The following is a 52,000-nucleotide window of genomic DNA, read 5'->3' as shown; positions in this document are numbered from 1 at the left end:
TCCAAGCACAGTACTCCAAGTGGGGTCTAACCAGGGTCTTATATAGCAGTAACATTACCTCTTGGCACTTGAACTGAATCACAAGGTTGATGAAGGCCAATACACCGTATGCCTTCTGAACCACACAGTCAGTCTGCGCAAATGAAATCAGACCCCAAGATTCCTCTGATCCTCCACACTGCCAAGAGTCTTACAATTCATACTATATTCTGCCATCGTATTTACCTTCTAAAGTGAACCACCTCACACTTGTCTGGGTCAGACTCCATCTTCCACTTCTCAGCCCAGTTTCGCTTCCAATCGGGGTCCTGCTATAACCTCGACAGCCCTCCACACTATCCACAATACCTCTGACCTTTGGGTCATCAGTAAATGTACTGACCTATCCCTCCACTTCCTCATCCAGGTCTTTTATAAAACTGACGAAGAAAAGTGGTGCCAGAACAGATCCCTGAGGAACAGCACTAGTCAGCGACGTCCAGGCAGAATATGACCCATCTACAAACAATTTTGCGTTCTGTGGGCAAAGCCGTTTCTGAATCCACAAAGCAAAGTCCGCTTGGATCCCATGCCTCTTTACTTTCTTAATAAGCCTTGCATGGGGTACCTTATCAAGTGCCTTGCTGAAATCCATATTCACGACATCAACTGCTCTACCTCCATATATGTGTTTAGTCACATCCTCAGAAAATTCAATCAGGCCGGTAAGGCACGAGCTGCCCTTGACAAAGCCAAGCTGACTATTCCTGATCATGTTATGCCTCTCCAAATGTTCATAAATTCATGAAACAGGGCATGTGAAGTTGAATTCCTTACTTCCTATTTTCAGTTAGCTCTGCTGAGCCCGTTCCTCCATCACCTCCAAAAGCCCAGCAGAGCTCCAGAGTGTTGAACATATTTATCGCTCTCTGGTCACCGCCCCTCAGTGACCTCAGGAGCCGGTGTGGGTGCCCGGATGCCTTGAGCATTCACTGTATGGAATATATAACGTTTCTATCGCAGTAAAGAGATAACTAATGAATGTAGGGATTGCATCCATGCAAATCAGTTTAGGAAGTCACAAACAGGGTTCAACAGGGATCACTCTCTCCACAATTCCCTTGTTCATTCATCCCTCCTCACTAATCTTCTTCCAGATACTTATCCCTGCATAAGCCTAAGTGCTACACCTGCCGTACCCCTCCTCCCTCACCTCCATTCAGAGACACAAAGCAGTCCTTCCGGATGAGGCAACGCTTCATCTGCGAATCTATTGCTGGGGTCATCTATTGTGTCCCGTGCTCTCGATGCGGCCTCCTTCACACTGGTGAGACCCGCCATAAACTGGGAGACCGTTATTTTTTTACAATCTCTGTATCATCTGCCACAAGGGGGACTTTGCAGTGGCCAAACGTTTTAATTCTGATTCCCAATCCGACGTTTCGATCAGACCGCCCTCAGGGTGGAGGAGCAACACCTTAGTGATCGTTTTCACAAAAAAAAAGGCCGGCAGGTGTGTGGAGACGGAAGGGATGGAGGAAATATGGATCGGACAGAAACATGTGGCTGAGATGGGAGAGCAGCCGCCATCTTGTTGATGGTTAGAGGGGCTGAATGGCCTCCTCCTGCAGTTTTTCACTTGATGTTTCAGTGTTCCTGTCCAGTGAGGCTCCGGAGGAATGTGAATAGAAAAAAAAACTGTTTATAAACATAGAAGTGATTTCAATGAAACCTGCACAATTCCTTTCCGGGTGGGAATTGTATGTCGTACCGGGATGGGAATCGAACCCTTAACTCTGAGAACCGGAAGATGGTGCCATGGGGACGGGAAAGATCCAGAGGAAAACACTAAAAACGTAGCTGGTGTAAATATGGAATAATGTGGGGAATGCGGCAGGTAGGTCGGACAGTGTGTGAGGGGCGAGGAGCAGAGTCACCGGTTTCTCGCTCCCATTTCAAACGCAGATCTGCAGCATCTCAGGTTTTCGCTTCCGAGGCCCCGCCCCCGCTCTCACAGTCTCCGGATGGGCGGGGTTTTCTTTCCGTTCTCTGTTGAAGCTGATCGTCTGTCGGGAGCCGGTGGACGGATCTCGCTGCTCTCCGGACAAATTGATGAAGTTCTCATCGGTCAGTTTTGAGGCCGGTCACTGGGGTTGAACGCAACCGACAATTTCCCATCGGTGAGTACTGAAGTCGATCCCGGGGGCGGGGAACCTCATGTTGGGCAGAGAGTCCCGTTAACTTCCTCGAACTGGCGGCCTCGTCCCGCTTCCTGGATACAACCTGTCGTTGTCGGTCCGGGTTATGGGACCTTCACACCGAACCGCCTGAGATGAGCCGCCGCTCAGCCCCTGGTGTTCTGGTCCCAGGTCCGGGATGAGGTGGTGATGCCGAGACTGAACCCATCCATTAAGATGTACCTGGTGAACTTTACCTCCATCACCCGGCCCGCTATCGGATCCAAACTCCACCTGGATCGACGCTTGGAGACGATAATTGTTTTACATATTTCCAGCACACTGGAAGCGGCCGTTCGACCCGGTGTGTTCTTGCAGACAGAGGGTTAAATTAAGCCATCGCACCCTTGGGACACTGCTCCACGTGTATGAGAAGTTTCATCTTTCCCCGTTCAGACAGGACAGTAAGATCCAGATATATATCAACCTTCTTGTTCAACCTATGTCCAGCCTGTATCCCACTACCTCAATGATATATATCAACCGTCTTGTTCAACCTCTGTCCAGCCTGTATCCCACGACCTCAATGATATATATCAACCATCTTATTCAACCTCTGTCCAGTCTGTATGCCACCAGCACAATGATATATATCAACCTACTTGTTCAACCTCTATCTAGCATGTATCCCTCCACCTCAATAATATATATCAACCATCTTGTTCAACCTCTGTCCAGTCTGTATCCCACTACCTCAATGATATATATCAACCATCTTGTTCAACCTCTGTCCAGCCTGTATCACACCACCACAATGATATATATCAAGCATCTTGTTCAACCTCTGTCCAGTCTGTATCCCACCACCTCAATGATATATATCAACATATTGTTCAATCTCTGTCCAGCCTGTATCCCACCACCTCAATAATATATATCAACCATCTTGTTCAACGTCTGTCCAGCCTGTATCCCACTACCTCAATATGTATCAACCATCTTGTTCAACCTCTGTCCAGCCTGTATCCCACTACCTCAATGATATATATCAACCATTTTGTTCAACCTCTGTCCAGTCTGTATCCCACTACCTCAATGATATATATCAACCGCCTTCCTCAATGTTTGTCCAGCCTGTATGCCACCAGCTCAATGATATATATCAACCATCTTGTTCCACCTCTGTCCAGTCTGTATCCCACCAGCACAATGATATATATCAACCTTCTAGTTCAATCTCTGTCCTGCCTGTATGCCACCAGCTCAATGATATATATCAACCTACTTGTTCAACCTCTGTCTAGCATGTATCCCACCACCTCAATAATATATATCAACCTTCTAGTTCAATCTGTCCTGCCTGTATGCCACCAGCTCAATGATATATATATCAACCTGCTTGCTCAATGTTTGTCCAGCCTGTATCCCAATGCTGCAATGTTATATTTCAGCAATCTCTCTTCTAATCTTTGTCTTCATTGTGAAGTTTAGTATTGCCCCTTTCTAATTATTTAGTTATTTATTTGTGTGCCTGCCTGTTTGTTTGTTTGTTTATTTATTTATTTAGTTAGTTATTGTTCGCTCGGAATACCAGAGGTTTAGTTGGACACAACACGTGGCAGGGTAAAAGCAACCATTTCAATTTTAGATTCACCTTTACAAAATGGCTGCAGTGTTAATCTTTGTCATAATGGAACTCATAGCATCTGATGTTGAGTTTGTTATTTCCTTTTTCGGTTATTTTAGTTGAGCCACTTCCTCTGTTTCCAGGGTAACGACCCGTCAGAGCTGCAGCAAGTGTTGCACTTTTTATCGCTCTGTGGTCACCGCCTCTCAGCGTAGAGACAGTGGCCTCGGGAGCAAATGTAACAGAGTGATAGTGGGAGGAAAGGATGCTGTGAGCATTGACTGTGTGGGATGTGTTACACCAGCGTCAGAATGAACTCAGAACTAACAAATTGTTTGGGGTGGGGTGGCATTTACAGTTCAGGGTGGCAATCAGTTACTATCTGTGCATTAAAATGAAGAGGGAGAAAATACTACAGTTGCAGGAAATTTAAAGTAAGGAAGGGAAAATACTGGAGACGCTCAGCAGATCGGCAGCATCTTGGACAGTCTCAGTTCTGGAACTGGGTCTTCCACCATTTGTCCTTTCAGAGACGTAGTCTGATGTACTGAGCTCCCAGCATTTTCTACTTAATAATTTTACATTTTTTTCCTGCTACACTGCAGGAAACATGGCAGCCCGCTCTCCTGGGCAAGATCCCACGCAGCGATGACATAGAGATCAAATGTGCTCTGCTTAGCTGCTGGGGTCAGGCTGAAGTGTATCCGCGTCCTCTATACAGACCGGGGAACCAGCCTGAGCACCGGACCCGGCAGAGGGTCATTAGGTTCCAATTCCACCTTAGTTTGTGAATCGGAAATGGCAGGAACTCCACGGCAAATTGCCGGCACCAAGGCGTCTTTGTATGGGTGATAATATTGGGCTGATGAATCTGATGATATGAAATTGCCAGAAAACGGGCTACAGTCCAGGCTGGTAATTCTGCAGCTGGGATCGGAATTTTCTCAGTCTGCAGTGAAGCTGAAATCCCGGGCGGTTGGGCATTGGTTATGGGGAAATCACCGTCAACACTGTCCAATAGGATATCATATCTGTCAAGTATTTTGGAGATTATTTAAAAATGAACTAGGGCGTTAGGTGAAGTTGGGCAGTGATGTTGTTCATCTGAACTTTGGTAAAGTCTGTAACAAGATCCTGCATGGCAGCTGATCGGGGAGGTTCGGTCACGTGGGATTCACAGGGGGCTGGCGAGGAGGATTCACACCGGGCAAGAGAACAAGAAGGAGAGGGGGATGAATGTAGATGGTTCTAACGAATGGAGGTCTGTGACGAGTGGGATGGAAGTGTCAGTGCTGAGATCTCTGTAATTTACTATTCATGCCATTGATTTGTATATGAATGTACATGGCTACACAGAGTATTATGTACCGTTGTGTTCACCCTACTGTAGTAAATATATTATCAAGCTGGAGAGGGTGCACAAGAGATTGCTGAAGATGTTGCCTGGACTACAGGGCCGAGTCATAGGAAGCATTTGGCTGAGCTGGATCTTTAGTTCAGATGAGAATGAGGGTGACATTGTAGGAGTTCATGAAATCAAGATGGAATATAAATAATGAGGTTGGTCGTAGCATTTTCCCCAGGATTCAAGATTCAAAAATGATTGATGTCATTCTAGTAATGAAGGGTAAAAGAGAACAAAATAATTCATACACTGGATCCAAAGCAAGACAGAAAATAAATAATTATAGAGACCACAATAATAAACTAAACACAATACATAAAGTATGATAGTTTAAAACGATTGATTGTCTGTCCATAAAGTGACGTTAATCACAGGAGTGTCTGGACATATGAGGCTGACATTGATACTTCTTCTGCATGTGCCTTGCGCGTTACACGCTTGGGCGATCATGGGTCTCCACATCTAATGACTCCTCACAGCGTCAATGATATCTCGCACACTTAGATCTGTTAGTTCTTTCACAGTGTCCATATATTTTCTTCTTTGTCTTCCTCTTCCGCGATTCCCAGGCATAGGGCCTTGCAATGTAAAGCATTCTATTTCGCCCTTTCTGATGACATGGTCCAGGAATTTCAGTCTCCTCTCATTTAATGTTCTCATTAAAGATCTTTTTGCATGTGCACGTTGGAGTACCGCCTCATTAGTTACCCTATCTCTGTATGATATTTTCAGCATTCTTCTAAATAAAAACACATTTCTGTTGCTTCTAAGTTTTTTTGGAGTTCAGGTGTTACAGTCCATGTTTCGGAAACATACAGAAAGATTGACCAGATGTAACACTTTAGTAGCTTAAGCCTTGTTTTCATAGAAATGTGTCTGTTGGTAAAAATGGGTTTCATTTTTTTGGAAACTCGAGTGAATCTGCAGATGCTGGAAGTAAATAAAAACACAAAATGCTGGCAGAACTCAGCAGACCAGACAGCATCTATGGGAGGAGGTAGAAGGATGAAGGGTTTCGGCCCGAAACGTCATCACTACCACCACCCATAGATGCTGTCTGGCCTGCTGAGTTCTGCCAGCATTTTGTGTTTTTATTCATTTTTGGACGTTGGTTTTGGCAATGGCAATTCTTCTTTTTATTTCTACTTTACTTCTAGCATCTTGTGATATAAAGCTACCAAGGTAATTAAAGCCGATCTTTTGTTCAATCGCTTGGTTACCGATGGACAATTGGCAGTTGGGAGTATCCTGCCCTTTTTATATTTCCATATATGTGTTTTATTTTACCGTTGATGGTTAGACCAAAATCTGCACTTGTTTGTACTAATTTGTCTGGGAGGATTTGTAAGTCTTCTGCTGCACTTGCAATTAGGGGGATATCGTCTGCATATCTTATATTGTTGATGCAAACACCTCCAATTTTTATCCCATCTAGGTCTTCTATTTCTCTGAGAATCTTTTCAGTATAAATATTAAGTAATTCCGGTGAGGCAACGCATCTCTAACTCCCCTTTGAATTTTAGTCTAACTGCTTATATTATCATCAATTTTTACAGCCACTGTTTGATTCCAATATAAATTTTGAATAAGTTACTGGTCCCTTCCGTCAATGTTTAGTTAAATGAGAATTTGAAAAAGTTTTTCATGTTACACTTTGTCGAATCCTTTAGTGAAATCAATAAAAAAATGAAAAGACATCAATTTGACACTCAATTGCCCTTTCTGAAAGCATTCGTAGTATGAAAATTGCGTTCCTTGTTCCTCTATCCTCCATCAGCCCATATTGCAGTTCAGTAGTTTCTGGCCTTAACTTGTTTTTAATTCGACTCAGAACAATTATCAACAAAATCTTTATTATGTGACTCATCAGACTGATTGTTCTATAATTTTCGCAGTCAATAGTTCCAGGAATTTTAGGCAGAGTTATAAATACTGATTTCAAGAGATCGTCGGGCAATACACCAGACTCATATATGCCATTAAACTCTTCAAAATGAATATCCATGCCCAGATCTTCCGGGGCTTGTATCACTTCCACTGAAATTTCATCAGGTCCAGAGACATGGTCAACCTTTGCCCCTTTTCCACTGAACTCTCACATGGTTAGCTTGCTCACCAGTGTGGAATAGGCCTTCACATACTCCTTTCATAGGATTTATCTTATCACCAATGTTTTCCAAACTTAGCCCATTCTCTGAACTTCCACACACTTCTTTATTTCTGAGCAAGTCATTAATTCTATCTTCAGGACCTTCATTCTATTAGTTTTCATTTTAACATCTGCAAGTGACCCCCCTTTGTCCAACCAACACTTTTGGTTCAGTCTCTCCAAATCACCTCCTTGAATAACCTTCAAATTCCAAAACAAACTGTAATAGATTCACAGGCACCTTGTTAACAAGCGATTTTTCCTTCAGCCTGGTTACTGCTTCTCAAACCAATCCAGACATTAAATTTTCTTTATTCAATTTAGGAACAACACCTTTCCCTTCTCCTTCAATAATATTCACATCACCAGCTTTCATCTCCTCACTAACTTTTAACACATCTTCTAATACAAACAACAGGGAATTCTCACTTTCCACTGGTACCAAGTTTAACCCTTTCTTCACTAAACCTAGTCCATCTGACCCAAAAGGACTGCATTCCTTTTCAACTGAATCAGATACCTCAGACTTTTTCTGAGCTTCAACACTAGGTTCAGTATCCTGTGACTCCACAGGTACTTCAACAACCTGAACACAAGCAAACGGGACATCTGCCTCTTCTAGGCTTCCAATACCAGTCCCCTTTTCAAATTCTAAGCTCCCCTCATCCTCCCAGTTACTTTCTGGGCAATTCCTATCCGGAGTAAACTCAACCCTGCGGGTTAAAACAACTCCATCTGCTAACCCAGCAGACTCCTTCAAGGTAATGGCATCCTTTTCATCTAGGACTGCCCTTATATCATTATCGGGAACACATTTAAATTTTTCAACTTCTTCAAACAGTTCTGCCAAGCCAGACAGATCATCGGTGTCCAACCCTGGACCTTCTAACTGCCTCATCTGTTTCTCATCCTTACTCTGTGCCTCTATAAATTCCCTCTTGGCAAAGGTTAAATCTACCTCCTCTGCTTTACCTTCTTTCACCTCCCTATTCTCCGCTTTACCATCCCCTAACCCCTCTAGATACAGGGTCGGTAAAAACGTCTCAGCCAAATCAACAGTGGACTCATTTAAACTGTCTTCTTTCTCAGCCGCCTTTCTCGACATGCTGCGAGTGATTGCGCATGCGGGATAGATCTTAGAATCTAGGGCCGGGTCCTCAGCACTCACAGGCTTGCTTGTCAGCTTCACTGCTGAACACACGTCACCACCTGTTAAATCATTACAAGAAGGACGTCCACGCCGTCTCTCGGTAATTCTCAACGCACCCCGACTTCGACTGGTCCAGATACCAGGTCACATTGTAAAATGATCCTGTGCAAAGGTACAGCTTCTGTCCCTTTTCCTATGCCTCTTAATACCACCTCTCCAGTTTCTGGACCGAAATCCAGCACCTTACTTAGGATCAATGACTGGTCAGCCCCAGTATCCCTCCAGATTCTCACTGGAACTGGGGTTTCTTCTTCTTTCACAGACACCGTCCCTTCCGAAATAAATTTCTGACGGCCCTCTCGTACTCTATCTACATTTGCCTTCCCCGTCGACTTGCTAACCGACTCAATGCATCCTGTAGGGATGGCCGTTTACCCTTTTCCCATCTCCTTCTTCGGAGCAAAGCATTTAGATGCAATATGACCAAGCTTTCCACAATTATAACAGGTCAAGCCAGGAACCTTCCTGCCAGCTTGCTTGCCCTCCTCCTTACCTTTACCACTAGCTCCCTGCTTATTCTCTACCTTAGCCGGTGGACTTTCTCTACCGTCTCTACTGCCTTTCTGGTAACTCTTATCTGGGGGAAACTTTGTCTTGTGGGTTAGGGCATATTCATCTGCTAACCTGGCAAATTCCGTTATAGACTTATTCGACTTCTCGTTCAGATACGTCCGGATATTATCCGAAACACAACCTTTAAATTCTTCAATCAGAATTAACTCTCTTAAACGATAGAAATCCTCCTCCACCCTTTCTGCAGCGCACCAACGATCCAAGAGCACACCCTTCTCATAGGCAAACTCTGTATACGTCTGATTCCACAGTATCGTTAAATCTCTGAACTTTTGTCTATACGCTTCAGCTACCAACTCATAGGCCCGAAGGATAGACTGTTTTACTTCCTCATAATCCTCAGACTCTTCCATGGACAATGCCACATATGCCTGTTGAGTCTTTCCTTTTAATACACTTTGTAACAACGCCACCCACTGATCTCTGGGCCACTTCTGATTCACGGCCACCTTTTCAAAATGCAAGAAGTAACTATCAACGTCCGTCTCTCGAACGGAGGTACTAAACTAAACTCCCTACTTACATTAAACTTCTCCGCTCGATCTGCCCCGCTACCCATATGTTGCCATCTCTCCCTCTCGAACTGCCGTTGTTTCTCTTCCTCCTCCATCCTCCTTTCAGATTCCTCTTTCCTCCTTCCAGCTGCCTCATCTGAAGTTCATTCTGCCTCTGCTTCTCCTTCTCAACCAACTCAGCTCTTCCTTTCTCCCATTTCGCCTCCAACTCCTTTAGCAGGATCTCATACTCCATTTTCCTCTTCTCCATCTCCAACCTTATTTTTGCTATCTCTAACTGAGCCGCCCGATCGACTGGTTTCTTCTCAGGAAACAGGTTCAATGTATCAAGCGCGAACACAGCCTTGGATATATTATGCTAGGCTATGGCTCTCTGTATCTCCCACTTTCTCATCGACGATTTCACCGCCGAGAGATATAATCGTCTCGCAACACTCACCAATTCCACCTTCCTGGTATTCTCCAATGCCCCCAAAGTCGGGTTCTTTATAAATTTGTCTATTCCCATCACTGCTGGTTCCCGTCTGGTTACCCACGCAAACAGATCAGATAACGGACTTATAGCCGATTTCTCTGGCCCCCCAATTTGGGAATCAAATCCCGGACGAGCCCCCAATTTGGTTATGTACCCCGTAACTGGGTGTCTAACCAGCAGAGAAAGAAGTATCCGTTGGAGTCTGGTGGTACTATTTTCAAACAGTGTTTATTAGTAAAATACACAAATCAATATCAATAATGCAAATATATATATAATACACGTTAGCAATACTAAACCGAAAAGTGTGTGAATAATAATACGCAATAATAAACAAGCTCTATCAATGTCTAGTGGATAATGAATTGTCATATGTGAATATAACGTACAGTTCAGTTCACACTTGCTGAGGTAGATGTTGGTCGTTGTGTTGTAATTGTGAGAGAGAGAGAGAGAGGAGAGAGAGAAAGAAGAGAGAGAGAGAGAGATGTAACAGCTACAGGCAGGCAAACCTTCCTTTACGTTCTTGATCCGTCGATGTGTTGTGGCCATTCAGGTACGACCCCTCTGTCCTTCTGTGGTGGACTCGTCACTCTGGCATGAGTGGGCACACAGAGAAGCCCCCACCGGCCCTGCTATAACACTGTGAGTTAAACTGACCGATCCTTTGTTCGGTCTCCGGTGCCCCACACCTTCACGTGGGTTCCAACACTCAAGCAGTGCTCAATAGTGTGTCCTGGTGTGTCTGAAGGGAGTCTCCGTAGACCTCACTTTTATCCCTTCTCACGGGGTTTCAGTTGTACATCAATTTTGAATGGCTGTGTCCATCAAACCAGCCCACTCCGGCTGTCCACTGAGGAATTTTAATGAACAGAATGGTACAAGGTGAACAACCCTCTCAGAAGCCATAAGTCTTTCAGAAGTCAGAATATGGTGGATCAACAAGTCTCACTCCCCTGCTTTATCTCTCTCTCTTATCTGTAGCAGATGTTCCAATTCCAGCATGTTTTCTCTTACATTCTCTCTCTCATTAGCAGCATAGCAACAGTAACGGTTTGTGATTCTCCAAAAGGCGGGGGGGGGGGGAGATGGGCAACTCTGCACCCTTCTGCCCATCAGAGCTGTTCATCCTTCGTAACACTGGCAAGTCCACATCTGACATGTGGAGGGTGTTTAAAGTCCATCTGCACGGAGTATAGGGTATTTTGAAGTACGGGAGGAGACAGTGTTGGGTCTCTATGTTCGGTGCTCAGTGACGCTCTCTTGCCCTCCGCTGTTGGAGTGCGTGGTTATTTGAGTTCTTGCCGCTTTCCTGTCGGATTCAATCAGTCTGCCCAATCTCACTGAGCTCTCTCATTAACGGGGCCTTTAGAACCGCTGTTCACTGGATTTTCCTTTGGTTTGATTCCGGACCATTCTCAGTAAACTGAGAGATTTACACTTGAGAATCCAAGCTGCTGATCAGTTTCCGTAACACTCAGACCACCCGGTCTGGCACCAGCGATCATTCCCCGGTCAACGTCACTTACATCACATTTATTTCCTCTTCAGATGTTTGGCCTGAATAACAACTGAACCCGTTGACCATATCTGCATGTGTTTGTGCTTTGAGTTGCAAGCAGATGATTAACAGATTCGTATTAATGAGTTGGTATAGAGTTGTACCTAACAAAGAGGCCATTTAATACATTTCCCATTTAGACAAACCCTCACCCATCTCGAATATGAACACGGATGAGATCTGAGCCTGATTGTTGATGATCTGCATGTTTGTAACAACAGGTTGTCGCTGGCAAGGCAGTGGACAAAACACTGTTATAAGGTGAGGAATATCTGGAGAGAGAGACCCGTCACTGTTCCCTCTAAACTGCTCGTCTGCGTAACCACAATGCTCCCACGAACGGAGCCTTTGTTGCAGCGCAGATGGAATTAAACACTGTCGTATAAACGTTTATGAAACCTGAAAGTTTTTCTTTGTTGTACTGCATTTTTATCCTATCCTTTAATTAGTAATTAAAATCAATAGCATGTTTTTTTTCTCTTGTCTGTCTTAATCCTAAAATATTCATGGATGCATTTTACAAAAGAGGACGCATCTATGGTGTTGTGCTTTTCTCAGTCCGTGTGAAAAGTTCCGTCTCAGAGCAATGGCTGATCCACGCAGCTGCAAAAATAGTCATTAGATGGAACATTGGAGACCGACCCACATTACATTCTATGCATATTAATCACGATTGAATATGGTACATTATCGTGCTTCCTGTTATAGAGGAGATGTTAAAAGTCAATAGAGTGGACAAAACAGTTTCACCGGGAGCCTCTCTGGTATCCAGGAAATAGTAATGAATAACGCAAGAAAAATTAATAATCATTTCGCCTTGTCCGTAGGAGCCTACTTTAAGGCAGTGATGCTCAGGTGCTTAACAATATAGAACTAATACTGAACAGCGAATAACTAGACGGTCCATTTGCTATAAATTCAAGAGCTTTTCGTTTTCGTTTCTCTAAAGATCACTATTAATGCCCCGATAATCACTTTTACTATTTTTTCAGAACACTGTGTGTTGTACCTCCCCCATTATAGGTATGAGCAAGGATGCGATCTGGGCCAAATTGCGCAATTAAGCGTTCAGCATATCACGCATCATCCTGGATAATCCCAGTTCTGATACTTGGTCTTCCACAGTGTCTTGTTCCACAGATGCAATCTGCTGCACCGAGTTTCCAGCACTATAAGGGGACGCAGGAATATGGCATTGGGGCAAAAAAAATCAACCATGTTTGAATGATGGAGGAGACTCGATGGAATGAATCACTTCATTCTGCTCGGATATCTCATCATGACTGAATGATGAGTCCTTCGTATCCCGTATCCGGATTTGTGACGTGTGAGGGAAAATTAATGATTTGTTCCATGAGATCCTTTTATTTGTCTTCAGCGTTTAAATTTCAGTGAGATTCGCTTTTGAAAAAATTGAGCAGAAATATTTTTTCTCCTTTGTATTGTTAATGAGCTTCATTATCTCTCTGGTTAAAGTTAGACCTGCGGTGAGAGATTTATTGGAAGAAAAGCCGACAGCTGGAAAGCCACGAATGAGAACGAGTGAACAGCGACCAGTGAACCAGCCCGAGGACTGAGAGTACCAACTGAAGAGAACCCTCTGACTCAGAGTTTCCATTGATTTAGTCAGGAGAAAGTTTGGTGAGTCTCATTCACTCGAACACTGGTCCTGTAAACATTACAGACCTTTACAAAGGAAGGTACGAAATAGGTGGAATGCCTCGGTCAGACCAAGTTGCAATCACTCCAGGTCTGGTAATGTGCTTTCAGAAGCCCAGCTCTTTACAGTCACTCACATTCTCTGAGTGTTTGCTCATTTGAAGGTGCTGCATCTTCTGAAGAAGCTTTTGGTTAGTTCTGATGTTTCCTTGTTACGTTATAATCATCTTAAAATGCGTTGACAATTTCCTCCCTTTATAAGAAGCCCCAAGTGTGTCGTGTTGCAGTGATTGTAGAAATGTGGAATTACCATGAACTGCAGCAACATGCCCTTGATCCCATTGGCTATTGCAATCTGCAGTGATATACTTACCCTCGAATATATCGTCGTGTAGGCTTCTGCAGAGAACAGACCATTTATAAAGGAAAATATCCCAACACTGCATTTTATTCAGTCCAAACTAGCACATGGCAACCCAAAATTTAGCTTGACAGACCTTGGCCTCATCAAGTACTTTTCTGCTAATTACATTGTCAAAACCTGTGAAGGTGACATTAAGCAGAGGTGGAAATTCAAAGTTATGCTCCCATGGATGTTGTGCAAGGGCCTTCAGCAAAGCATTTGACAAGGTGTCACATGGCAGCTTGGTCTCGATGATCAGGTTCCACGCTGTCCGGAGAGAGCAAATTGGATGTATTCAAAATTAGCTTCAAGGTAGCAAGCAAAGAGTGGTGGTTGAAGATTTCTCCTCGCAATGGAGGCGTGTAATTAGCAGTATTTTATAGCAATGATTTGGATGCGGTTGCACAAGGATTACTTGACTGGTAAGTTCGCAGAATGCACAACCTTAGTATTTGTTGTTCACAGAGAAGATTATCGTAGCATCTAGGGGATCTAAATGGACAGGGTCTGGTAAAGAGATTGCAAACCCAATCTGATCAGCAGCGGATTCATGCAGATGTTGGGGATCATGTGGACGAAACAGCCAGAGGAAGTGGATGAGGCAGGTGCAGTTCCATAAATCAAAAAGCAGTTGGGGTGTGTAGATGGAGTGAAGAGGCCAGAAGGGAGATGGCCCTATCACAGGAAATCCTGACCATCTCAGAGGGCACTGTGGTTGGCATTGTGTCGTTGGGCTGAACGCTCTGAATTTGCATTTTCTTGCTCTGTGACTCTGTCAGTAGATGCGCCAGGTACCAGTGGACAGATATGGTGTGGAAGTGGTTACTAACAGGGAATGTTTGGTCCCCATGCCAAATGCTACAAGGGATGGAAATACTGTCATATTTGCAAAGCAGTCGTACTCTCCGACTCACTGTCTGCTTGTTGTGAAATTTAGAGCCTCACCAGCAGGTGGAGCCGTCCTGCAGAGCGACCAAAGTGTAAACAAGACGACGACAATCAACAATCGTCAGTCAGAATCAGAATGGACAAAGGTATGATCACAGGGGTCTTTGAATTAAACTTTTGTCGCGTTTGTACACAATAGTTCAGATGAAAAAAAAACTGACAGAGATGTTAACAGTGCATAGAAAAGTTTCATCAAGCCGTGTCATTTATCCCACTGGTAAAGCGGCCTTGAGTAATTGATCAACCCAACAGTTCCAGCGCAGGGACCTGACACCAGTAATGGTCGAATCACTCCGCTCACCACACAAACCTTCAGCTGAGTGAAGGGAGCAGGGACTCCTGAATCAGGTGGTCGTGAGTGAAACACAGACAGGAATGTGACAGCGATCTTGTGGTTTATGTGAATGTTCAGGGTCAGTGTCCATTTCACCTCCAGACAAGCCCCGATATGTAAGACATCTTCAACTTTCACTGATAAAATTCAGAACCAGATGATAGGAGCATTTCCGGTATTTCAGAGATTCTATGATAACACAGCATTTCAGGTTTTGGAAGGAAAGCTACCAACTCCCCCCTGGTTTTTCTTGCCTGCTACGCAAAGGAGGAGGGGTGTCACCGAAATCTGTTTTCTGTAGCGGAGCGGAGATCATTGCCGGTGCTGGGAATGGCTGAGGATCAGGAGGCAGCTCATTGTAGATACATTTGTGATCTGCTTCGGAGTTTTAACACCCCAGTGAATGTCTGGGCTGTGGAGAAATGGTGAACCTGAGTTTCTAAATATTTCCCTCTTGATATAATCTTCTACCTGAATTTAAATTCCCAGGATCTTGGCTGGGAAACCCGGCATACCCAATGACCAAATATCTCTGTCACCTGTAGACATTGTGATTGTGCTCAAATCTGAGATTCCAGGTGGAATAGAAACGATGCTCCAGCCTGGAAACGGGTCCTTCGGCCCAGACAATTCAAGCTGATCTAAATGTCCCATTTTCCTGCAGTTTTCCCAAATTTTCCTAGTATCTCCCATTTTTCCTGCCTACATGCTCTCAATTTTGTAATTTTATTTGTGTTTGCGGCCTCTTCCGGATGCATGTACTTTATACCCATCAGTCACCACGTGAAAAAATGCCCCTTTGGTCCCTTTTAAATCTCTGCCCTCGAGTCTCAGACTCCCCTACCCAGGGAAAAAGACTGTGACCATCTATCCTATCTGCACACCTAATTACTGTGTGTGTGTCTGTATGTGTGTGTGTGTGTGTGTGTGTGTGTGTGTGTGTGTGTGTGTGTGTGTGTGTGCATGTGTGCGTGTGTGTGTCTGTATATGTGTGTGTGTGTGTGTGTGTGTGCGTGTGTGTGTGCGTGCGTGTGTCTGTATGTGTGTGTGTGTGCGTGTGCGCGTGTGTATGTCTGTATGTGTGTGTGTGTGTGTGTGTGTGTGTAAGATCACCCTTCAAGCTCCTGAGCTCCAGGGCAAGCTGTCCCAGCCCAACCATATAACACAAAAAACAGCACCCTAGCCCAGTACCGTAGTGTTCATTCTTCACTTCACACTTTCCAGCTTCATCACCTCCATCCTATAGATTAGCAACTGCAACTACACACAAAGCTCTAGAACCAAGACTTTGCCAATGACATGCATAGTTGTTACATGATGATCAGCAGGTGGGGGAGAAGATGGCACCCAGCGGAGAGGACAGCATAGATCGCAAGGGAATGGTCAGCCTGCGACCCAGCGGACCGGAGGACGTGCGTCTCAAGGGAATGGTCAGTCGGTGACCAAGGGGACTGGAGAAAGCAACTCCAGTTCCCTTGTCCAGTCTCCAGCCCCTCGTGTGACAAAGCAAGTGGAGAATGTGTGATCCAGCAGACTGGACCATGTGTAATCCCGTTGCTGGTCTTTGTGTGACACAGACTACTGGACAGTTAGTGACCGAGGGAGATTTTAGCTTGTGGAAGATAATCACAGTGATATTTCCCAGTATCACCGGACACCGGTGCATTATGATCCCGTGGTCATCCGTGCGTTCAGCTGCTGTGATTGGTATTACTCTGCCTATCCTGCTATTTTACTGGGAGTAAATGTGTCCAGTCACCGGCTTATCGGGATGGGCACCTGACAGGATATACGAGTCACATTAACCAGCTCAGTTCCACTCCCAATCTGGTCAGCCAGAGTCTCTGCTCCATTGCAGTCTGAATCAGTTTTGCTCAGATCTAAATCACACTTGTATAACCTGAAATTCATCACTTATTTCATGTGGAAAATTGAAACTAGTTTGGAACGTATGGAAGAGGATGTTACCAGGCGGATCATCGAGGGAAGATGATCGGGACAAGGGAAGCAAGGTACCAGCGCAGGGTCAGATTGAGAGCGGTGTCCCAATGGAATCCGGTCCGGCCGCAGAGAAGGAGGAGAAAATTCAGCCCAGAGACAGTGACGTCAGGGACACTGATCCGGACCCTGGAACCGGCACAAGTGAGGCGACTATCTGTCAGCCCAGAGACAGTGACGTCAGAGACACCGATCAGGACCCTGGAACCGGCACAAGTGAGGCGACTGCCTGTCAGCTCGGAAGCTCATTGAACAGAGGACTGCCAAGTCCCAAAGAAGGATCGGGTGAGTGAAATATGAGGGTGACGTGCTCACAGAGTGCGGCAGGGTGGAGGGTAAACAGGGTGGAGCCCTGTTGGAGGGTTGGTCAGAGGAGAGGGAAAATGTGTGGGTGTGGTACATGTGGTGCACTGGGTAGCCGTTACCCCACTGCAGGAAATGTACTACCTGCTCTGAGGATTTCCAGGATGTGAATTGGAGGAAATGCAGCTGTCCAGATGAGGAGAGTGTTTCCGGGATGTGTATCAGGGGAAATGTATTCGCCAGGATGGAGAGAGTATCTCTGGGAAGCAAATATTACCAACCATTCCAACACTTATGCCCATCCAAATTTAAACAGGTGAATGGGTCGGATGGGGGATGGACTGGTTTATATTAAATGTGGTCCTTCTATTACGTAATGCCTAGAACATTGTTGGTTAGGCTTTAAGGCAAGTGTTAGATTCAAGTCAAGTCAAGTCACTTCTATATTGCCATTTCGACCATTACTGTTGATACAGTACATAGTAAAAATGAGTCGTTTTTCAGGACCACGGTGTTACATGACACGTTACAAAAACTAGACTGAACTACGTAAAAAAAACAACAGAGGAAAAGAAGAAAAACACACAACAACTACACTAAACTACACACCTATCTGGGACTGCATAAAGTTCACAAAACAGTGCAGACATTACAATAAATAATATACGTGACAATAGGGCAGTAAGGTGTCATGCCAGGCTCTGGGTATTGAGGAGTCTGATAGCTTGGGGGAAGAAACTGTTACATAGTCTGGCCGTGAGATCCCGAATGCTTCGGTGCATTTTCCCAGTTGGAAGGAGGGAGAAGAGATTGTTTGAGGGGTGCATGGATCCTTTATAATGCTGCTGGCTTTACGGATGCAGCGTGTAGTGTAAATATCCATGATGGCGGGAAGAGAGACCCCTATGGTCTTCTCAGCTGACCTCACTATACGCTGCAGGGTGTTGCGATCTGAGATGGTGCAATTTCTGAACCAGGCAGTGGTGCAGCTGCTCAGGATGCTCTCAATACAACCCCTGTAGAATGTGATGAGGATGGGGGGTGGGAGATGGACTTTTCTCAGCCTTCGCAGAAAGTGGAGACACTGCTGGGCTTTCTTTGCTATGGAGCTGGTGTTGAGGGACCAGGTGAGATTCTCTGCTGGATGAACACCAAGAAATTTGTTTTGTTCACATTGAGAGACAGTTTGCTGGCTCGGCACCAGTCCGTTAGCTGCTGCACCTCCTCTCTGTAAGCTGACTCGTCGTTCTTGCTGTGTCTTGCAGCACAGTCGTGGGTCAGCAGAGTGAACAGAAGTGGTCTGTGCACACAGCCGTAGGGGGACTCCGTGCTCAGTGTGATGGTGTTGGAGATGGAGAATTAATCCAATTTTGTATCTGGAGGCAGGTTCGAGACACGGTTTTTTTTTGTTGAGTTGGGTGAGAGCGGTGGAGACGAGGGATATCTGAGTTCAAGCCTACATTTTCCTTTTTGTATTCACAGAGCCAGAGTTTACAATCTCTGAACTCCTGGCAGAAGGGGAGGAATATCGACTGTACCAACTGACAAAGTTCTACAGGGACAGACTCAAACAAGCAATTGAAGAAAAGGTTGAGAGACTGGGTTGGATGTTGACAAAGGAGGGACATTTCAGTAGAGAAGAAAATGAGGTGAGTGCAGTCCGTGTATTGTCACTGATCTGCTGGTATCAGAGGGAATAGTGATCAACATTTATCTCCTGCATGTTTTAGGAGATCGACTTGGGAATGGAGACTTTGATCTCTGACTTGCCTCTCGCAGATCTGGTTTCAGTTTTTAAGGTGGGGAGCACTGGGAACTGCAGGTTTAGCATCACCTTTTCCTGTATCACCTGCTGTATTTATCAGTGTGAAGTAAGAGCAGTGGCTGCATATCTGGACTTCCAAAAGGCATTCGGTGTGAAACATTTCAAATCTTGGCTGAACCGTCGGGGAGCTTCACCTCATCTCATTAATCCAGGATGAGCATTAAACTGTCAACTGGGCCAACCGGCTTCACTGCGGTACCTGAGGGAGGGAAACCAGCTAACCACAGCTTGTCTTGGTTCCGTGAGTTCCCAAACAATGTGTGGCTGACTTGTCATAGTCACAGCAAAGTACAGTACAGAAACAGGCCTTTTGGCCCATCTATTCCATGCCAGACTACAGAATCTACTTATTCCCATTGACCTGCACCGGGCCATGGCGCTCGATACACTCATTACGCAAGCATCTATTCAGAATTCTCTTAACCACTTGCACTACTTGCCCTGCTAGCTAGTTTTGCACTCTCATCACCCTCTGAGTAAACAAGTTTCACCTTTGTACCCTTTGAACTTCTCACCTTTCACCCTTTACTGATAACCTCTTGTTGTAGTACCTCTTTACCTCAGTACAAAATGCCTGCTTGCATTTATCCGATCTATATCCCAATGTAATTGTGTACACTTCTATCAAATCTCTGCTCAATCTTTCATGTTCCAACGAATAAAGTCCTAATCAGTTCACTCTTTTCTTATAATTTAGGTCTTCCAGTCCAGGTAACATCCTTGTAATGTTTTTTTTTCTGTACTCTTTCAAACTTATTTCCATCTGTCCTGCAGTTAGGTGTGCAGAACTGCACATAATATCCAAATGAGGCCTCTCGAGCGTCTTATATAACATCATATCGTACACGATATTTTCATTTACCAAGGTTAATGCACTAACAAACTTTCTTTCAGAGCCTAGCAACATTTGCTGCCACTTTCAATGGCTTATGCACCTTTCCCGATCACTTTGTTCTACCGGTCTCTCTGTAAGATCTACCTTGATCGGTCCATCCAAAGTGCAACATCTTGCACCTGTCTGCATTAAATTGCATCGGCCCCTTTTAAGTCCATTCTGCAGTTGGTCCAGACCTCACTGCAATCTCGTGTAATCTTCCTCTTTGTCCACTGCTCCTTCCCAATGTTGGAGTTATCAGCAAATGTGCTGATGCTCTTAACCATAATTTCATCCAGATCATTGATATAGATGACAAACAACAACAGGCACAGCACCGATCCCCGTGACACTGCACGAGATACAGGCGCCAAACAGAAATGCAACAGTCTATAGTGACACTCCGGATTCTTTCCAAAAAGTTAGTGTCTAATCCAGTTTACTACTTTATCTTGAATGCTAAGCAACTGAATCTTCTAGACCGACCTCCTATACGGGACCTTGTAAAAAACCGTGCTGAAGTCCATGTAGACAACATCCACAACCTTCCCTTCATCAACTTTCCTGGTAACTTCCACGAAATACTCCGAGATTGATTGGATGTGAAAGATCACGCACAAAGCTGATATCTCATGACCACAAACATCAATAGTTTGATCTGAAAGGGCGGAAGAAAGCACAAAACATAGAATAAATCTGGTGACTTGCTGATATCCCATGATCCCAAAAAATCAACAGGTTGTCCTGAAAGGGAAGAAGATCAATAGGATTTCCTGAAAGGGAAAGGGCAAACAAAAAGAACTGCTAACTTGCTGAATATCTGACTAAAGAGAGACAGGGACACACCATTTCAGGTCACTCTCTTTGGAGCTCAAAAACAATGATTGTCTTGTCCTAGATCTGACCTATTCAGCCATGAGTGGTATTAGAAAATCAAATGTGTTACACCCGTGAGTAGCTCTGTTCTCGTTGGGATTCATTGGCTCTGTCTGTAATGAATCACACAGGCATTATCCAAAGGCAAGAGATAATCTGTAAATCTGATGCTGATCTATAAATTCATCATATAACCATATAACAATCACAGCACGGAAACAGGCCATCTCGGCCCTCCTAGTCCGTGCCGAACTCTTAATCTCACCTCGTCCCACCTACCCGCACTCAGCCCATAACCCTCCACTCCTTTCCTGTCCATATACCTATCCAACTTTACCTTAAATGACACAACTGAACTGGCCTCTACTACTTCTACAGGAAGCTCATTCCACACAGCTATCACTCTGAGTAAAGAAATACCCCCTTGTTTCCCTTAAATTTCTGCCCCCTAACTCTCAAATCATGTCCTCTCGTTTGAATCTCCCCTACTCTCAATGGAAACAGCCTATTCACGTCAACTCTATCTATCCCTCTCAAAATTTTAAATACCTCGATCAAATCCCCCCCCCCAACCTTCTACGCTCCAATGAATAGAGACCTAACTTGTTCAACCTTTCTCTGTAACTTAAGTGCTGAAACCCAGGTAACATCCTAGTAAATCGTCTCTGCACTCTCTCTAATTTATTGATATCTTTCCTTTAATTCGGTGACCAGAACTGCAGACAATATTCTAAAATTAGCCTTACCAATGCCTTGTACAATTTTAAAATTACATCCCAACTTCTGTACTCAATGCTTTGATTTATAAAGGCTAGCGTTCCAAAAGCCTTCTTGACCACCATATCTACATGAGACTCCACCTTCAGGGAACTATGCACTGTTATTCCTAGATCTCTCTGTTCCTCTGCATTCCTCAATGCCCTACCATTTACCCTGTATGTTCTATTTGGATTATTCCTGCCAAAATGTAGAACCTCACACTTCTCAGCATTAAACTCCATCTGCCAACGTTCAGCCCATTCTTCTAACCGGCATAAATCTCCCTGCAAGCTTTGAAAACCTACCTCATTATCCACAACACCTCCTACCATAGTATCATCGGCATACTTACTAATCCAATTTACCACCCCATCATCCAGATCATTTATGTATATTACAAACCACATTGGGCCCAAAACAGATCCCTGCTAGTCACCGGCCTCCATCCCGATAAACAATTATCCACCACTACTCTCTGGCATCTCCCAACTAGCCACTGTTGAATCCATTTTATTACTCAGCATTAGTACCTAACGACTGAACCTTCTTAACCAACCTTCCATGTGGAACTTTGTCAAAGGCTTTGCTGAAGTCCATATAGACTACATCCACTGCCATACCCTCGTCAACATTCCTCGTAACGTCTTCAAAAATAAGGCTTGTCAAACATGACCTTCCACGCACAAATCCATGCTGGCTACTCCTAATCAGATCCTGTCTATCCAGATAATTATTAATACTATCTCTAAGAATACTTTCCATTAATTTACCCACCACTGATGTCAAACTGACAGGTCTATAATTGCTAGGCTTACTTCTAGAACCCTTTTTAAACAATGGAACCACATGAGCAATACGCCAATCCTCCGGCACAATCCACGTTTCTAATGACATCTTAAAGATCTCAGTCAGAGCTCCTGCTATCTCTACACTTCCCTCAAGGTCCTGGGGAATATCCTGTCAGGACCCAGAGATTTATCCACTTTTAAATTTCTTAAAAGCGCCAGTACTTCCACCTCTTTAATTGTCATAGGTTCCATAACTTCCTTACTTGTTTCCCACACCTTACACAATTCAATATCCTTCTCCTTAGTGAATACCGAAGAGAAGAAATCGTTCAAAATCTCTCCCATCTCTCTCGGCTCCACACATAACTGACCACTCTGATTCTCTAAGGGGCCAATTTCATTCCTCACTATCCTCTTGCTTTTAGTATAACTGTAGAAACCTTTCGGATTTACTGTCACCTTATTTGCCAAACCAACCTTGTATCTTCTTTTAGCTTTTCTAATCTCTTTCTTAAGATTCCTTTTACATTCTTTATATTCCTCGAGCAATTCCTTTACTCCATGCTGCCTATATCTATTGTAGACATCCCTCTTTTTCCGAACCAAATTTCTAATATCGCTTGAAAACCATGGTGCTTTCAAACCTTTAACCTTTCCTTTCAACCTAACAGGAACATAAAGATTCTGTACCCTCATAATTACACACTTAAATGACATCCATTTCTCTATTACATCCTTCCCATAAAACAACTTGACCCAATCCACTCTCTCTAAATCCCTTCGCATCTCCTCAAAGTTAGCCTTTCTCCAATCAAAAATCTCAACTCTAGGTCCTGTCCTGTCCTTCTCCATAATTATATTGAAGCTAATGCTATTGTGATCACTGGACCTGAAGTGCTCCCCAACACATACATCTGTCAGCTGACCTATCGCATTCCCTAACAGGAGATCCAACACTGCCCCATCTCTAGTCGGTAATTCTATGTATTGTTGCAAACAACTATCCTGCACACATTTCACAAACTCTAAACCATCCAGCCCTTTAACAGAATGAGCTTCCCAATCTACGTGTGGAAATTTAAAATCTCCCACAATCACCACCTTGTGTTTACTACAAATATCTGCAATCTCCTTACACATTTGCTCTTCCAATTCACGCTCCCCCTTAGGTCCTATAATACACTCCTATCAGTGTTACTACACCTTTCCCATTCCTCAATTCCACCCAAATAGTCTCCCTAGAAGAGCTCTCTAATCTATCCATCCAAAGCACCGCCATAAGATTTTCTCGGACAAGCAATGCAACACCTCCTCCTCTGGCCCCTCCTACTCTATCACACCTGAAGCAACTAAATCCAGGAATATCATCTGGAGACGTCTGCTTTACTGGTTAAATCTCTTTCACAACGGTAACTCATCAGACCTGGTAGCAGTGAAACTGAAGGATTATTTTACAGTGCAGTGGACCATCAGGGAATTATGATGATTTATTTCAGTACAGCACAGTACGGGCACTTTGGCCCTCAATGTTGTGCTTCCCCTTAAACCCTGCCTCTCTTATTTCTCAGAACAATGTCCTAAGCCCATCCATATTCTGTTACCTTAATTCCATCATCGGTGTATGTTGCTTGAAGACTAGTCAACGTTTTGTTCATAATTCCTGAGTTAATCAGGAAACCCATGCCTGCATTCAGGAAGTCATTACCATTTTACGGTATGAGCGCCAGGCAGTAACCACCTCCATTATAAGATAGCCGCACTGATACTGAATCTTCTTTTGTCTTTACACATCATGAGACCATAAGGCATCAGAGCACAATTGGCCATTAGGCCCATCGATTCTGCTCCGCCATGACATCATGGGTGATGTACTATCCCTCTCAACCCCATTCTCCTGCCTTCTCCCAGTGAACTTTGCTGACCAGACTAGTCAAGAAGATACCAGCCTCTGTTTTAAATATACTCAATGACCTGGTCTCCGCAGCTGTCAGTTCCAATGGATTCTGCAGTTTCAGTACTCCTCGGCTAAATATGATCATCATTTCTGTTCCAAATGGACGTCCCTCTAATCTGAGGCTGTTTCGTCTGGTTCTAGACACCCCCACGTAAAACAACATCTCCACATCCTCTCAATGTCTTTCGATATTCCACAGGTTACAATTAGATTCCCCCTCATCCTCCCACCCTCCATCTATTACAGGTGCATCCAGGATCCATTCCCATCAAAATCTGGTTTAATATCACTGGTTCTGTTCATTTAGATTCCTCTCTGGACTTTTCACAATGCCATCACAAACTTTCTCTGATCAGGGGATCAAAATATGCGAGTGTGGTCTGGCCAGTGCTTGTTCTTATATTCTGATCCTCTCGAAATGAATGCTAGCATTGTATTTGCCTTTCCTAACACCAACTCAAACTGCACGGAATCCTGCACCGGGTCTCCAGAGACTCTTTACAAATCCAATTTCTGAATTTTCTCCCAGATTCAGAAAAAGTCTACGTCTTCATTATTTCTGCTTAAGTATATGGCCACGTACCTCACTACTACATTCCAATTGCCACTGATGTGTCCATTTCTTCATAGGTCCATGTCCTCCCGCGAAATCCCTGCTTCCTCAACACTTCCCCTCCCTCCCCATATCTTCGTAATGCCTACAATAACGGCCATAAAGCCTACAAATCATTGACATAACGGAAAAAGAAACTGTCCCAAAACCAACCACTGCAGAACACCACTGGTCACCAACATTCGACCAGAGAAAGCCCTATTTGTTCCCATTCTGTGCTTCCTGGCAGTCAGACAAATCTGACTGGAGAAAATCTTGGATCCTCTATCCATGCCAGTGTCTTTCTTGTCCTACTGTGGGCCTGGTATTGTTAACCGGCGTCATGTGGGACACCTGGTCAAAGGTCCTCGGGAAGTCCAAGTAAACAACTTGCACTGACTCTCTGTTGTCGACCCAGCAGGCTGTTCTCTCAAAAAATCCAACAGTTCTGTCAGGCAGGATTCCCTTCCATGGATGTTGGCCTTTTTCTTATCATGTGCATCCAAATACCCTGAAACCTTATCCTCGATTATCGACTGCTGACATCTTCCCAAACGCTGATCAGACTAACTGGCCTATAGTTTGAAATGATCAGTCCTCCGGAACCATTCCAAAATCTAGTGATTATTGAGTGATCATTACTAATGTCTCCACAATCTCTTCGGCCTCCTCTTTCAGAAGCAATCCGGTGAGTTGATCTGGACTCATCTATCTTCACAACTTTCAGCTTACCAAACGCCTTCTCCGCAATAATTGCAAATACACTCATTTCTGCCACCTGACATTCTCAAATACCTGGCACGTTCCAGTGTTTTTACAGTGAGGACTGACGCAAAATGCCGACCAATATCTTCCGGCATTTCCTTGTCCCCTGACAGTACCTCTCCACTGTCATTTTCCGGTGGTCCAATAGCCACTCTCCTCTCTTTCAATCTTCATATATTAGACGGACGTTTTGGTAAGCTATTTTACATCATTCTCTAGCCTGCCTTCCTATTTCATATTTTCTCTATTTACGGCTTTTGAACTGTCTTCTGTTGATTTGTAAAAACATCCCAGTCCTCCAGCTTTCTGCTATATTTTGTAATATTCTGTACCCTCTCCTTTGCTTTTGTGCTGCTTTGACTACCTCGTCAGCCACGGTTGATCATCCTCCGTTTAGAATAATTCTTCATCTTTGTGAGCATTTGTCCTCCGAGAAACTTCAGCCATTCCTGCTCTGCCGTTGTCCCTGTTAGTGTCATTTTCGAATGAATTATTGCTCAGCTCCTCTCTCATGCCGAGGTAATTCCTTTATTCTACTGTAGCACTGATACCTCTAACTTTACCTTCTCCCTTTCAAACTGCTGGCAGAATTCTGCTATTTTATGATCAGTGCCTCTGAAGGGTTTATTTAGCTGAAGCTCCCTGATCAAATCTGGTTCAATACACAACACAGAATCCAGATCCGCCTTTCCTATAGTGGGCTCAACCACAGGCTTCTCTCAAAAGCCATCTCATAGGCATACTATAAATTCCCTCACTTGGGATTCAGCACCGACCTGATTTTCCAAAGCTACCTGGATATTGAAACTCCCCGTGACAATTTTAGCATTGACTATTTTCCATGCCTCTCCTCTCCCCCGTTGTAATTTGTAGCCCACATCCTGGCTACTGTTAACATGCCTGTATATAATTTCCATCAGGGTCATTGTACCTACGCAGTTTCTTAACATCCACGTCGTCTAATCCGATATCACCTCTTTCTCAGGACTTTTCATTTTTATTGACAGCAGCTTCGACCCAACACTTTCACGTACCTGCGTATCCTTTTGATTCAATATTTATCCTTGGATTTAAGCACCCAACTATAAACATTTGTCAGCCACGATTCAGTGATGCCCGCCATCCACTTGTTTTTGCTCTCTCTCTCTCCCCTCTCTTCCGTTCTTGTTGTCACATCTTGTTGATGTAATGCTGCACATTGACAGATCAAGGAAATTAATCACATTGCATCTCCTGCAGGGTGTCAGTAAATCCTTATTCTTACACACTATTGATTTAGAATTTCCTTCAGTTACTGTTTCTCTGTTAATGACTGAACCCAGAGGATGAGGCAGCAGCCCAGTGACTGCATCTGTTCTGGAGCTACTGGTGCCATGAACAGATACTTTCCTGCACATTCTCCATGTCTGTCTCTCTGCTCCACAATAAGTCCATTGTTTCCTTTTCTAGAACGTCACTGAGCTGTCAGAGAAGGGAAACCGGGCAGAGAGTTCCAGACTCTTCCTCAGTCTGGTGAATGGCAAAGGCTCCCGGGCCCGGAGGGCGATGTGGGAATCCTTTCTGATGTGGAGGACTGAGTTACCGAAGTTGGACAGAATACTGAGGGAAATACAGGAACTCGGTATGTTAAAACCACGCTCTGAACACAAAGGCACATTGAGATAAACATTTTAGTTATTTTAATTATTTTAGCTCTGTTTCCATGGATTTTTTTTCATATTTAAACAGGTCCTGATCCACAAGAATACATGAACATCGGCCAAGGTTTATCTGAATTACCCACACAGCTGATAGGTGAGTGATCAAATGCACAGTTCAAACCACAGCTCAAGTGTTAGTCTGTGACTTGGCAAAGCCTGGGAATCAAAATTCGCCGTTAATCGTTCTCTGATCTCTGGATTTAAGTAACAATTCATAGAATCTCTCTTTGCAACCTGAATATTCTACAATATATTTTTCTATTAATCCAGCTGTTGGTTCTGCTGAAGCCTTCACTCCAGGTCCTAACGCTCTGGGAATCCCAACACACCCCAGGCAGGCTCCTGTTGCACTGTATGACCCAGTCCAGGTGACTTTTCTATCTTCAGAACTTTCATCTTTCAAGCCCCTTTTCCTCTGTAATAGCACTACACGCAATTCTGTTCACTGACGTTCTTTACCTTTTGGAATTCTGCCAGTGACTTGCACAGAGTTTGTCTGGCATTTCCTTTTCACCCGTTACTGCAACTACAACAGCAGTTTCTACTGGTCCGATATCCACCCTCTCCCTTTTTTCACTCTTTATATATCCGGGAAAGAAAAAAAATATATATACTTTGGTATCCTTTCTTATATTATTGACCATTTCCTTGTATTTCCTGCACATTCATGTATAACTAGGAGCATCTATCACACAGTTACCTCTGACATGACCCTAGTCACTAGACTCTAGACACTAGAATACTACAGCACAGTACAGGCTCTTCCGCCCTGGATGATGTGCTGACCCATGTATTCCTTTAAAAAGAGTACTAAACCCACACTAGCCCTTGACCCTCTATTTTAATTTCATCCATGTGCCTGTCCAAGAGGCTATTAAATACCCGTAATGTTTTAGCCTCCACCACCATCCCTGGCACGTTGTTCCAGGCACCCACAACCCTCTGTAAAAAACTTACCCATGATGTCTCCCCTAAACTTCCCTCCCTTAACTTTGTACATATGCCCTCTAGAGTTTGCTATTGGTGCCCTGGGAAACAGGTTCCAGCAATCCACCCCATCTATGCCTCTCATAATTTTTTAGACCTCTATCAAGTGCCCTCTCATCCTTCTACGCTCCAAAGAGAAAAGTCCCAGCTCTGCTAACCTTGCTTCACACGACTTGTCCTCCAAACCAGGCAACATCCTGATAAATCTCCTCTGCACCCTCTCCATAGCTTCCACATCCTTCCTATAATGAGGTGACCAGAACTGAACACAATACTCTAAGTGCGGTCTCACCAGAGTTTTGTAGATTTGCAACTTGTCCTCTCTACTCTTGAACTCAATCCCTCTATTAATTAAGCCTAGCATCCCAAAGGAGTTTTTAACTATCCTATCAACCTGTGCAGTGACCTTAAGGGATGTATGGATTTGAAACCCAAGGTCCCTCTGTTCATCCACACTCTTAAGTAACCAATGATTAAACTTGTACTCAGCATTCTGATTTGTCCTTCCAAAATGCATCACCTCACACTTATCCGGATTGAACCCCATCTGCCACTTTTCTGCCCAAATCTGCACCCTGTCTATATCCTCTTGTAGCCTTCGACAACCTACAGCTCCATCCACAACTCCTCCAATCTTCATGTCATCCACAAATTTACTCACCCATTCTTCCACCTCTACATCCAGGTCATTTATAAAAATCACAAATAGCAGGGGTCCCAGGACAGATCCCTGCGGCACTCCACTAGTCACTGACCTCCAGGCAGAATACATTCATTCCACTACTAACCTCTGCTTTCTTCCTGTAAGCCAATTATTTATCCAAACAGCCAAGGTTCCACTTATCCCGTGCCTCATGATTTTCTGGATGAGTCTCTCGTGAGGGACCTTGTCAAATGCCTTGCTAAAATCCATGGAGAACACATCTACTACCGTACCTTCATCAATTGCTTTTTGTTACCTCTTCAAAAAACTCAATTAGCCTCGTGAGGCACGACCTTCCCTTCACAAAGCCATGTTGACCTGGACAGTAAATTCCAGGCACCCAGAACTCTGTTAAAAAACTCCCCACAATTGCTGTAAATTTACACCACCTCACCTTAACCAAATGCCCTCTGGTATTAGACACCAGTCATATGTACAAAAATGAACAAAATACAGGCTGTCGACCCAAACCCTTATCTCTCAAACTTGTACACCTCAGTCAGATCTCTATTGTAACTCCAGAATAAACAAACCAGGTTTATCAAACCTCTACTTGTAGCACATGCCACCGAATCCAGGCAACATCCTGGTGAACCTGTTCTGCACCCTCTGCAATCCTTCCAAGAGCTGGACAATCAGAAGAGAACACAATACTCCAGATGCTCCCTAAAACCATAAGACCTAGTAGCAGAATTAAGCCATTCGGCTCAGTGAATTTGCTCTTCAATTCCTCTCTACCCCATTATCCCAGTAAACGTTGACGCTCTTCCTAATCAGGAACATATCAACCTGCATTTTAAATATATCCAATGAAGTGTCTTCCTCAGCCGTCTATGACAATAATTTCAGAGATTCACCACCCGCCAGCCAAGACATTTCTCCCAGTTTGTCCCCGGCAGCCAGGACAATTCTCCACAGTTCTCAAGCATGTTAATATTCTGTATGAGCCTCCCTTGTGGGACTTTGTCAAACACTCTCACAATATACAAGTAGACAATATCCATGTGTAACTGCATCCATCACCTTTGTCACTGCCTGGAGGAACTCAATCAAGCTGGCAAGACACAAACCCGAACCAAAGCCTTGCTGCTGAACCCCAAACCACCTCATACATCCTCTCTGTCATACTCCCATGGGGGAGAACATATAAAAGGCTGAAGGTATGTACCACCAGCCTCAACGACAGCTTTATTCTGCATTTATAAGACTACTAAATGGTCACCTACTATAATATTATTGGCTCTTAATAATAATAAGACAATTTTATATCTAAAATTATAGCATCTTACGTCTTGTAACTAATAACAACTCAGATAACAACTTAGATAACCACAATATACTCACAGGAGAGCAGACAGAATACAGCAATTCTAAACAGATTATCTAATTCTATTTCAAACCCTGTGGAAAGCAGAAAACTTTCAGTGCTACATTGTCAATCAGAAAAAAAATCACATCTGATTCTGTTCCTCGTGTGTTTAAGAGAAGTTCCAAATATATATACATTCATACAATGCTTGTGAAATTTCTAGAAATGATGAAGCATTCGCGTAAAATAATCGTCCTAGTAACAACCAGAGAGGAACAACGACCACTATCAAAATAAATGGAGGGATTTTCCAGAACGACTCACTAAGCCCACTATGGTTTTGTCTCGCTTTAAGCCCACTCATAACTTACTGAAACAGATAAAAATCAGGTATCTAATCAGAAAAAAATACGAATTATACCTTGACACAGCTATACATTGATGATTTGAAATTATTTGCTCGCATCAGTAAAGCTGAAATAAACAATTCAAATAATGGAACTAATTTCCATATATACAAGCATGAACTTCAGACTAGGAAAGTACAGAACATGATTAAACATAAAGAAAGGTACAATAGAACCGGTAGAATATCAAACAGAGCACCGGGATGCAATGCAACAGAATATGAAACGGATATTTAGGATATCAATAAGCAAAGAAAATAGATCATCGTGTGATAAAGGAAAACCTTCCAACAAAATTTACTTCAAGGCTGAAGAAAATCTGCATTTACTGCAAGGCTGAACAAACTTTGAATTTACATCAAGGATCAAGAAAATCTGCCAAACAGAGCTGAACAGTAAAAATATAACGAAGGTAGTAAACACTCACTGTGCCCATATTGATGTATAATTTTGGTAAAATATCCTGCTCTGAAACAGATCTGGAAAATATACAAAAAAATAAGAACTTAAGTAGCAATTTCTGGAAAACACCATGTGCACTGGAGCGCACTCAGATTGATATGAAGGAGGACAGTATGAGGATGATGAATAACAGATCTAAAAAAATGAGACAACCAGCCAGATAAAAATTTTCAGGATCAGGGTTAATATCATGGACACGTCGTGAAAATTGTTTTTCTGCGCCATCAGCACGATTACAGTAAAGTGTGTGCAGTGAGTCTATATTTATGTACACAATTGTGGAAATAGAATTGTATCAGCGTGAATTAATCAGTCTGATGGCCTGGTGGAAGAAGCTGTTCCGGAGCCTGTTGGTCCTGGCTATTAAGCTGTGGTACCATTTCCCGAATGGTAGCAGCTGGAACAGTTTGTGCCTGGTGAGACTTGGGTCCAGAATGATCCTTCGGGCCCTTTTTACCCCATCCGAAATGACCTTAGTAGTAGGAGGTTCACATCTACAGATGCACTGGGCTGTCCGCACCACTCTCTGCAGAGTACTGCAATTGAGAGAAGTACAGTTCCCATATCAGGCAGTGATGCAGCCAGTCAGGATACACAAAATGGTGCCCCTATAGAAAATCGTTTGCATTTAGGGGCCCATCCCAACGTCCTCAACCATCTCACCGAACTGTTTTTCTGTTTTTTTTTTGTTCATACGAAAGAATATGCCAGGCAGGATGTCGGAATGCTCCTCTTGCAGGATGTGGGAAGTCAGGGAGACCTCCAGTGTTCCTGACAATGATCCCTGCAAGAAGTGCATCCAGCTGCAGCTCCTAACATAGCGCTTTAGGGAACTGGAGCAGGAGCTGGATGACCTCCGGATCATTCCGGAGACTGAGCAGGTTATAGATAGTAGCTTCCAGGAGGTAGTTACACCTAAGGAACAGGGCACAGGTAATTGGATTACCGTCAGTTGAGTGAAGGGGGAAGGGCAGTTAATGCAGGGTTCTTTTGTGGCCATTCCACTCCAAAATAGGTATACCAATTTGGATACCGTTGGGGGGCGTGGGGAGGATGGCTTACCTGGGACAAGCTGCGGCAGCCGGATCTCTGGCACTGAGTCTGGTTCTGCAGTGCAGAACGGAGGGAGGAGGAAGAGGAGAGCGGTAGTGATAGGGGATTCCAGAGTCAGGGGTACAGACAGGAGATACTGCGGTTGTGACAGAGACTCCCGGATGGTTTGTTGCCTCCAGGGTGCCATGGTCAGGGATATCTCTGATCGCGTGCATAGCATTCTGAGGTGGGAGGGTGATCAGCCAGATGTCGTGGTACACATTGGTACCAATGACATAGGTAGAAAGAGTCAGGATGTCCTGAAGAGTGAGGACAGAGAGCTTGGTAGGAAATTGAAAAACAGGAGATAGAGGGTAGTAATCTTCGGATTGCTGCCTGGATCACGTGCCAGTGAGGGTAAGAGTGCGATGCTCTGGCAGATGAACACGTGGCTGAGAAACTGGTGTAGGGGGCAGGGTTTCAGATTTCTAGATCATCGGGACCTCTTCAGGGGCAGGTGGGACCTGTACAAGAGAGACGGGTTACACATGAACTACAAGGACACCAATATACTTGCAGGGAGGTTTGCTAGTTTTATTGGGGAGGGTTTAAACTAGATGGGAACTAGAGTGCCAGAGTCGATAGTGGAACGGGGGTAAAAATAAATGATGTTGGTAGTTCATGCAAAGTCACAAATAGCAAGGTTGTGTGTGTTGGTAATAATCTTCTGAGGTGTGTCTATTTCAAAGCGTGGAGTATTGTGGGAAAGCAGACGAGCTGAGGGCCTGGATTGACACATGGAATTATGACATCATAGCCATTACTGAAACTTGGCTACAGGAGGGGCAGGACTGGCAGCTCAATGTTCCAGGGTTCCGATGTTTCAGACGTGATAGAGACAGAGGGATGAAGGGTGGGTGGTGGGAAAATATTACAGCAGTGATTCAGCAGGACAGATTAGATGGCTTGTCTACTGAGGCCATATGGGTGGAGTTGAGAAACAGGAAGGTATGACCACATTAATAGGGTTGTATTATGGGCTACCCAATAGTCAGAGAGAATTGGAGGAGCAAATCTGCAGAGAGATAACAGACAACTGCAGGAGACAGAAATTTTAATTTTCCACACAAGTATTGGGACTCCCATACTGTTAAACGTCTAGATGGGTTAGAGTTTGTAAAATGTGTTCAGGAACGTTTTCTAAAACAATATATAGATGTACCAACGAGGGAAGATGCAATATTAGATCTCCTATTAGGAAATGGGTTAGGGCAGGTGACGGAAGTGTGCGTAGGGGAGCACATTCGTTCCAGTGATCATAACGTCATTAGTTTCAACTTGATCATGGATAAAGATAGATCTGGTCCTCGGCTTGACGTTCTAAACCTGAAAAGGGCCAAATTTGAAGAAATGAGAAGGGATCTAAAAATCGTAGATTGGGACAGGTTGTGATTGTGATTGGTAAGTGGGAGACCTTCAAAGGAGAAATTTTGAGAGTGCAGAGTTTGTATGTTCCTGTCAGGGTTGAAGACAAAATGAATAAGAATAAGGAGCCTTGGCTATCGAGGGATATTGGAACTCTGATAAAGAAGAAGAGAGATGTATAACATGTATAGGCAACAGGGAGGAAATAAGATGCTTGAGGAGTATAAAAAGAGTAAGAAAATACTTAAAAAAGAAATCAGGAGGGCTAAAAGAGGACATGAGGTTTCTTTGGCAGTCAGGGTGAACGATAATTTTAAGAACTACAGGTATGTTAAGAGCAAAAGGATAATAAGACATAAAATTGATCCTCTTGAAGATCAGAGTGGTCGGCTATGTATGGAACCAAAAGAAATGGGAGAGATGTTAAATGGGTTTTTTGCATCTGTATTTACTAAGGAAAATGGAATGGAGTCTATGGAAACAAGGCAAACAAGTAGGGAGGTTATGGAACTTATACAGATTAAATAAGAGGAGGTGCTTGCGGCAAATCAGAGTAGATAAATCCGCATGACCTGATGTCGATATCCACGGATCGAGTGCCAGAGGATTGGAGGATAGCTCATGTAGTTCCGTTGTTTAAAAAAGGCTCAAAAAGTAAGCCGTGAAATTATAGGCTGCTAAGTTTGACATCGGTAGTAGGTAAATTAATGGAAGGAATACTAAGAGATAGGGTCTCCAGGTATTTGGATAGACAGGGACTTATTAGAAAAAGTCAGTATGGCCTTGTGCGTGGTAGATCATGGTTAACCAATCTATTAGAGTTTTTCGAGGAAGTTACCAGGAAAGTGGATGAAGGGAAGGCAGTGGATGTTGTATACATGGACTTCAGTAAAGCCTTTGATAAGGTCCCGCATGGGAGGTTAGTTAGGAAGATTCAGTCGCTAGATATACATGGAGAGGTAGTAAATTGGATTAAACATTGGCTCAATGGAAGAAGCCAGAGAGTGGTAGTGGTGGATTGCTACTCTGAGTGGAGGCCTGAGACTAGTGATGTGCCATGGGGATCAGTGCTTGGTCCAGTTATTTGTCATCTATCTCAATGATCTGGATGAGAATGTGGCAAATTGGATCAGCAAATTTGCTGATGATACAAAGATTGGAGGTGTAGTGGACGATGAGGAAGGTTTTCAAAGCTTGCAGAGGGATTTGGACCAGTTGGAGGAATTGACTGGAAAACCGCAGATGGAGTTTAATGCGGACAAGTGTGAGGTATTGCACTTCGGAAGCTCAAACCAAGTTAGAACATACAAGGTAAATGGTAGGACACTGAGGAGGGCAGTAGAACAGAGGGATCTGGGAGTATAGATACATAATTCCCTAAAAGTGGCGTCACAAGTAGATAGGGTCATAAAGAGAGCTTTATAAATCATAAAACATAAATCAAAGTACTGAGTATAAGAGTTGGAATGTAATGGTGAGGTTGTATAAGACATTGGTGAGACCGAATGTGGAGTAATGTATGCAGTTTTGGTCACCTAATTACAGGAAAGATATTAATAATGTTGAAAGAGTGCGGAGAAGGTTTACAAAGATGTTGCCGGGACTTGAGAAACAGAGTTACAGGGAAAGTTTGAATAGGTTAGGACTTTATTCCCTGGCATGTAGGAGAATGGGAGGTGATTTGATAGAGGTGTATAAAATTATGATGGGTACAGATAGAGAGAATACAAGCTGACTTTTTCCACTGAGGCTAGGGGAGAAAAGAAATCAGAGGTCATGGGTTAAGGGTGAAAGGGGAAACATTTAAAGGGAACATTAAGGGGGGAGCTGCTTCACACAGAGAGTGGTGGGAGTGTGGAATGAGCTGTCAGATGGAGTGGTGAATACGGGATCACTTTGACATTTAAGGAAAACCTGGACAGGTATATGGATGAGAGGGGTCTGGAGAGATATCGTCCAGGTGCAGGTCAGTGGGACTAGGCAGAAAAATGGTTCAGCACAGCCAAGAAGGACCAAAATGCCTGTTTCTGTGCTGTAATGTTCTATGGTTCTATCTGAGGTGAAAGAGGTGCTGTTGTGCCCTTTTTCACCACACAATTGATGTGTACAGACCACGTGAGGTCCTCAGTGATGTGAATGCCGAGGAACTTGAAGCTGTTCACTCTCTCATCCCCAGATCCATTGATGTCAATAGGGGTTGGCCCGTCTCCATTCCTCTTGTCTTTGAAACATTGCATCCAGCTCCTTTGTTTTTGCGACATTGAGGGAGAAGTTGTTTTCTTGTCAACACTGTGTCGGGGTGATGACTTCTTCTGTCTAGGCTGCCTCGTTATTATTTGAGATTTGGCCAATAAATATAGTATCCTCAGCAAATTTAAATAGCAGATTGGAGCTGTGGGTAGCGACACAGTCATGCGCATACAGAGAGTAAAGGAGGGAGCTTAGGACACAGCCCTGAGGGGCTCCTGTGTTGAGGGTCAGAGGGGCAGAGGTGAGGGAGCCCACTCTTACCACTTGCCGGTGATCTGACAGGAAGTCCAGGACCCAGCTGCACAAGGCAGGGTGAAGGCCGAGGTCTCTGAGCTTCTTGTCAAGCCTGGAATGATGGTATTGAATGCTGAACTGTAGTCTAATAACATCATTCTCACACAAGCATCCCTCTTCTCCAGAAGTTTAAGGAGGTGTGCAGAGCAGTGGCTGTTGTGTCATCTGTTGATCGGTTGTGTCGGTAGGTGAATTGTAGGAGGTCCAGTGTGGGTGGTAACAAGCTGCAGATGTAGTCCATGACCAGTCTCTCAAAGCATTTGCTTATTATTGAGGTGAGTGCGACAGGACGCCAGACGTTCAGATATGTTGCCTTAGTCGTTTTAGGTACAGGAACAATGGTGGATGATTTGAAGCAGGAGGGAACTCTACACTAGGAGAGGGTGAGATTAAAAATATCCGTAAATACACCTGCCAGTTGTGCCGCGCGCATCCTGAGTACCCGCAGGCTCATTGGTAATGTAAGCAGTCGGTCACACGGCAAGTGCTGTTCACACGGAACTGTTGATACAAATTTTGTGGTTTGGGAAGTCCTGACCGATTTCTGAAGGAAATCATCTCCCCTCTGTGACAATAACACACAACCGGGGGATGTTGTTATTACACAGCTGTGATAATAACAGCCGGGAACTCCCTTGGCAGCCGGAAAGGTTTACACAGCAGCACCAGGTACTCCAGATCCGGGGAACAAAAGGGTTTGAGGGCATGGACATTCCGGGGTTCCACCAAGCATTAATGATCATGAAACATACCTTAAATCCTGTTCTCTTCCCAAATAGGGTGTGTGTGTGTGTGTGTGTGTGTGTGTGTGTGTGTGTGTGTGTGTGTGTGTGTGTGTGTGAGTGTGTGTGTGTGTGTGTGTGAGGGGGCGGGGGGTGGTACTGGATGACGACACGATTGTTGGTGACGGTAGGGGCCAATTCCGAATCTGTGGACTCGGGAGCAGTTGGGACAGAGGGACAGCTGGGATGTAGGCGCTTGGGTAGTTGGAATCTTCTTGCATCCCCTCTTCTTTTCAGCACTCGCTCTTCGGGGTTCCTCAAAATTCTTGGCTTTTCCGTGGATCAGCGGCTGCCACTCGTTGACCTCCATATTTGCCTGAGAGAGCCTCTGCTGAATTTGGTCCTTGTACCTCCTGCGCGGGGCACGACGATCTCTCTTGCCCTGAGAGAGTTCTCCGTAGTGTACTGCTTTCGGTAACCTGGAGTTGTCCATGCGAGACGTGGCCTGTCAGACGGTGGATCTGGCTGAGCAGCGAAGTGGCTTTAGGACCTGGAAGTTGAACATATATAGCTGTGCATGTCTGTGTGATTATATGAAATATTCAACTAAATAAGTAGTGCAGAAATAGAAATTTAAAAAGAGATTAGTGAGGCAGTATCAATGAGTTCAATGTCCATTCGGAAGCTGCATGGTAGAGGAGAAGTTGCTCCTGAATCGTTGAGTTTGCGCCTTACTCCGTTCCTCATGAACCAGACGGTGATGCAGCCAATTACAATGCTCTGCAATGATCTATTTGGATCGCATGCAGAAAAGTTTTCCAGTTTACAGTGGTGCATGTCACAATAATAAACCAATTTACCGATTCATTGTCAATAATACATCGCCCCTCGGTTGCTTAAGATTGTTATAACCGGGGGGGAGGGGGGGGGTGACAGTGCGGATGAGCTGCCACGACCTATTAAATGCTCCCAGTGGCGAGTAGCCTCTGTCCAGCTCTTGGCCTTCACGTGCGGTTTAGCCACTAATCCCGGTGGAAGCGTTTCTTCTGACAGGAGAAGGGGCAGAGGTGGGTTACTGGTGCCTTACAACCAGTCGCTTTGGGCAGATGGGGCTTGGCGGCTGTGATTGGCAGCTCACCCAGGAACAAGAAAACTCTGATCTCAAAACTCCACTGCCTTGTAACTGTAACCCCTCATGGGGAAGAATTTGGGAGTAAACCCAGTGGGAAAAGCCTGGAGCTGTAGTCCCTGAGTCAGTGTTAAATGGTGTTCAACGCAGACTGGCATCTCCTGCGACACCTCTGGTGCCAAGCTGTGTCAGTCTATGTCGTTCCTTTGTGCACATCAGATGCATGGAGAGAGGGAGCTTGCTACTTCGGCAGAAGCTTCCTCTCCATATCGGAGTGTCCCGGCTTGCAGGGGCAGGACATCCATGGTCGACTCTGACAGATGGAGGCCTCATTAGACAGAGCCCCACACCCCCACAGCAAGACTGATGAGTAGCAGTTGCCAAGACTTCACCACCCTTTCCCACAGACACGACGTACATCACTGAGACAGACCCTTGTGGCTTCTTCCATTAACACAGATTCCATCTTTCCACCAATCCTCCATCACTGCGATTGAAAACTACCCATTTTCATTCCTGTCATTCCGATGGGTTATCGATCCACAACTTCACTGTGATTCTCCCCCAGACGCTGTCCGACTTGAGTACTTCCCGCGTATTCTGCTCCTGTTTTGATGCAAGAGCAGTGGACACCTGTGACCCCCAGTGTGCAGCCTTGCACAGTGTCCTGCTCTCCATAGTTCCACACCAGATCAACATTAACATCGTCTGTTAATGAGTCAAACAATGCTTTAAATATAGTGAAATGTTGTTGTAACGGGAGGTGCAGTCAGGAATGCAATAGGATATTCAAGATTCAAAAACTTTATTGTCGTTCCAATCGTACATGAGCTCTGCAGGGTAGAATGAGACAGCGGTTCCCAGGAGCAGTGCAATCATAACATAACAAACACAACACTAAATAATAAACACAACAATAAATAATAAAACACAACAGCCACATATCGCTTTAAATCAAGTTATAAGTGTCCGGTGCAAGTTAAAAGTGTCCAAAGCAGAGTCAGATAGAGCAGCTATTTAGCAGTCTGACTGCCTGTGGGAGGAAGCTGTTTAGTAGCCTTGTGGTTTTAGTTTTGATGCTCCTGTAACGTTTACCTGATGGCTGAAGAACAAACAGTTCATGGAGAGGGTGTGAGGGTTTTTTAATGATGTCCTGTGTCTTCTGGAGGCATCGACTCTGAAAGAGGTCTTGGAAGAAGGTGGGGAGACCCCAATAACCTTCTCTGCTCCCCTAACCACCCCCTGCAAGGCTTTTTTGTCGGCAGCACTGCAGCTGGAGTACCAGGCTGTGATGCTAAAGGTCAGCACACTCTCAACCACGCCTCTGTAGAATGTAGTTAAGATGTTAGTGGGAAGTGATGCTTGTTTAAGCTTCCTCAGAAAGTGCAATCAGGGGAATGTTCACCTTCACAAATAACTAGAACCAGAACATGAGGACTGGACATTTTCCGGGACATCCATTGCTGTCAATTCCGTGTCTGCGAACAGAATTTTACTTTCTGTCCTAATATCTATGGAAGCATTGAATTGATTCATGTAATCTCAAACACTGAATGCTGAAATACCGTTATAAAGTTCTTTGTCAGATGAGCCATTTAACGTTTTGAATATGTTCTCTGTTCCCATGGAAGATGTTCAACAGAAACACAAGGAGACTCTGCGGACACGAACTGAAACACTGAGAGTGAACACGATCCTGATGACAGAGAAGGTGAAGGTTTTCCAGCTGGCTGATCGTTACGCTGAGCTCACGGTCATTTCTACTGTTCGAGATCGGACACTGGTGGAACATGAGCTGCTGGCAAGAGGCAGACACCATGAGGATTATAGAGAGAAACAACTCCGCAGACAGCTGGAAAAAATCCGGACTGATCAGTTATTCCAGAGCAGCTTTTCCCGGAGTAAATCCAAGTCTGGGAGTTCAGCAGCAGTGGCCGGAGTCCCGGGGATCGGGAAAACAACGATGGTACAAAAGATTGTTTATGACTGGGCCATGGGGAAAATATACCAACAGTTCCAGTTTGTCTTCAGTTTCAAATTCCGAGATTTAAACAGTATTGACTGTCGAATAAACCTGAAGGAACTGATTCTGGATCAGTATCCTTACTTTGGGAATATCCTGAGAGAAGTCTTGAAGAACCCAGAGGGATTGCTGTTTATATTCGATGGTTTAGATGAATTCAAACACAAAATCGATTTTGCGGACAGTCGGAGAGATACAGAACCAAAGCACCAGTGCCCAGATCCCGAGTGGTGGTGTGAAGTGTCGGACATTGTGTACAGTTTAATCCAGGGCAAGCTGCTCCCAGGGTGTTCAGTGCTGGTGACCACTCGCCCCACTGCGTTACATTTATTGGAAAAGGCGAATATCAGTGTCCGGGCTGAAATCCTGGGATTTGTTGGTGAGGAACGGAAGGAATATTTCATCAGACATTTTGAAGATCAGACGGTGGCCGAAGCTGTTTTCAATTATGTGAAGGAGAACGAGATCCTGTACACCATGAGCTACAACCCCTCCTACTGCTGGATCCTCGCTCTGGCACTAGGCCCCTTCTTCACACAAAGAGTCAGGGACCCACAGCGAGTTCCCAAGACCATCACCCAACTGTACTCCTACTATATTTACAACATCCTGAAAAACCACGGCCGTGAGATTGAGAGACCCCGTGATGTGTTACTCAGGGTTGGTCAGATGGCCTTCAGAGGAGTGTCCGGGAAGAAGATTGTGTTTACAGATGGAGATTTGATCAAGTACAATCTTCAGCCTTCCCAGTTCCTGTCCGGGTTCCTGATGGAGCTTTTGGAGAGAGAGGATTCTGCCCAGAGCGTGGTGTACACATTCCCACACCTCACCATCCAAGAGTTTGTAGCTGCAGTCGCACAATTCCTGAATCCACATCCCGGGGATATCCTGAAATTCCTCACTGAAGCCCACAACACGACAGATGGGCGATTTGAGATATTTCTCCGTTTTGTTGCTGGTCTCTCCTCTCCAATGACAGCTCGGGGCCTGGTGGAGTTTCTGGGTCCATTTCCTCATGAAACAACCTGCCGGGTGATTGACTGGGTGAAGGAGGAGGTTAAACGTCAGATTGGAAACACAGGGATAACAGCTGGTAAAAGGAGCCTCCTGAACACATTGCACTACCTGTTTGAGTCTCAGAATCGTGGACTGGCTCAGGAAACACTGGGATCTGTGGAAACACTTTCATTCAGTGGAATGACATTGACCCCGATTGACTGTGCGGTCCTGTCTCATGCCATCGGACTCTGTGATACAATAAAACACCTCGACCTGGGGAACTGCCGCATTGAGTGTGAGGGAATCCAGCGGCTGGGACCCGGGCTGCACAAGTGCCAGGAGTTGAGGTAACTTGATTTATCTCTCACTCGGAACTGTGAAACTGTTCTATTGTGTCATTTCAATGTAAAGAGATTTGGGTTAAACTGTGATAAATCAGATTGTGAAGAATTGTGACAAATGCCCAGGGGATCGGTCAGCAATTCCCCAAGGACAGGAGGGTTCTGTGGTTCCTTGTGAAGGGATGTTGGAGACTTCATCAGATCAGTGAACAACGGCCATTGGTTTAATGGTAGTAAATCACAGGAATGGCCGTGTTTCCTGCTGCCTGTGACACGTCCATTGACAATGTTCCTTCTCACTGTTACTGACACCCAGACCAACACTGACTGCAGGAGGTGGGTCAAAGATTCACACCCCCTTCCCGGTGAGGGACAAGAGGCCGTCTGCAGACTGTCCCAGTGAGAAGGAAAGAAATACCATTGTGAGATTGCCCTCCCCTGCCCTTTCCTGTTTGTGACTTTGCTCATTACCAGATACACAGAGAGCGAGGCCGCATCTCCTCTGGGTCTCTGTTCAGACCCAACACACGCGTACAAAAATTCCCCTTCCTCCTTTCGGATCTCTCTTCCAATCCCCCTTCCTCCTGTGGGATCTCTCTGCCTCATCCCCATTCCTCCTCTCAGATCTCTTTTCCCCATCCCCCATCCACCTATGGGTTCTCTCTTCCCCATCCCCTTTCCACCTCTAGGTTCTCTCTTCCCCATCCCCTTCCCATTCCCATTTCATCCTGTGGGATCTATCTTCCACATCCCCCTTCCTCCTGTCAGATCTCTCTTCCCCATCCCCCTTCCTCCTGAAGGTTCTCTCTTCCCCATTCCCTTCCCTCCAGTGGTATCCCTTCCCATTCCGCTTTCCTCCTGTGGGATCTATCTTCCCCATCCCCTTACCTCCTGTCGGATCTCTCTACCCCATCCCCCTTCCTCCTGTGGGATCTCACTTCCACATCCGCCTTCCGCTTGTGGGATCTCACTTCTCCATCCCCCTTCCTCCTGTGGGATCCCTCTCCCCCATCCCCCTTCCTCCTGTGGGATCTCTCTTCCCATCCCCCTTCTTCCTGTGGCAACTGACCTCCCCATATTCCTTCATAGAATCGTAAAATCATAGAACACAACAGCATAGAAAACAAGCCATTCGGCCCTTCTGCTCTGTGCCATAACTTTATTCCGCTAGTCCCATTGACCTGCACCCAGTCCATCGCCCTCCAGACCTCTCCCATCCATGCATCTATCAGATTTATTCTTAAAACCTAACAGTGTGTCCCCATTTTCCACATCAGATGGCAGCTCGTTCCGCATTCTCCCAACTCTCTGAGTGAGGACTTTCCCCCTAAACCTTTCCCCTTTCACCCTGAAGCAAAGTCCTTTTGTAATTTATCTCTCCTAATCTGTGTGGAAAGAGCCCATTCGCATCTACCCTGTCTATTCCCCTCGTAATTGTGTAGACTTCTATCAAATCTCCCCTCATTCTTCTGCGCTCGAAGGAATAAAGTCTTAACCTGTTCAATCCTTCCTTCTAACTCAACTCCTGAAGAGCCGGCAGCATCCTCGCAGATGTTTTCTGCACACTTTCAGTCTTACCGATATCGGTCCTATAGTTCAGTGACCAGAATTGCACACAATACTCCAAATTTGGCTTCACCAATGTCTTGTACAACCTCACCATAACTTTCCAACTCCTATACTCAACTTTGATTTATGAATACCCGGATGCCAAAAGCATTCTTTACAACCCTGTCTCCCAGTGACGCCACTTTCAGGGAATTATGTATCTGAACTCCCAGATCCCTTTCTTCCTGCGCATTCCTCAGTGCCCTACCCTTTACTGTCTATGTCCTACCTTGATTTGTCCTTACAAAATGGAACACCTCACACTTGTCTGCATTCATTTCCATCTGCCATTTTCTGGCCCATGTTGCCAGTTGGTCCAGATCCCTCTGCAAGCTTTGAAAGCCTTCCTCGCTGTCCGCAACGCCTCCAATCTTAGTGTCATCAGCAAACTGGCTGATCCAATTTATCACACTATCATCTAGATCATTGATATAGACAACAAACAACAATGGTCCCAGCACAGATCCCTGAGACACACCACTAGTCACAGGCCTCCAGTCTGAGAAGCAATCATCCACTACCACTCTCTGTCTTCTCCCACACAGCCAATTTGGAATCCAATCTACAACCTTTCCATGGATACCTACTGTCTGAACCTTCTGAACTAACCTCCCATGTGGGATCTTGTCAAAAGCCTTATTAAAGTTCATGTAGACAACATCCACAGCCATTCCTTCATGTGCATTCTTGGTAACCTCCTCGAAAAACACTACAGGATTCATTAAACACGATCTGCCATGAACAAAGCCATGCTGACTATCCTTAATCAGCCCTTGGTTATCCAACTCCTTGTAAATCCGATCTCTCAGAACACCTTCCAATAATTTACCTAACACCGATGTTAGGCTCACTGGCCTGTACTTACCTGGTGCACTTTTGGAGACTTTTTCAAACAACGGAACGACATGAGCTACCCTCCTATCCTCCGGCACCGCTCTTGTGGCGAAGGACATTTTAATTATTTCTGCCAGGACCCCTGCAATTTCTACACTAGTCTGTCTCAAGGTCCGAGAAAATATCATGTCAGGCCTGGGGGATTTATTTACCTTTATTTGCTGTAAGGCAGTACGCACCTCCTCCTCTTTAATCTCTATATGTTCCATAAAACATAGAATAGTACAGCACATTACAGGCCCTTCGGCCCACAATGTTGTGCCGACCCTCAAAACCTGCCTGCCATATAACCCCCCCTCCTTAAATTCCTCCGTATGCCTGTCTAGTTGTCTCTTAATCTTCACTAGTGTATCTGCCTCCACCACTGACTCAGGCAGTGCATTTCACTCCCAACCACTCTCTGAGTGAAAAACCTTCCTCTAATATCCTCTTTGAACTTCCCTCCCCTTACCCTAAAGCCATGTGCTCTTGTACTGAGCAGTGGTGCCCTGGAGAAGAAGCGCTGGCTGTCCACTCTGTCTATTCCTCTTAATATCTTGCACACCTCAATCATGTCTCCTCTCATCCTCCTTCTCTACAAAGAGTAAACCCTGGCTCCCTTAATCTCTGATCATAATCCATACTCTCTAAACCAGGCAGCATCCTGATAAATGTCCTCAGTACCCTTTCCAATGCTTCCACATCCTTCCTATAGCGAGGTGACCAGAACTGGACACAGTACTCCAAGTGTGGCCTAACTGGAGTTTTATAGAGCTGCATCATTACATCACGTCTCTAAAACTCTATCCCTTGACTTATGAAAGCTAACACCCCATAAACTTTTTTAACTACCCGATCTACCTGTGAGGCAACTTTCAGGGATCTGTGGACATGTATCCCCTGATCTCTCTGCTCCTCCACTCTACCAACTATCCTGCCATTTACTTTGTACTTTGCCTTGGAGTTTGTCCTTCAGAAGTGTACCACCTCACACTTCTCTGGGTTGAACTCCATCTGCCACTTCTCAGCCCACTTCTGCATCCTATCAATGTCTCTCTGCAATCTTCGACAATCGTCTACACTGTCTACAACACCACCAACCTTTGTGTTGTCTGCAAACTTGCCAACCCACCCTTCTACCCCCACATCCATGTCGTTAATAAAAATCACAAAAAGAAGAGGTCCCAGAACAGATCCTTGCGGGACTCCACTAGCCACAACCCTCCAATCTGATTGTTCTACCTCCACCATGACCATCTGCCTTCTGCAGGCAAGCCAATTCTGAATCAACCTGGCCAAACTTCCTTGGATCACATGCCTTCTGACTTTCTGAATAAGCCTACCGTGTGGAACCTTGTCAAATGCTTACTAAAATCCTTATAGATCACATCCACTGCACTACCCTCATCTATAAGCCTGGTCACCTCCTCAAAAAACTCTATCAGGCTTGTTAGGCACGATCTGCCCTTCACAAAGCCATGCTGACTGTCCCTGATCAGACCATGATTCTCTGAATGCCCATAGATCCTATCTCTAAGAATCCTTTTCAACAGCTTTCCCACCACAGATGTAAGGCTCACTGATCTATAATTACCTGGACTATCCATACTACCTTTTTTGAACAAGGGGACAGCATTCGCCTCCCTCCAATCCTCCCGTACCATTCCCCTGGACAACGAGAACATAAAGATCCTAGCCAGAGGTACAGCAATCTCTTCCCTTGCCTCATGGAGCAGCCTGGGGAATATTCCGGCAGGCCCCGGGGACTTATCCGTCCTAATGTATTTTAACAACTCCAACACCTCCTCTCCTTTAATATCAACATGCTCCAGAACATCAACCTCACTCATATTGTCCTCACCGTCATCAAGTTCCCTTTCATTGGTGAATACCGAAGCGAAGTATTCATTGAGAACCTCACTCACTTCCACAGCCTCCAGGCACATCTTCCCACTTTTATCTCTAATCGGTCCTACCATCATTCCTGTCATCCTATTGTTCCTCACATAATTGAAGAATGCCTCGGGGTTTTCCTTTACCCTACTCGCCAAGGCCTTCTCATGCCCCCTTCTTGCTCTTAACAGCCCCTTCTTAAACTCCTTTCTTGCTACCCTATATTCCTCAATAGACCCATCTGATCCTTGCATCCTAAACCTCGTGTACGCTGCCTTCTTCCACCTGACTAGATTTTCCACTTCACTTGTAACCCATGGTTTCTTCACCCTACCATTCGTTATCTTCCTCAGCTGGACAAATTAATCCCTAACATCCTGCAAGAGATCCTTAAACATCGACCACATGTTCAGAGTACATTTCCCTGCAAAACCATCATCCCAATTCACACCCGCAAGTTCTAGTCTTATAGCCTCATAATTTGCCCTTCCCCAATTAAAAATTGTCCTGTCCTCTCTGATTCTATCCTTTTTCATGATAATGCTAAAGGCCAGGGAGCGGTGGTCACTGTCCCCCAGATGCTCACCCACTGACAGATCTCTGACCTGACCCGGTTCGTTACCTAATACTAGATCTGGTATGGCATTCCCCCTCGTCGGCTTGTCAACATACTGAGACAGGAATCCATCTAGGACACACTTAACAAACTCTGCCCCATCTAAACCCTTGGAACTAATCAAGTGCCAATCAATATTAGGGAAGTAAAAGTCACCCATGATAACAACCCTGTTATTTTTGCACCTTTCCAAAATCTGCCTCCCAATCTGCTCCTCGGTATCTCTGCTGCAACCTGGGGGCCTGTAGAGTACCCTGGTAGAGTAACTGCTTGCTTCCTGTACCTGACTTCCACCCATACTGACTCAAAAGAGGATCCTGCTATATTACCCACCCTTTCTGTAGCTGTAATAGTATTCCTGACCAGTAATGACACCCGTCCTGCCCTTTTCCCCCCTCTCTATCCCTTTGAAAGCACTGAAATCCAGGAATATTGAGAATCCATTCCTGTCCTGGTGCCGCCAAGTCTCCGTAATGGCCACTACATCATAATTCCATATAAGTATCCAAGCTCTCAGTTCATCACCTTTGTTCCTGATTCTTCTTGCATTGAAGTACATGCACTTTAGCCCTTCAACCTTACTGCATTTATACCCTTTATTCTGCTGCCCTTTCCTCAAAACCTCTCTCTGTGTCAGATCTGGCTTTACTCCATGCACTTTTTTCACTGCTCTATCGCTCTGGGTCCCATCCCCCTTGCAAATTAGTTTAAACCCTCCCGAACCATGCTAGCAAACCTACCAGCAAGGATATTGCTCCCCCTAGAGTTCAGGTGCAACAGGTCCCACCTTCCCCAGAAGAGATCCCAGTTGTCCAAAAATCTAAAACCCCGTCCCCTGCAGCAACTCCTCAGCCACGCATTCAACTGCCATCTCCTCCAATTCTTACCATCACTATCACGTAGTACTGGCAACAATCCTGAGAACACCACCCTTGAGGTCCTCTTCTTCGGCCTTCTGCCTAGTTCCCGAAACTCACACTTCAGGACCTCATCCCTCTTCCTGCCTATGTCGTTGGTACCAATATGTATCACGACTTCTGGCTGCTTTCCCTCTCGTACCAGGATGTCATGCACCCTGTCAGAGACAACCCGGACCCTGGTACCCGGGAGGCAACAAACCATGCTTGTTTCCTTCTCACGTCCACAAAATCTCCTCTCTGCTCCCCTGACTATAGAGTCTCCAATGACGACAGCTCTCCTCCACTCCGTCCCACCCTTCTACACCACAGGGTCAGACTCAGTGCCACAGGCCCTGCCACCGTGGCTCACACCTGGTCGGTCGTCCTCACCAACAGCATCCAGGACGGTAAACTTATTATTCAGGGGAATGGCTACAGGGGTGCTCTGCACTACCTGTCTACTCTCCTTCGCTTTCCCCCCTCCGACTGTCACCCAACGACCTGCTTCCTGCAGCCTAGGTGTGACTACCTCCCTGTAGCTCTCATCTATGGCAGCCTCATTCTCCCTCATGAGTCGAAGGTCATCCAGCTGCTGCTCCAGATTCCTCACACGGTCTTCCAGATCGCCCAGCCGCAAGCACTTCTGGCAGATGTGACTCTGCAGAAGAGGGGAGTTCCCCCAAGACTACCTCATCTCACAGGAGAGGCACATCACCGTCTCAGCAGGCATTGTAAAGACCTGTCAAAGCCTCAAATCTCCACTCACTCACTGGCCGCTTTCCACGGGCCGCTCAGCTTGAGCTACCCCTCTATTTATTTGTTCGAGCTTTTCAAACTGCTTGGTCAATCAGCTGCTTTCTGCTGAGTCTGAGCTATTCAAATCTTGGTTGTCTTGATTTGCACAGTCCAATTGCCAAAACTGCCAGAATCACTCAAGTCAAAGCCTCATATTTCCACTCCTTCACTGGCCCACTCACTCACTGGCCGCGTTCCATGACACTACTGTTTGTTTCCTTTAATTCCATATCCACTATGCCAGTTTTCTAAGTAGACACTGACGCAAAAAACTGTTTAAGATCTTCCCCATCTCGTGATGCTCCACACATAGACAACCACTCTGATCTTCTAGGGGACCAATTTTGTCCTTTACTATCCTTTTACTCTTAATATACTTGTAGAAACCCTTCGGGTTTACCTTCACATTATCTGCCAACACAAACTCATGTCTTCTTTTTGCCTTCCTGATTTCCTTCTTTAGTATTCCCTTACATTCTCTATACTCTTCAAGTATCTCATTTGTTCCTTGTTGCCTGTACCTGCTAAACACGCACTTAACCAGATCGCCAATATCCCTTGAAAAACAAGGTTCCCTATCCCTGTTAACTTTGCCTTTAATCCTGGCAGGAACATGCAAACTCAGGATGCAAGCGCAGTTCAGTAACTCCACTTACTGAATACATCACTGCCAGAAAACAACTTATCCCAATCCACTCTTCCCAGATCCTCTCTCATTTCCACCAAATTGGCCCTTCTCCAATTCAGAACCTTAACTGGTGGACCAGTCCTATCCTTATCCATAATTATCTTGAAACTAATGACATTATGGTCACTGGACCCAAAATGTTCGCTGACACATACTTCTGTCACCTGACCTGTCTGATTCCCTAATCGATCAGGTACTGCACCCTCTCTTGTTGGTACCTCAATGTATTGATTTAGAAAACTTTCCTGAACACATTTGACAAACTCCACGCCATCTAACCCTTTCACAGAGTGGGAGTCCAGGTCAATATGTGGGAAGTTAAAATCCCCTACGATTACAAATTTCTGTTTCTTACATTGGTGTGCTAACTCTCAACAGACTTGCTCCTCCGATTGGGCCGTATATAATAATACCTATTACTGTGGTCACAGCTTTCCCGTTCCTCAGCTCCACCCATACGGCCTCTGTAGACGAGCCCTCCGGGCTGTCCCGTCTGCACACAGCTGTGAGATTCCCCTGACTAGTAATGCCACTCCTCCCCCTTTCATCCCTCCCCCTCTATCACGTCTGAAACAACATAACCTCGGAACATGAAGCTGCCAGTCCTGCCCCTCCTGCAAACCAAGTCTTACTAATAGCAATAATGTCGAGATCATCATGTGTCAATCCACGCCCTAAACTCATCTGCCTTACACACAATAATCCTTGCATTGAAATAGATGCACCTGAGAACATTTCTATCACGTACCAACCATCGAAACAGGCAGTCCTCGCATGACCATTATCCTCCTCCACATCACTATCTGCTCTAAATCTCTGCCCCATCCCCCTGCAACCTTGTTTAAAACCCCCAGAGCAGAACTTGCTAGCCTACCAATAAGGATGTTAGTTCCCCTCCAGTTCAGGTGCAAACTGCCCAATTCGAACTGGTCTCACCTCCCCTGGAAAAAGCCCAATTGTCCAGAAACATGAACCCCTCCATCATGTACCATCCCCTCAGCCACATATTTAGCTGCATTATTTCTAGCCTCACCATCACGTGGGACGGGTAGCAAACCACCTGTGGGATCTCACGTTCCCATCCCCCATTCATTCTCTGGGCTCTCTGTTTCCACTCCCCCTTTCTGCTGTTGGATCTCTCCTCAGCATCCCCCTTCCTCCTGTGGGATCTCTCTCCCACATACCCCTTCCGCCTGTGGGACCTCTCTCTCCCCCATCCCCCTTCCTCCTGTGGGATCTCTCTGCCCCATCCCCCTTCCTCCTGTGGGATCTCCCTCCCCAATCCCCCTTCCTTTTGTGGGATCTCTCTTCCACATCCCCCTTCCTCCTTTGGGATCTGTCTTTTCCTGAGGTATCCTGAGGTATCTCTCTTCTGCATCCTGCTTCCTGCTGTAGGACCTCTGTTCCCAATCCCCCTTCCTCTAGTGGGATCTCTCTTCCCGATCCCCCTTCCTTCCGAGGGATCTCTCTTTCCTATCCCCTTCCTCCTGTGAGTCCTCAGCTCCTTTGCCCCCTCTTCCTGTCGGATCTCACTTCCCCATGCTCCTTCCTCCTGTGGGATCTCTCTCCCCCATCCCCCTTCCTCCTGTGGGATCTCTCTCCCTCATCCTTTCCTCATGGGATCTCCCTTCCCATCCCCATCCTCCTGTGGGATCTCTCTCCCCCATCCCCTTTCCACCTGTGGGATCTCTCTCCCCCATCCCCCTTCCGCCTGTGGGAACTCTCTCCCCCATCCCCCTTCCTCCTGTGGGATCTCTCTGCCCCATCCCCCTTCCTCCTGTGGGATCTCTCTCCCCCATCCCCCTTCCTCCTGTGGGATCTCTCTTCCCATCCCCTTCCTCCTGTGGGATCTCTCTCCCCCATCCCCCTTCCTCCTGTGGGATCTCTCTTCCCATCCCCTTCCTCCTGTGGGATCTCTCTCCCCCATCCCCCTTCCGCCTGTGGGAACTCTCTCCCCTATCCCCCTTCCTCCTGTGGGATCTCTCTGCCCCATCCCCCTTCCTCCTGTGGGATCTCTCTCCCCCATCCCCCTTCCTCCTGTGGGATCTCCCTTCCCATCCCCATCCTCCTGTGGGATCTCTCTCCCCCATCCCCCTTCCTCCTGTGGGATCTCTCTCCCCCATTCCCTTTCCACCTGTGGGATCTCTCTCCCACATACCCCTTCCGCCTGTGGGACCTCTCTCTCCCCCATCCCCCTTCCTCCTGTGGGATCTCTCTGCCCCATCCCCCTTCCTCCTGTGGGATCTCTCTCCCCCATCCCCCTTCCTTCTGTAGTATCTCTCTTCCCCATCCTCCTTCCTCCTGTGGGATCTCTCTCCCACATCCCCCTTCCTTCTGCAGTATCTCTCTTCCCCATCCCCCTTCCTCCTGTGGGATCTCTCTTCCCATTCCCCCACCTAAGGGATCACTCTGCCACATCCCCCTTCCTACCGTGGGATCTCTCTTCCCCGTTCCCCTTCCCTCCCGTGGGCTCCCTCCCACTTCCCACTGGCGGGCTCTCCCTCCCCGGTCCCCCTTCCCTCCCGGGGGATCTCCCTCCCCCGTCCCCCTTCCTCCTGTGTGATCTCCCACCCTCCTCTCCCTTCCTCATGTGGGATCCACCTCCCGCGCCCCTCCCCCCCCCCCGTGGGATCCCCCTCCCCCGCCTCGCTTCCTCCTGTGGGATACCACACCCCCGTCCCTCTTCCCCCCTGTGGGATCTCTCTCCCTCGTGCCACTTCCCTCCTGGGGGCTCACCCTCCCCCGTATCCATTCCCTCCGGTGGGATCTCACTCCCCCGTACCCCTTCCCTCCTATGGGCTCTCTCTCCCCGGTCACCCGTCCCTCCTGTGAGATCTTCCTAACCCGTCCCCCTTCCCAACTGTGGGATCTCGGCCGTCCCTCTTCCCACCTGGGGGATCTCCCTCCCCGGTACCCTTTCCCTCCTGTGGGATCTCGCACCCACATTCCCCCTTCCCTCCTGTGGGATCTCCCTACCAAAGTCCCCCTTCTCTCCTGTGGGATCTCTCTGCCACATTCCCCATTCCTACCGTGGGATCTCTCATCCCCGTCCCAAATCCTCCTGTGGGATCTCTCTGCCCCATCTCCCTTCTGGGA

The 52,000-nt window shown here is 45.6% G+C and overlaps 1 protein-coding gene across 3 annotated transcripts; it reads left to right on the top strand.

Annotated features, from left to right (window-relative positions):
• Window positions 1-2,049: 2,049 nt before the first annotated feature.
• LOC132387639 (NACHT, LRR and PYD domains-containing protein 3-like) lies at window positions 2,050-41,979 on the top strand. Of its 3 annotated transcripts, none has more exons than XM_059960024.1 (7): window positions 2,050-2,159; window positions 13,148-14,767; window positions 16,957-17,298; window positions 18,799-18,965; window positions 27,199-27,370; window positions 27,478-27,543; window positions 39,801-41,975. In XM_059960024.1, the coding sequence occupies exons 2-7, from the start codon at window positions 14,758-14,760 to the stop codon at window positions 41,540-41,542; spliced, it is 2,499 nt and encodes an 832-aa protein (XP_059816007.1). In that variant the 5' UTR covers window positions 2,050-2,159; window positions 13,148-14,757; the 3' UTR covers window positions 41,543-41,975. The 3 variants fall into 3 exon arrangements, with proteins under 3 accessions (XP_059816007.1, XP_059816008.1, XP_059816006.1); XM_059960023.1 differs by lacking the exon at window positions 2,050-2,159 and having other exon boundaries at window positions 10,195-13,312; window positions 14,671-14,767; XM_059960025.1 differs by lacking the exons at window positions 2,050-2,159; window positions 16,957-17,298 and having other exon boundaries at window positions 10,189-14,767; window positions 39,801-41,979.
• Window positions 41,980-52,000: the final 10,021 nt, after the last annotated feature.

The sequence above is a fragment of the Hypanus sabinus genome, unplaced genomic scaffold, assembly GCF_030144855.1.
Source record: "Hypanus sabinus isolate sHypSab1 unplaced genomic scaffold, sHypSab1.hap1 scaffold_2055, whole genome shotgun sequence".
NCBI lineage: Eukaryota > Metazoa > Chordata > Chondrichthyes > Myliobatiformes > Dasyatidae > Hypanus > Hypanus sabinus.
The sequence above is the reverse complement of the archived record's forward strand: the minus strand, read 5'-3'. Positions and strand labels throughout refer to the sequence as shown.

Bases quoted from the DNA above. Each gene is read 5' to 3' on its own strand.
- LOC132387639 (XM_059960024.1), top strand. The intron at 27,371-27,477 runs GTATGTTAAAAC...ATATTTAAACAG, and splicing joins GAGGGAAATACAGGAACTCG to GTCCTGATCCACAAGAATAC. The intron at 27,544-39,800 runs GTGAGTGATCAA...TTCCCATGGAAG, and splicing joins ATTACCCACACAGCTGATAG to ATGTTCAACAGAAACACAAG.